Consider the following 72,089-nt stretch of genomic DNA (forward strand, 5'->3'; position numbering starts at 1 on the left):
TTTTCAATCAATCAATAATCATTTATTTCGAAAAAAAGTGGAACTAACATACATACTAATACTTAAATCTAGGGTTAGTACAAACATAACATTAAAGCAGATTCTTACATAATGGGGCATGTAGCTGCACCCAGTGCTTTAGCCACGGTGAGTCCCATCGGTCGGCCAACGTGCACAGGATGGTATTCGAGCTGGCGCGCCATCGCCTTAACAGCGAGCTGTCACCGCTTCCTGATGATCACGTGGAAGCCATCGATCCGTCCCCCCGTGAACATACCCGATGCGCTAAAGTGGCGGGGCAGCCCGAACACCACCCTGTACGCGTTGTTGTACTGTACCCGCAGATCGCTGTATGCCCGCTGCGTATAGAGAAGAGTCGGCTACCCAGGTCCAATCTTTGCTATATTTCTTAATATTCTTAGCAACTAGGGCATATACATATATCATTTTCATATAATTTAGGGATTCCTTATTCTACAAAGTATCACTTCAAAATAGGCAGTCATACATTTTTTTGTAAAAATATGTAGCTATATATATATATATATATAAATATAATAAGTGACGATTTCCATAGAAATTTAATTATGGCCAGTCTTATATAATGAAATAATGTTTATTCGTTTACACAATAAGAACGTACTCTCTCGGATACCGCGCGGGCTTTGAGCTTGATGTATAGGAGGTTTACAATAGGCCTGGCGCCTCGGCGTCGCCTGCATTTCGAGACGCATGCATTCATCAAATCATGATAAAACGCATTTGTATCGTAAAATGCTTTCATTTTTTGCTCACTGTGCAAATCGCTCGCATAATAGCGTAAGCACATCGAGGCGTCGCCAGCTTTTTGTACAAGATAGGTAAAAGAACTACACTCTCCGGTGTCGCGCTTTTTGTGCCTGTTTAATCCAGTATGGCAACGATTTATCTATTTTATGTAAAAATGCACATATAAATCAGGTGATCCTACAGCTTTCAAAACTGAAGTTCGATATTTTTTATCAAGTACCTATTTGCGTAACTAAGTAGGTACATGTATTTCCATGTCAACTCGATTTAACACTTTTACGTACAGTGATGACGCATGACGTATAGTGCCGTATAAATCATAGTATGATGAGAATTATTAATATCGACACTTAATGGTACCTGATAATAAGTTTTACAAACAACTTAACGTGACAAGGTAGTATTCGAATAGTTTTGAGTTTTCTTGCATTTGCTCCAACCGAAACCAGATTTTTTGCCGAAAAGTGGGTAAATTAAGCCTAATGGAGATAATAGTAACTATGTACTAAATCTAATGATTACATTTGGAAATCGGGAACCCCGATCCTGGCTTCTCCGCTTTATGACCGACAAAAATTTACTCCACATAGTCCACATACTTTGTTATAAATTACAAGTATAGCATACTTCATAACTCTGAATCTGAACATTCTGAACCAAACCCAACCGCAAACGATATATCACTGTGACATACCTGAATAAGTCCAAAATGAATCATTTATTGTTATTTAACAGATTAGCCATGAAATTAATATAAATCGGAGGTGAGGCTATAAAAAGTTAATCTATATCAGGGAACGTGTCAAACGGCCATTCGAACGTTTGTACCGTTCTGAGAAGGTCGGCATTCTTGACCGAATACCATCGGATTTAGACTTTGTTTGAGATATAATACTCAGATTAGGATTGGTGTGTTTAGGTACAGGTTGTTTAAAATCATCCCATTATCCCATGGCTATTACTTAAAAGCAAAGCCTTTCTCCAGCACCATCCGCTGTGACCAGCCAGTGTTTTTTTTATATGCCATTAAATAACAAATTGCGCGGGAACAAAAAATGTCACATTGCATTTCTGCAGCAGCAATTTTATTGATGAGGTGTTGTCAATATGTATTCCCACTATTCCCATTCACGAAGATTCCATATTTCTACAAACTTTTACCAAGAAAATTGCCTTTTTCCCCAAAGTGATTAAGTACACACTAATATTATATTACTACGCTCGTAGGTATTATAATTTGGAGTAATATTTACCTATGCAGCAATGGATTTGTCGCAACCGCTACTTAACTGTAATGAATTAAATTGCTTTCTGTGGTTTATATAAAATACAGGTTACTGTTTCTTATTTGCAGACATTGAACATTTGTTAGAAAATTTCACACCAACAAAAAATCAAAGGCGCCCGCCACCTACCTATTAGGGTTGTCAAAAACACCACCCGTAGATAATCGCCATTTATGTGCGCTATGTAGACGGCCTGTCTCTAGGGGCTTTTTTTCACAAACAAAGCAATGAATGAGCGACCCATGAATGAAATTCCTACGCTAAGCGGCCGGTTGTAAAAAAACTATCGATTTAGAACCACTTCCTCCCTATTCAGAGATTCCAGGCTTGCGCTAAGGAATTTAAGGTGGTGTGACATATTTGTATTATTTGTACAGTCAGAGCCGAATTAGTTATTTGTTTTACATGGGGGCAAAGTAGTTGTTTAACTTCTCATGCTAATATTAATACCTAAGCAAGCGAAAGATTCCAAAATTGAACCACGAGCGTACCGACTGGTTCGTAAAGTAGAGTAGAAACAAACTTTACTACCGAGTGTAATACAAAAAATTTCACCACACCGTGAGAACCGTAAAACATAAAAAATCAAATCCAAATAAAAATTTATCATCCAAAATCATCACTTGAAAATCAATTGTACCAGAAGAGAAGGCTCATCAGTTTTTGAAGAATTAAGGATGACTCACGTTAGACCGGGCCGTGACCGGGCCGAAGCTTCCGGCGCTTCGTTTTCTATGGAAAGCATCACGTGATCACCTGTCATGTCATAGAAAAGTAAGCGCCGGAAGCTCCGGCCCGGACACGGCCCGGTCTAACGTGAGTCATCCTTAAATCGAGCCATACGAGCTGGTGTGGTGAAAACGTTTTTTTTATCTGACACAGTGTGTTATGAATGTACTTATTTGAAACCCACAGTCTATGTACTACCTAAAATAAACTAATATTAAAATGTGGCTTTCCATCACAGAAATTCCAACATAAATTCTGATAGAAAGGTGCACATAAAGCATAAGGACCCTTCTCTATGGGAAGCCACAAATTACGCAATAAATATTTGAAAAATGAATTAGACTAACTCAACAATATCAATGATCGAAAAATGCCAACAAAATAGGAAATTGTGTTTTTCAATGACTGACAACTTGACAAGTTAATTTTGTACAATGTTTGTCATAAATGCTCCAGTAGGTTTTGGTGACGCTAACGACTGTACAGCACCATTGGTATAGCTATAGCGCCATGTAGCTGAGCGCGCGCCCACAGAGAGCGGTCTGGAGTTCTGCGTTTTATGCAATGTAGGTAACTCCTAACAGTCCTGCTACTTTTTATGTCACCTTATGGAAGATTATTAAATTATAAATACATGGAATAGTGGAAAATTTGATTACTTACCCATCTTTTTTTTTGTAATTATTTTTAGAACTTTAAGTGCGTACTCCTAGACCAGCTTACCCTAGCGGTGTTGTTTTCCTCTCATCATGGCTGATTGTTGATAAGGTGCTTATTACCTACTGTTTGCTGTACAGCAATCCTGTTCTTTCTATATTTAAGCTTCCTCACTTTATTTAGTCTTGATTGACCTAAATCGACAGGTCGCGAAAATGATGACGTATGTAGGTATTTCAAACGACTCAAGAGTAAAATAATGGTTCCTGAATAAACTAACGACGCTTCTGTATGCGCTGCACGGGGCGCTTTTTCCACTTGACTTCGAACCCACTTTTCAAAAACGATTTATACAAAATGGGACCTGTCTCGGACGGGGGAAAAATCACCGTACCACAAGGGTTTACATTTTATAAAAAGGTCATTTCTGCGGACAATATCATAAAAGTTAATGACTCTGGTACATAATATATGTTTCTCGCCCCCCGTAAGGGTACCTAGCTTAAAAACAGCTTTAGATTCCCTTAACTTTGCCATGTCTACAGGAAAGACGCGAACCAAGTTAACCATACTATAAAATGTGTATGACATACTATAATATTTCTCCAAGTAAAGCTAGCTTACGATATGTAAGTTGACATCTCATCTTCCAGTTTGTTGCAACCAGACAATTGCTACATCGTCTTCAATATATTACGTCGATTTTAACGATACTTTGTTAAAAATATAATTGAACCTATGCCCACGCAGCGCCTACATTTCTGAGAAGGCTCCGGTTGCTCGTCTCTATGGTATTGTGGGAAGCAATGGGCGGAAATGTATTGATCAAAAGGGCCAGCATGCTTTAGGAGCCTATGAAAACATAGAGCGAAAAATTGTGACGTCAGCCAAGAACATTTTGTGAGCAGGAGAAACTTTAAAAGACGAGACGGAGATAAAAGGCGAAACGAAGGTGAGTTTTTGCTAAAATAAAATTGCTAAATTTGCCGATGAAAATTGCCGATGGCACCGGCTTACTAGCGACTTACTTAATTTTTTTTTACTTTACCTATAGCATTTCGTAAGGTAATTGTTTTCAAGTAAATTAATTAGGAGCCGAGTTATATCCCGGTAAAAATCCGTAAAGGTTTTTTCGGAAGCACTTACATATTAAGAAACGGTGTTTGGGTATTATTTGTAGGGCCCATAGCCGATGGATCTTGGAAAGCATGTTACTTTGTGATAGCGCCGCTTTTATTGCAATATAGTTAGGTAGTCGAGCAGTCAAAAGTGATCTATATAAACTAATACCATTGGTAGTTGGTACCTGTATCGGTTATTCCTATAAATTGCTAAAAATAATGCAATAAATAGTTGACCAGGATCAATGTTTATATAAAACACATTTATTGAAAATATGTATTTCGATACTAAGAAATTAAAAATATTCTTAGCCAAAAAGTCGGTACCTATGTTAATAATAGAGCGACAAAAGGCGGGCGCATGCTAGCGTGCATCTGCCCGGCGCTTGCGCCTCCGTCGCATCACCGGGCGCGCTGGCGCCGCCGAAGTGAGAAAATCTCTCCGGGCCCTCCACAGATCACCGACATGCCTCATCGCACCGATAATGCCTATGCGGCGTCGTCTCAGGAAGACTTAAATAATAGTTTAGTCGGTACCATTACTATTCGTAATTATTTATAAACATAAAAACCTTTTACAAAGAATTAGGTTTGGTTGGTGGGGCCCTTAAACATCCCAGGTACGTCTAATACAGGGTGGATTTTCTTTTCGGATCAGTGAGGGCAGAAGCAGTCTTAAAATTGCGTCAATTTTAAATTATTTGCGTTTACAGATTTTGGAAAAAACACAGGATGCGAGCTACTAGATAAACCACAAATCGAGGAAAACTTTTCCCATACAATTTATATGAAAATTAGAACTTATAATTTTAATATGTTATGTATTTTTTATGCCAATCGATACTCATTCCTATCCAGGATCAATAGTTTCCTAGGGGCAACTTACGGTAATGTACTAAAAAGCCACAAATTAAAGAACAGTTTTTCCATGCATTTACTATGGAGAAAAAGTGAAATTTTATTCATATTTTTCTATCTCGCCCATCAGTCCTACCGTAATGTCCGTAATGTCTTCATACAGTATTATGGTCCATAAACGTATAGTCTGCATATTCTTAAATGATTCTTTCGCCAAAAACCATAATGTGGTAATCAAAAGCCTTTTTGTTCCTTTTGTGCGTGCGCGACGCACAAAAGGAACAAAAAGGCTTTTGTTTCCCACATTATGGTTTTTGGCGAAAGAATCATTTAATAATATGCAGACTATATCAGGATCAATTGGCGAGATAGAATAAAATTAATCTTAAAAAAAAAAGTTAAACCGACTTCAAACGGGAAAAAATAAAATATTATCTCGTTTTATATGAGCTAGCAAACTGATACGTTTGAAGTCGGCGCCAAGCCAAATCTTAAAAGCGTCAAGTTGCTGTCAAACCGAATGCCAACCCTGGTATAGTTTGATAAGAACAAAAGAACCAGTATTGTAACTATTTAGCTTGGTAGCGACTTCAAACGTCTCAGTTTGCTAACGCAAGTCGGTCGTCGGTTTGAAGTCGGTTTTACTTTTTTTTTAAGATTAATTTTATTTTTCCATTTTTAGTGTTTCTTCACCTGTCTCACGTATCTGTACCACGTATACGTACGTGTGTGTGTGTGTGTATCTGTGTCACGTATTCTGGCAAATAAAGAAATTCTATTCTATTCTATTCTATTCTGGCCTAACTGTCAATAAACATTTTTGCACTTCGGGTAAGTTTCAAGTTTCAAGGTCTAGATCTAAGCTATCAAGATTTGAAGAGTTGGACCTCATGGAACCCATCATCAGAACTAGACCTTAACACAAATGTTCCTTCAGAACTTGTGCTTAACAAATATAACGAAGAGGACTTAAATAGCCAAAATTTAAATATGCGTTGTTAAAGAGGCCCGTTCTGGTCATCATCAGTAGTTCCGCTTCATCAAATAGTACTGTTTTGGATAAAAGTGCTTGGTTTGTTGATAAAAATACTAAAACCGATATATGTATGCCTATAAGATTTGAGGAGTTCCCTGGATTCCTAATGGATCCTATCATCAGAACTGGGTTTTGACAAAAACGGGACCAACTTGGGAGACTACACACCACAGAACTACACACATTCAAACAAAAAAACAATTTTCCAAATCGGTTCATCAATAACGAAGTTATGAGGTAGCATACATACAAAAAAAATAAAAATACGGTGGAATTGATAACCTCCTCCTTTTTTTAAGTCGGTTAAAAATGTGAATAAGATTTCACGTTTTCTCTATAGTAAATGTATGGAGACAGTTTTCTTTAATTTGTGGCTTTTTAGTACATTACCGTAAGTTGACCCCTAGGAAACTAATTTATAGGACAGGAATGGAATCGATTGGCATAAAAAAAAGTGTCAAAAATAATTTTCTCTCAACCTGTATGTTTTGTCCAAAATCTGTAAACGACAAACTTCATTAATTTTAAAATTGAGGGAAGATTTTCTAAGTCCATTTTCGCGTAGCAGCACGGGATCTGGTAGCTGCCCTCCCTGACCCAAAAAGAAAATACATCCTGTAAGTATATTATAATTACTTATAAACGATTTTTGTTATCTTTGTAAAAATACACCTGTTTACAAATAATATACTTAGGTAGTCCCTGTTCATCAATGGCGAGATTAAGATTACGTTGTTTTGTTAATCCGAAACAGATGCTATCAGATAGGTGTTGGGTCTGCGGAAATGTTTCGTAGTAACGGTTCTGTGGCGGTGTGCGTGAGTCATCTCGTCCATTGAGCGGCGGCGGCAACGGCGGTCCATTGAGCGCCTCATTACCGCTCCGCCGGCCGGCCCAGCGCACACGCATCTCGCGCAGCTCGCCGCCGCACGCCGTCTCCGACGCACTGCCTACGATGTTCGCTCCCAACGCTCGATGCAACGTGAGTCTCGCCTACGACTTCCCCTCCAGCGGAACCTATTTTAAAACTAATGCAGCCTTGCGTCAATGACCTCGATCGAAATCATTCGGAGCACTCGAACTGATTTAGATATTGTTTGTTTCAGATGGAGAACTTCTCCAAATCTCACATTTGGCTCGCCGCAGCGGCGCTGCTAGCGGCCTGTGGAGGGTGCACCGGCGCAGGTGTCGGCGGCAGGAGGCCGTTCACTCCCACCGACTCTATCCTTGACATTATAGACACCGAGCAGGTAGAGAGGATTCTCGCGGCGCGTCGTCGCGCCGAGCAGGCCACCGCTACCTCGCCTTCATATGTTCAGAGGAACGAGCTAGGGGAAGGCAATTCTGACACTATGATCGTTTCGATGCCAGATCAAGATGACAGTACGGAATTGCCCCCGGGAGTTGATTTCCGCAAAATTCTAAAATCTTCAAGAAATGCCCTTGTTGTTACAAAGAAAGAATACTTGAAGCAGGATTGGTGTAAAACGGAGCCTTTGGTGCAGAAAATTAGAGAAAACGGCTGTTTACCGGCGACCGTCATTAACAACTTTTGTTATGGACAGTGCAACTCATTTTACATTCCAAAAGGACCGCGCCGCCGAGACGGAAGCGACGACCGACCGGCGCCCGCCTTCAAGTCCTGTTCTTTCTGCAAGCCTAAGAAGTTTACTTGGATCACGGTCACGCTTAAGTGCCCGGGGCAGAGGTCCCTTTACAAGCGTAAGCGGCTGCAGAAAATAAAACAGTGCAAGTGTTTACCGGTAGGAGTTGTGAATTGATCATGAACTTGTGCAGGACCCTCAGCCGAGGCGGTGCAACCGTCAAAGCGGCGCCGCCGCGCCGCGCCCCCGGCCGCGGGAGCGACGAACGGGGTGTAACTCCGAGGAAAGCGAATTCAGCTCTCACGAGGTTTTGTACAAAACGAATTGTTACCCATTGTTTTGATAAGTATTACTTGTGCATTTCAATTGTAACTCGGAGAAAACTGGATAAATAGTTCGTATCGCATGCTCTCATACGTCAATAGGCATGACGTCATGTGAAGCATTTATATGGAATAATAGTGTAAGTGTAGCTTGTTATAGCGGCTTCGATTGCAAGTCTTAGCGAGCAAGCGAGAGCTTTAAATTATTAGCGAGGACGATTTAATGGTAGTGTAGGTAGTGCAACTCCGGACTCTAGCGCTGTTTCAAACGTGTATATCTGAATGTGAATTCGTTACTCAGAAAACTAAGCAATGATTATATATAAATCATTAAAGTATCAAATAATTAGGAATTGAAAAGTGTGATATTAGTCATAGCATTTCGATATTTTACCCAGTGAATTGCGTTTAATGCCTATGTACAATTTGTCGGTGTAGAATTATTTATTTATTAAAGTAGATTTAAGTAGATACTAATATTGTTGCTGAAACGTAATACGCTTATAATTGATATACAAAATAATTAAATAAATCGGCAACAAACTTAACATAATTTTACGTTAACGAAGGATATTTTAGATATCTGTATGCTCTCGAAATTTATTTACATAATAACGAAAGATTATAAATATGAAACATGCAGCAGTTAGTCATAACAGTGAAACAGTGATCGTCTTGATTCAATCAATGTCATAGAATTTTAATAAATGTCATAACCGCAAGCTAATTGTGATTTGTGTTTTGTTTGTATTGAGTTTTATTTAAAGCTGAGTGGACGCTCGAAGCGGAGTGTTCGGCGGGGCGTGCAGCGTGGCGTCGGGCTCACAAAGTGATGTAAGCAGCGTGCAATAAGGACGCTTCTATACGTTTGCATTTGTTTAACATGCACGCCGCAGCGCCGCAAGCTCCGCTCCGCTGCACGCCCAACTCGAGCGTCCATCAAGCCTTACACTAATTGTTTCAACACATTGATTCAAAATTGATATTTTAAGTCAATGTGTGTTGTTAAAATAGATATTATTTTGAGTTTTAAGTTCTAATCTTGCCATTCTACTACTAGTATTATGCGCATTTCTAAAACAAGTTTATTTAAAATTAATTATCCAAATTTACATTTTTTTTAAATATGTAATTATCAATACCTACTGTTGAGGAGTATTTGTATTTGTTAATTGTATAAAACATTCAACAACAGTGTTGTTAGTAATTTAAAAAAAGGTAACATAAATGGGAAAAGAATGGTTAAAACTACAAACATTTTAAGAAATGTTTAATTAATGCAAAAGTGGTTAAGTGTTTCGATTTTCGAATTTAAACTATCGTGAGACATATTACCTTAGCTAACTTAGCGGTTTCACTCACGTATTTTTAGTCACTCGCGCGACATGTTTCGAATAGCCTAGGTCTCCATTTTCAAGCACTAACAGTGCCTGAGTGAGTAGCGGTCACGACGGGTGGGTCGATTTTGATTAAATTTGGATGGAGGAAGTTTAAAACTGTAAAAAGAAATAAATTTGCTCCTGGAGTTAGTTAGATGCTTTATTTGCAGGTACAGCTAGTACCTAATGGTATAAACCTAACTATTATAGTCTGTATCTCTGTACGCTTTTGGCAATAAAAATGTATTAGAGACTTTTTTATATTGTGTGCCAGTAAAAATGTGGATCATGGAACTGCAGCATGTGTTCCAAAAATTAAACACAACATGTATTTATGGCAAACCCAAAAAGTTGATCTATTGATATTGTCTCAATAAATTTTTGTCACTCCTGTACATATTATTAATTTCTATTAAGCGTGCAACCCTGATATTCTCAGCAATCATTATCCCGATAAAAAAAACCTTAATATTTTTCACATCTATATCACATTACGAAGTATGAATATTGGTTACTAACACTTCCTGAGGTTAGCACCTCATTTCCTATACAAAATGAACACACCTAGTGTGTTCTCGGTAGTGAATGTGTTAATCCCGATGCGGTACTTATGGCTTAATATAATCCGACGACATTCTTGGAGATGCTCTCTTCTTAATTTATATTAAAGTTTCTGTACCCATTGGGGAAGCCTCTAACGCTACAGCGTCACTCACGCCGTTTGCGTTCTGTCGTGTATAAAAAAAATCAGTACAAATAAAAAACAAATTTACATCAATTGTTTAATATTACGATTAAGTTTCACTGGAATAAGTATAGAACATCTATATAACATCGCGCTGCAACCTCATTTAGCCTTTAACACTTTACGTACAGGTACGTAACTTATTCATGAATTTTTTTATTAATTGTAATTATTATTACTGAAGAATATATTTAAGTAGTCAACCAAAAACATGTTTAATAATATATCTCTAAAATAGAAATATATTTATAGTAAATATATGACTAGAGTCTGACCAAGCAAAGTCTGCAGTATAATCCTCAATAAGGTTTAAGGATGACTCACGCTACAACGCAACGGTCCGGGCCCGGCCCGGGCCGCCCGTTCTTTTTCTCTGACAGGTGACGGTGATCACGTGATGCTTTCTATAGAAAACTGAAGTGTCGGACGCCCCGGCCCGGGCCCGAACCGTTGTAGCGTGAGTCATCCTTTATGATGCTTTGATGGATGTTACGAGATAAAGTAGCAAAAAATTTGTAAATAGATATTTTTGATTCTTTAACTATTAATTAGGAAAGGCAACTGTCAATTTATATTGTACGACATTGTCTTACTCCTACATGAAAAGGAACCGCTGCTGACGGTTAGCTAGGGTTAGACGCATTTTAGAAACAGGTATCTTCTGTGGTCAAGAGAATAAAGGTGCTGCGTAAAAATTGCTCTAGATTCTCTTAACGATGTCTACAGGAAAGACGCGAACGAGTTAAAGTGGAACAAATAAATATAGTATCAAAACTTATAAACTAAACGTAACTAAATTATCGTATCCTAAAACTAAACTAAAATAAACATTCACCCCTCGGCAAGGTGCCGTAGATGCTGGCAGCATTACCCCGCTGAATTGCAATACTAATGCACTGTGCGAGGAAGCTGCCAGCCCTACGGTCCCCAGTCACATCCATCAGCCTCTTTGATAAGGCTCCGAAAAAAATCAGGGGACCGGGACCCCACGGGCCGAGTGTTTCCACACCAAAAGGGGTAAAACTATATTTTTGAGGTAAAGTTAGTTACCCGTACTGTAAAATGTGTATGACCTATTACACTGTTTGTCAACATTCCAGATTTAGCGTAACAATCGTATTTTGACAAATATTTATTATTCCGCAAGGTTTACATTTGCAATGTTACGGTCGTTATGCCTGGTTGGGCAAAGACTTGAAATATTTATAATTTTCATCACTTCTGTTTGTTTTAAAATTATCCAAAATAAGATAAATTATTCAAGATTACCATACCAAACTATAGTTAACTTTTGGTAATTATCTTTTATAGTAAACAAGCGACCCGCCCCGGCTTCGCATGGGTGCAATGCTGATGTATTATACATATAACCCTTCCTCTTGAATCACTATCTATTAAAAAAACCGCATCAAAATCCGTTGCGTAGTTTTAAAGATCTAAGCATACATTCATCCAGACAGCACAGGAAGCGACTTTGTTTTATACTACGTAGTGATACCTAATATTTAGTCGTCTACGATTTTATAAATGAGGAGTGTCTTTTCAAAAAGGTTTATTTCTGTATGAAAACTATACAAAAATAAGCCTTGTGAAATATAAAAATAAGTCTTGTGTGTCTTTACACAAGGCTTATTTTTGTATGGTTTTCATAGAGAAATAAACCCTTTTGAAAAGACACTTCAAATGCAGTTAGCAATTAAAAGTTTCTAATATTTATTTTGCATCATCAACCGTCTAACATAATTATTTACATGTGATTTAACGATTAGTTACTTTATTTAAATTTACTGATAAATATTGTTTATTTATTTTTTATTCCTTAATTAATTTATAAACTCTATGCTACTTTTATTGTTACTACTACTAGTACAACTTGCAGTTGCACAACTTCAAGTTTTACTAGAGTTAAACCAAGAAAAGTGCAGAGATTTTGAAAGCACACGCAGTGCAGGTGTTATTTTAAACGTCATACTTCTATGAAATTATGACGTATAAATAACACTGGCGTGTGCTGTCAAAATCTCTGCAGACTTTTCTTAGTCTATCTCGACGTAATTACTGTCCTTTGAATCCTAATGTACCAAAGCAACACGCATTCACTACCAGGCGCGAGCTACGTGCTACACAGTCGCAGCCGAGTAACACGTTGTTTCCGCTTTGTGGCGAAAATCGCCTAAGAACAAAGAACCCGCCTGGGAGTGTATGTATCTAATATCAAAATTACGAAGAACAATATATTATTTTATAATTTACTATGATATGCTGTGATTTTATATAAGTGACATAATCAGCATTGAAGATCCCTAAGTTAGTAAATAAAAAAGAAATTATATAAATGTTAAATATTAAAAGTGATGTAAGTATTAGTTGAAACAGGTAGAGCACTTTTTGTAGGCGAACTGTCAGCCATTCGGTTGCAAACCTTCGGTTGTTAGTTATACCGACTCGACTTGAGTTAATTATTAATAATAAACGGTATTTATTACCAGTTGGTCATAAGTGAACAACGTAATAGTACTAGACTAATCCCAGGAGGAATGAAAGGTCCGACGGCAGTAGCTTTCCAAAAAAACTTAATGCGTGCGCTAAATCTTGGTTTTACTAGCCTCGGGACGGGACTCTTTAAGGTTGTAATTGGGAAAGCACTAAGATCTAAAAGAGCCAAAAAAGTTAAATGGGAACGCGATGTACACATTCTTTTCATTTAAGTTGTAGGTAATGAAAAATACATACAACTGTATGTATGACTATATGTCCTACCTAAACCACGTTACTGCACCTGAGATGCTTCTGGCCACCGTCTTACATATCTAATATAGGGCCCAACACTCCCAATTAAGTTGCGACTCTGTGTAAGTTTGACAGAGTAATATTTAAATCGATAAATTATGATAAGTATATACATTACAGCAAAAACAAGTACTTATTGCAAACAAATAAATTGTTTTATATGCACATGACCCCATTTCATGATAGTAATATTATATAATTATAATGCTTACATTATTCTGTATTCTGTTATTACTATGTAGTGTAGTATAATACATGTGTAACACTATTCTTAATCAATACAAACAACGAGGGATGAAAGACATCATATACAAAAAGTACAGCTCTTATTTTCTAAAACTTGCCAAGCAAATTAGTAAATTAATAATGTGATTAAATAGGTAGACCACAAAAGGTTAACATAACTTACATATAATGAGTACATATTAGTTATACAAATTAATAAGGTAATATGAGAGAAGATCTTCTCTTAGCCGGAAGCCCACGTTGAATTCCGTTCGTTTTCGTGCGAAACCTCTACAAAGTTATTTTAGGGATTAATTAATAATAATTCTTAATAAATAGGGTTCACACAAAAATACTTGACACAACAAATTGTTTTAATAATTAATTAGCAACCTACCACTTACTTGTTCTCATACCGCACCAAGACGAGAAAATAAAACAAGCAAAATGTACACGTAAAAAACATGTCATTTGATTACTTTTATAGGTCAGCTAACGTAAATATTTTGTTAAATTAAATGTATTGAAGGAGGTTGATAGTTGATATAGTATATTCGATGGAATAAAAAAATCACCTCAAAATACAGCTAAATTAGCCAGCTTGCTCGGGTCTATATTTGCAATATGTATTTCTAAAAGTGCGGCATTTCCGACATGAAAGCTAACAATAAGGACAATACACTAACTTAAAAAAGGTGACAGGCAAAATTATAAGAGATATACTTTCCTTCGTTCAACCCTCGCAAATAAATGTCTTTGGTTTTTGCTGTACGGTGTGCCGTTCTTTGGCAAATTTACAAATTATTACTATATTACCGTAGGTATTATCTTTTATATATGTATAACCTTAACTTATTACTTAAATATAAAGGTAGGGGTAGGAATAGATACCTACTATATTATATTATTGTATTAGACTATGACACTTATTAATAAAGTATTATTTAGTTGGTACCTAATCCTTAAATTATGATTTCAATTATAGCCAATAAAATAATGCAATTAAGTAGCATCAGAATTTTTTTTTCTTTTTAGGATTCCGTACCTCAAAAGGAAAAAACGGAACCCTTATAGGATCACTCGTGCGTCTGTCTGTCCGTCGGTCACAGCCTATTTTCTCCGAAACTACTGGATCAATTACGTTGAAATATGGTATACATATGTAAGTTTGTGACCCAAAGACGGACATGTAACGTAAACAAATTAATTTTAAACATGGGGGCCACTTTTGGGGGGTAAATGAGAAAATTAAAAAATAAAGTTTTATAAACTATATATTATTACATATCAAATAAAAGAGCTCATTGTGAGAATCTCAAATATATATATTTTTATAATTTTAGGATAAACAGTTTAGAAGTTATTCAAAAAAGTAGGCAAAAATGACCATTCCCCCCTTTATCTCCGAAACTACTGGGTCTAAAATTTTGAAAAAAAATACACAAAATAGATCTTTACCTATAGATCACAGGAAAACCTATTAGAAATGTGCAGTCAAGCGTGAGTCGGACTTAATTATTTCGTTTTTGATCCAACCCCTACGGGTTTTTAAAAGACATTTCACGCACGTTTCACATAAAAATACATTGTTTAAATTGTATAATGTACGAAACCCTTGGAACGCGAGTCCGACTCACACTTGGCCGGTTTTTATAGTTTGTAATATGTCTTTTCATTTCACACAAGCGAACACTGATTATTAACGATTTTAAAACAATGGATTGCATGAGATAAAGAAATGCGATATTTAAATGAACTAACACATTTTGACGTTTTATTACTTATATTATAAGTACTTAAATAATTACATTTAATACCGATCATAACGACTCACTTTCTAGATGTTTTACATTGTACTCGATTGTCTAGGTAATAAAGGGTGACGGCTAATAGCTTTAGCTACCAAAAGCCGGATAAGGTATACTTATTTCACTACTATAGAAAGTTTGATAAAAATACAAGTGATCAATAAAATAAAATAATGCTTTTATCAGATCTTACCCCAGCTCCATGCCAATAAAACAATTAAAATTAAACAATAAAAATTGAGAATTCGGTTCCATCATTAATTTAATTCAGTCTAACTAAGACAATTTAGTCATTCGGCACGTATGTGTGGGATAATACTTTTTTATTCAGGTTGATTTATCGAAATACATCTTAAATAGTTCGTTATATGGTTATTGTATTATGAATAATTAACTAGCAGTTTCAAATCATTACATTTCTTAATCATTTATTTCCTAATTATTTGGCATTTAAATTAAAACCTACATTTTCACAATATTTTTGACAGGTGTTACTTATTGTTATAATACACATACGTTTATTAATTTAATAGAAAGTTTGTATAGCACGTACTCATATACAATTTTGTTGAAATATTAAACAACTACGAATATTTTACTATATTTACTTGTACATGTTTATAACAATCTATTAATCATTTGGTACTATGTAATGCATTGGTTTAATTTACATACCTACTTGACTTACAAGCAGTCCCAAGAGTACACACAGGAAACCAGGAGAGGCAGGACAGGAGACCGATTTTATATTTCACGGTACTCATGACAACACCAAATTATACCTAACCCGTATAATAATTACTATCGTAGTATTTTTATAGAATATTTTAAATAATAATGACTTAAATAAAGGGATTAAACCTGAACAAATATGCTGTTTTATAATGGGATATTTTAAGACAGTATCGATCGGTAGTAATATAAATAGGTTATTTTAGTAATTCCAGTAAGTTTTGCAAAGAGGTATGTCGGTTAACTTCATTTCTTGTAGAAATATGTAACTATTACATAAACAATAATACTTTTTGGCTAGGACATAAATGTAACAATCATTATTCACTTAAATAACACAAAACACAGTTAAAAAATAACAGGTTGTCTTATTTAACCAATAATAAATATTAATGACATAACTAGATTAAATTTTTTTTTAAAAAATCCCACGGACAATTTGACGATAAAATATAAATAATGCATTAAAGACGATGATGAAACTGAATAACATTGAATACTAATAAAATCTAATTTTGCTTCAAGCATCCTTATTCAATTTTTTTTGGAGATACGACTTAGGTAAGAACAGTAGGAACCTAGGAACTAGGTGACTCTGAATCTGAACAGTTTTTCTGGTTCTGATTATTATCCTAAATAATAAATTTATTTGTTTTATCCTATTTTTCGATACACACCTCTTTAAAGTGCGTAATCGCAAAAATATTTCTTGATTTTAAAGTAGAGATTTGAAATCTGAGCGATATTTTATTTAAAACTGATCTCTTTGTAATTGCTAATTATTTTCTTCGAGATTATTTTGCAAATTGAGAGTCGTATCCCAATCCCAATTAACATTCATTTTCTTAAAAAAATATATCATTACTTTGTACTAATTATTTACATCTACTCGTTTGACTAGAGCGACTCGTCTGCACGCACTTGGCATTTTACAGGGTTACTTAGACAGTAGTGAGGGTAGTGACACATGGTATATATTACCTACTTATATTTATATTAGTTATTATACTTGTTTAGGAATAAAGGCTGTCCCAGAAGTAAAGAGACAACTTTCAAAGTCTTACTGGCTGAAAGTTTTATTAAAACAAAAGAAAAGTTTTGGTATCGTTGCGTCTACGATTTCGTTATATCACTTATATGTCATTTAAAGCGGGAATTTCGTTATTGCATATTAGTTTTTCATAATGAATGATCAGAATATGAAGCACTTGCCAATATGATTATTCCCAATTGCCTTTATTTTACGAGTCTCAATTTAAAAGGATATAGTAAAACACTTTCTTCAAGAAAAAGCTAGACAAACTAGTATATATAGAATAATAAGACGTTATGCAGAAACGGGTGAGATTAGTTTTAAGAAGATTCCGGTTAGAAATGGGACAATCACGGTACCTCAAAATATTAACCGAGTTAAATCGATTTTTGATAAGACTCCTTTAACGTCCGTCAGAGTGGCAGCGGATAAATTAAAAGTATCAAAGTCGTCTGGCGCCAGAATGAAAAAGGAACGACCTTGGTTTAAAACCATGTATGAATCAAACTCCTTCTAGATATGTAAAGGACCAAGAGGAACGTGCTAAAAGAGGTAACCAATAAGTTTATAAAAGTTCAGTTGTATAGATGTGACTTAGGACCAAAAAATTGTACCAAATCCAATTTTTTTTACGAAATACTTTGTATGGCCAAAGGAGTGGATGCAAAATCGGAAACAGCCGAGTCGTAATGTGATAGCCATGAACAATCTAAGAAAAAAAAATACGAACAATCTAAGAAAAAAAAAAAAAACATTTTGTCGTGGGAGCAAATTCGGTATCAATCTAAAAATTTAATTAATTTTGTTACTACTTTTAACCAAAATCATTACTTACTTTTAATGTTTACCTTAATTTAAATATGCATTTTCGAAATATATTTTGAAAATAAATTTGTCTCTTTAATTCTGGGACACCCCATTATTTAACTTATGACTACGTATTTGTTTCAATAAAGTATAATAATAGCCTTGATGCCGTCGACTTAGTCTAATGTAATGTAGATGTAAGTTTGTTAACTCGCACCTAGTCGTCTCAATATTCTAAGGCGTTGCGGTATTATTTGAATATGACCAGGAGGACTAGTTACAGTCATATTTTGCAATATAAATAACTCATACTTTGCTATTTACACCGCTTGACCTAATACATATTTTTGGTTTAACTATTTAAAGGAAATAGACAGCGTTTTTTATTTTGTTTTGTGAAAAAACTAAATTATTCATAAATTCTAGGAGCTTAGTCGCTGAGCGGTTATGTCGCTCCATACATTCGCGACGTTCAGTAGCATTAGGTATAAGATAAATTGTTACACTTAGTTAATACACGATTTATACGTCTTATGAAGTAATTTTGCTTGTTCTGACTCGGGATTAGCCAGCACGACATTGCATAATCCAGTGTTAAAAGTTGCGCGAAGCGGCTCCCCTCGTACACATTCCATCAAAATGTGGTAAACGTCCTATAAGACTCCACAATCATCACAGTTAGGGTTATCAGCTTTCCCCATCAAAAACATGAATTTGTTTGAAGGAATGTGTCCAGAGCGGAGTCTCATCGCTATCACAAGGTCTTGTCGTGTAAGCGAGCACTGGGTTGTTTTGTGAATATCTAATAAAGTTTTAATGCGCTTATGGAAACAAATTACCTTAATATTGGAGCACAGTTGTTCAACTGGACTCTAGTTGGGAGGTCTGAAGGTTCTATAACCTAATTCATTAGACTTATTTTCATTCTATTGGTGAGGTAACCATCCTTTTACAACTAGAAACCGAACTATTGTGAATACGTCGATTATATCAAGTGAGGTACCGCTGGACTATCATACCTATAACCAAATAAATCATTATGTTTTTATTATACTTTCTGCTTCAAACTACGTAAACACTAAGGAAGACATATTTTCGGGGACGTCTACATATTTATGTACAACTACTTTCTTTGAAGGATTTCTGTTCTCAGTTGTCAATATACACAGGCGTATTCTAACTTTAAAAATAGGTCAAGGATTAGATCTGAATTACATATGGATCTAATTTTTAACCTGTTATTAAAATCAGAAAACGCCTGACAGTTTACTTCGCGACCTTAGAGAGAATAGATTACAGCTTGTAGGAACTGTACCAATCTGTAGGGCTATGATGGTCGCGTCTTTATCGTCTGTCACCATCACCATGCCTGTCATGCCTTGTTGTTCCATGGACTTTATACAATACTTCCTGAAATACTTTCGCTATAATACACAATCAGGCAAATCCAGTGTAACTGTAGTTACTTGCTTGACCAACGGCAAGATGCCGTGCCGTGCAGTGCCGTGTAGGTGTAGGTATTTATATTGAATTAATAGTATTTATTAATGTAGGTATAATAGTTATATGATAGTTATATTATATTATACTAGGGGCTCTTTTCTCTTTCTAGCTTTCCTTTGCTACCTCGCGAGCATAGCTTAAAGCTGACTAAATGTATGGCTCTACCGTTTAGAATAAGTAAGAAAATTAAAATGACAAAATAAATAAAAAACATTTTTTAAGGGCTAGTTAAAAAGCTAAAGCTTAGCCCGCGCTTGATCAATCAATACGAAATTTTTAATAAAAAAATAAAATAAAAAAAAGAATACAACATTTTTAATAGAAAAAATAAAATAAAAAAAATCAATACGAAATTTAAGTGTAACAAAAACAAATAAAGTTATGTCGCAGCATACAATTACTGGGGATCGAACCATGGACCTCACTACTTCAAAGATAATGTTTGCAAACTGCGCCATGATAGCGCTTGTTCACTCTGACGCACGCGCACGACGCGCTTAGTCTTAACTAAGCTGACGAAATTTTGCTACTTATTCTCGAGTAATAACTAAATATCTAAATACCGCCTAAACCAGCGATACAAACTTTCTGCTTTTTTTGTCATTTGCTCTGTAAACATGTCTCGAAAAAAAAAAAACTTATGATATCGATACGACTATATATAGGTATTTGTTAGGCGCGAGCTATCACGACTCCGCCATTTTGAAAAAAAAAATCCAAAAACATGATCGACAAAAAATATATATTTAATCATAGAATCTGGTCACAAAATTTCATGAGAATCGGTTGAGAATCGCGACCTGCGAAATGAACATCCGGACATACGAAAGCAAAATGCCCGAGTCAAAACGTCATAGACCTCCGCTACGTTTCGGTCAATAAATAGTACAGAGATTTCACGAGATTTTATCAGGTACCTATTTGGCTGGTATAATTTTAGTTTCCATGCAAAAGTGTCTCCATATACACTATAATTATAATGTGTATTGTTTGATTAGTGTAATTCCTTCCTTCTAATTCTAACGCCACGCTGCAGGTTATTCTACATACAAATTGGAGATGAACATTAGCTGTTACGACACTTCATCGATTTTAATGTACTTACAATATGGACCACAACCCGCAACGCTGGTCCAGAGCGCGTTGGCGGGCATTTAATCTAATTGTAACTCAATACTTATATACTTCTAAAATTTTAAAATGCATAATGCAAATAAAGAAACAAAACCCAATACAGTTAGCACTTATATACATCTAATAAAGTTCACAGCATCGTCAACGTTACACTTAGCACAATAAAAGCTTTATTAAGAATATAAAATTTGCACATTATAGGTAGGTATGTTAATAATATTTATTAAGTTACTAGTCAAACTTGACATGTTTTTTTTTAAAGTTAAGCCATTCTAAAGCAGTTAGTTGGAAATAACAAAATCTACCGCAAATCATTTCAAAACAAAGTATAATTATATAATGCTTATGGAATAATACTCCATATTTTAATAAGTTAAGAATGAATAAGTTGACTAGAATATTATCTATGGTTTTACAATCGACATCCTAATACGAGGTTGCAGCGCACACTGCATAAATACAATACAATAAAATATCGTCTTTAAGACGCTGTGGTTTTTATCCAAACGCTTTTTTAGAAGCAGTAATTGCTTAGCTTTCAAAACTATAATTTTGCTTAAAAAATTGTCTGAAATATATCTAATTAGAACCAGCAGGTTAATGGACACACTTAGTATAACACTTTTAATCCGAGTTTCAACTAACGGATAGGAACTGTATAAAGCCCCGTCTAAGATGTTTTAATAATTAACAATTAAGTAAGTATATTAATAAGAATTCACATCGAAACCTTTTTTGGCTGCGATCGGAAGGCGTTCGCCCGTGAGATACGGGTTTTCTACCTGAAAAAAAAAAAAATTATATATGTACCTACTCTTACTAAGTTACTCTTACTTATTTACAACTCGGCAGATGAGAGTCAACGGCAGTAAAATAAGTACCTATTTTAAAGGATTACTAAGAACAGTAAGAGCCGCCTCGGCTAAGCGTTAACGTCTCGTACTCGTTGAGGACTTACATCGGGTTTATACTTCTTGGCGACGAGGTTCTTGTGCTCAGGAAACCTGAGCTCCAGGTCGGACTGGGGCTCGGGGCATCCGAACATGTGCTCCGCGTCGCACATGCAGCGCTGCGACAGCTGGTACTCGCGGCTGAACGCCGCCGTGTTCTCGAACTCGATGAGACAACCTTGGTCCTCTGCAATCCAAATGTAACGTACCCGTAACTTTATTATTTACGTCAGAACATATAAATCGATTCTTTAGAGAACGTTGTGAAGTTCTCTGAATTAGATTGAAAATGATCATAACAGCTTGAGATTGTGGCGATCATATTAGTGCAGCATTTGATGTCTTTAGGCGGATTGATAGATCTATTTAGTGTGATATTTACGGGCTGTGCTGTATTAAAAATAAAATTTTAAAATTACAAATATCGGAAATACTCGAATACTTTTACTGCAGGTTTTTACTATTTCAAAGAATTTAGTAATTTTAATATTCGTAATGCGTTTTAACTCAACTAGCTACAAAAAAATGATAAGCACAGAACAGGCTTCAATATTAGACCCTTGGATTTTTTTGTTTGTAGACTTTATAGCCTGGAGTATGCAAATATACAACTATATTACCGTCTCGGCTCTTTTCCTCATAATGACAACTTTTTTACTTATATAAAACAAAAAATTAAAATATTTTTTACTTTGGTTACAAGGTATCGTTAGTGCGGCATTAAAATCTGCTTTATTAACCCACTTCAATTTCATATATATTGCTATACAATTTAAACTAGTGGCTCTGTGAGCTGTAGACCTCGCGAGCATAGCTTAAAGCTGACTAAATGTATGGCTCCGCCGTTTAGAATGACTAAGAAAATTTAAATGACAAAAAAAAATCATTTACTACTTGTTATAATGAAACGGATACGCTTAGCCCGCGCTTGATCAATCAATAATACAAAAAATTTTATTTTTAAAAAATATATATAAAAAAGCAATACGAAATTTAAGTGTAAAACAAATACAAAAAGTTATGGCCCAGTATACAATTACTAGGGATCGAACCAGGGAGCTCTCACCACCCTACTTCAAAGCGAATGTTTTCAAACTGCGCCATGATAGCTCTTAGCTAAACTGGCTATTTTGGCTACTTATTCTTGAGTAAAAACTAAATATACCGCCTAAGCCAGCGATTCATATTTTCTGCATTTTTTGCCATTTACTCTGTAAACATGTCTCAAAAAGAAAAAAACTTATTATATCGATCCGACTATTTGTTTAGGCGCGATCTATCATGACTCCGCCATTTCGAAAAAAATCCAAAAACAAAATCGACAAAAAATATATATTTAATCATAGAATCTGGTCACAAAATTTCACGAGAATCGGTTGAGAATTGCGACCTGTACGAGTAGAGGAGAACATCCGGACATACGAAAGCAAAATGCCCAAGTCGAAACGTAGTCCTTCGCTACGCTTCGGTCAAAAATTTCATAATTTACAAATATAAAAACCAAGTACTCTGGAGACATAAAAACCTGCAGTAAAAAGTAGAATGACTCACCACCCAAGAAAAAGGAATAAGTACGTAGTAGTAGTAAATCACTTTATTGTACCAAAAAAAAAATTGTTAACATGAAATTCATATAAATTTAGATACAAAGGCGAGCTTATCCCTATAAGGGATCTTTTCCAGCTAACCTTAGTTCAAATTAAAAAAAAATCGTCGGGGCTTCAATAACCATCCAGAAATATTTATTTTCTAGCTTCCATAAATATATATTAACTTTAATTCAGAGTAAGAAATATCCAGGAATAGGTGTATATTTTTTTGTTATTATCTCTTTATTTTATTTTTCAATCCAAGTACCAGGTGATGACCCTGTTGAGAGCTCACCTATGTATCTATCTGTCCCACAGTGGCCCACAGTAATGAATAGCTCACCAGTATATCCGACGGGGCAGGGATTGGGCGGGTTGCAGTAGGCGGGCAGTACAGCATCGGTCTTGACCATCTGACGGTTGGGGACCAATCCCGAAGGCTGCAGCCGCTGCTGGCCCTCGCCAGCGCCGCCGGTTACATACTGGTGACCCCAGAGAGAGCTAAATAGAAAAAAAATATGCTTACAAGGGGTTGTAAGTACCATGCTCAAAGAAAGTTCTTCTCTCCATGCAAAAAAAGGTAAACCTTTCGCAGAATGTTTAGGTAGGTACAATTTTTTTATCTATGTTTTATATTATTTTTGCTAATACCTGGTTATCAGGAATCTGTGGAGTTATTAGGAGGTTCAAAATATTTTTTTACTGGTTAATAATATCGAGTCCTGGGGGCCTAGCCAAGCGACAATCGCAGATACATAGAGAACGCTAATCGAAGTGACTTCGTTGCATCTGCCATCTCGATACATTTTTTCTTTTTATTCGGCTTTTGTGGATATACGATTGCCATATTGGCTAGGCCCCCTGTTCATAAAAACTCGAGCTACAGTCACAATCGATCAGTGTATACCGTGCCTTAGTCGCTTCTTCAGGTTCTCGGAGGAGCGCGATCAACTAACAATGACGTTCGCTTGAAACTACAGTAAATTAATAGTAACGTAGGATTACCTATGTTGCAGATACTCCTGGTCGCGCAAGCTCGGGCTAGGATCGCCATTGATCAGCGAGTCGTAGTCCAGCTGCTCATTCTCTAGGTCCTTGGAGGCGCGGGCCATAAGCGCCAAGTGGCGCTCGCTCGAAGGGAACTCCAGGTAGCCTGACGCCGCCTCGTTGAACTCCTTACCCATGCGCTCCACCACTTCACGAAGTAAAGCTTCGGTTAGCATAGGCTCCTGGGTAAAGAGAAGTTGTGTGATTTTTTTACGTTCTGTTCTGTTTGATCAAAGTGTGCTTTACTAGGACCCTGCGAGGATTTAGAATATACATCATTATTAGATTAAAACGATCTAGCTATAAAGCGGTTGACTAGTTAATTATAGTTAAATTTGCAGCTTTCCCAACCGTGTTTAGTAACAAAGCAGCATAAGTTTAAAGGCACATCTTGTGACTTGTGACGCGACTTGATTTGTCATACGATATTAAAATAATAACTAGTTTGCTAGCGAAATTAGACATTAGGTACTTAAAAACCTGTACATACCTTTTCCCCAATAGAACCATGGGGGATAAACCCCATTGCCCCGACGATGCTTATCGCCAAAACCAGAGTTTCTTGGGGGCCCATTCCGAATCTAAAAACAAAGATGGTGATTACTCAGGTATATCCATAATTAAATGCTTGACGACACGTTTAATTGTCATGAGGTCATTGAGTAAGTACATATATGACACTATCTGATGTCACAATAAAAATAAGAAAAACAGTTTTAGAACAATATATTTTGTAGAAAACGTCGAGTGCGCCTTTGGAACAACACAGCTTAGCACGCTGCGATTGCTGCGTCATCTGGTGTTCCTGTGCTTGGACCCCATACTAGATCCTTTCTGTGCTCACTTTATTTACTCGGATAGGTATCGCTTTTCACTTTTCTTTTTTCATCTAGGTGACGAATAGATTTCAATATTTAAGGCGTGCAAGGTGGTAGAAGTTTTGATGCACATAAAAATTTCTATACTATTTTTAACTGACTTCAAAATTCCAAAAGGAGGTTTTTAATTCGGTTTTACTTACTTATGTTTTTTCTGATGTCTGAGACCTCAGAACTCCATCATTTCTCAATCAATTTGATTTTTTTATGAAAGTATACCTATATGTACATCTACTTACTGATTGGCCCCATTGATGTCAAAATCTACTTCTGATCAAAAATCATTCATGCGGAATCGAGGGAACTCCTCAAATCTTATAAATGAATATAATTATTTTTGTATTTCCATTAACAAATCAAGCATTTACATTTAAACTGTGCTATTTGATGAAATGAAACGGCTCATGAAGACCAGACTGGAACTCCTCCACGACAAGTAAATCATATTCATCGCATTTCAAACTGTTTTGTAAAGTCGGTTTTCTTCTATTAAAAATTATAATTATGAGGTCCCTCCGTATCTTTATAAAAATTGTGTAATCGTCACAAACTCGTTTTAAAGCATTGGTCCTAATAGTTTGATCGTATTCAGCCAAGTCTTACATCACGCTCGAGACACATCAATCATAATTAATTGGTTACAGTTCATCAAAAACATAAATTAGTCATCGGTTGCCGAGCGAATCTTGCAGGATTGTCTGAGATAAATTAGATTCAGTTTTTTAGCACTGGATGAAATTGTATTAGTCACATGATCGTAGATAAAATAAGTTAGCGGAGATGATAGATGCATAATTGTGTACGTACACAATCTACATGAATAAGTAAGAACGTTTAGCAATAAGAAAAAGTATATAAGCATAGGATGCAGGTACTAATAATAGCTGTACATTTCCACACTTTCAACACTAATGAAGCATAACAATGATTTATCACCCACGTATTCTGGGCATGCCATAGTTGCGCAGTTTTCTTTAGCTTGTACTTTGCTTGGTAACAACAAACGGGCAACGGCAAATGGCGGCGGTGGTTGACGGCCTCCTAATCTAGTCGGTACAGAGGTATTTTAAAGATTTGGCGCCCCGGGCCAGTTACATTCGCCACCCGATTAAGTGATGATAACGTGTCTCATATAAGGAAAAAAACCCTGTTTTGCCGCCCCGGGCCATGGCCTCCTTGGCCCTAGGGTAAATACGGCCCTGAGTCGGTAGTGACCCTCCCTGCCTGCGAAGCAGGAGGTCCCGGGTTCAAATCCTGGTAAGGGCATTCATTTGTTTTTTTATGGCAAATATTTGTTTCTGAGCTATGAATGTTTTGTAGGTATGTATTAAGGTATTTATCTTAATCTATCTATTATAATACATCGTCGTCTAGTACCCACAACACAAGCCTTATTGAACTTACTGTGAGTGTGGGGCTAAGACGATTTGTGTAAGGTTGTCCCTTAATATTTTTAATTTATTAATTAACTAGGTACTCGTGCAGCGAGCAGCAAAATGGCATGGACATTATGAAAAGAATTCATTCATAAAGTGGCCATGCACTTTTGCAGCTGGGTGTACATGATGCGGTTTGGTGTCTGTTTTCAGCTAGATAGCTATTTCGCAATCATCTCTGCCTCGTGTCCAAAACAGATATGACGTAAATCAATCAAACGGTACACGGATTACATGACATAACATCATTGTTTGATGTTTTTATAACGAAAAAAAAACTGTCCCGATCCCCATTGTAGCGCGGCCAGTGGGTGTTGGCGATTAAGATGCTATCAACAGTTTTGTCCATCGGCATCCTTTGAATTATGTTTTTATAAATATTTAATTGATTCCCTTCACTTTTAGCAATACAAACTATTTGTCAAATGTGTAATATGATTATGAAGGTTATAAATTATAATGAAGCTTCAAACCGTCATACTCTACGATTATCAGATTTATTGATCTCATGATTAAGCGTATTTTGATCAAGTAAACATTTTAATTATGTTAACAAAAAAAGAGGACCAGAGTTGTAACACTTGTAACCAAAATAATAATATATTAGTAGGTGTTTAGGTATCATTTACGAGTATATTGAAACAGTTAAGTAGGTAGTTTCAAATATCACAAAATTCTGTCAAATCCAAAATAATTGTATTTAAATATAAAATAAGTTTTTGGCAAAAATTTAATTTTTGGTACAAGCTTTTATCGCTGACTGTACTTTTTTTCCACAGGCAACTAATACTCATCGAGACAATTCTAAAAACCCCAAACACAATTAGGTTGCGTTGTTTTTAGCTCGATGGTATTTGCTCGATGATAGTATTGCATTGTCACCCGACTTACATGCGTATGCAAATTTTCAGCTTCATCGAAAACCAGGAAGATGGTTAAATTAGTTACCTTAAATTCCATTACATAGTTAGTTACATACAGGTCGACCTAATAAAAGCGTGTTAATGAAACCTGGCCAATATTACATAATTGTTAGTAATTCTTACACTTTCCATCATTTTCGCTGTTAACCAGAACGTTTAAACAAGCACAACAAATGTACCTTCTAGTACCTACATAATATTATGGTGATGTCCACGAATTAAACTATCAACTATCTGAAATCGAAAAACGACTGACTGTAGCGCAAAGTAAAGCGTGTGCTAGACGGTCGCTGACAAGCCTTCAGACCATCTGACCTTGGTAATGTTTGTATGAAATTTTGTTGGAAACAACTGTCTACACGGTCCGACCAGACCAAGGACACGCGGTCCGAGGGGCTTGTCGGCGACCGTCTAGCAAATACTTAAATAGGCACCGGTTTGTGAGCCCAGTCCGAACGTGCCATAAACAAGGCCCAGACATCGCATAGGCTCCAATCAGGTTGTTAGGATGGCTACATACTTATTGGAAGAAAGTCTAAGAAGTAAGCATTATCCTTACATTTTTGTATAGTTAAATAGTAGATTCCATATATAACTAGAAGACATACAATCATGTAATAATCAGATCAGTAGGTACTTATTGACTTACCGCCTAAAACTATAATAGATGTTCTAGTTTAGATCCAAGAGAATATAGTCGCCGTCAATAGAACTTGCAACTAATGTAAACAAATTTGACAGATTTTGTTAGCGTTTGACACATAACCTAACATTTTTACGAAGGTTATTTTCCCTGAAATATAAATAACTAATATTTAATTTAACTAAAAAATATAAATAAAATATTTTAGTATATAGACTGTTGATAAGGTCATGGTTGTCCTTTTAAATAGCGAGATTACAAAGTAATGAAAGTAAAATGGTTTGTTTATATACATTATTTGCAAGTTCTATACTGACGACGACTTTAGTCAGAATTGATCTTGGATAAAAACAAATACCCAAGCTTCAGGTTATTGGATATATTAAAACCTGTGGGAAGACATTTCGACCCTAGTACCTAATAGTATCCTAGTCGTAATGTAGGGAAAAGGTAAAAAATTGAATTAAGCGACTTAAAATGACTAGAAATGTATACAAAATGTTCTATTTAATTCTGAGACATAAAAAATCTGGTGCTAACATTTTAATGACACAATGATATGCTGAGAATAACTTGTGGATATGATTTGATTGGCACAGGAAGACAAGAAGAAAATAGTCACGACATATCGAAAACTAGCAATACTTACATCTCCAGCACAAATAGGATGTGTGGAAATAACTTCAGATTTGGAATAGGTACATATATATAAATTAGGCAGTTCTTTCTTGTCTCATACTGAAAACATACTAAAAATGACTGGTATGACTTAGCGGCGCTTACTACAATGGCACTTTTATTTTCGTTACGCAGAAACGCTGTAAGTGAAACAGGTGAATGTATAGAAACCAGAAAAAAATCTCAAAAGCATAAGTTCTGTAAGCGGTTGATTATGTTTGCTTAGGTTCCATTTTATTTAGTGCAAATGCCATTCAATTCGTTATCAATAAAACTGATTTGTATTAACCGACAACCGCCGAAAAGAATCAGTGAAATTAGAGGTTTTTGCCATCGATATTATACTGGCTGATGTCAGGGTCAGGATCCGGAATGAAATGTTTCATTCGGTTCGGGCGGAGTACGTCACTTTCTGAGTACGTCACTTTCGGAGTACGTCACTTTCTGAGTATGTCACTTTCTGAGTAGGTCACTTTCGGAGCACGTCACTTTTTTTAGTACCATTGCCCGCACTGTTAACTGTACATCGGTGGACCTTATGCCTTTTGTAATAAGGTCCACCGATGTACAGTTTGGAGTGTTGCTGTTTGTAGGTATAGTACTGTTAAGTATAATATACCTGCACGAAAAATGTATACCAGTACGACATACGGTCGCTTTTATATCTGACATACCTACAGAGTGTTTTGGACCTTGAAGGGAAATCCGAATCCACAGAAGATAAAGTACGAATATTGGGTGGTCTAGCTTCCAAACTTCAATACCAATCTCTGTTTGGCCTTACGGCTGATTGGTAGAGAATTCCATACTCTATACAGAAGGGATAAGGTCCACCGATGTACAGTTAACAGTGTGGGCGATGGTACTAAAAAAGTGACGTACTCAGAAAGTGACGTACTCCGAAAGTGGCCAACTCAGAAAGTGACATACTCAGAAAGTGACGTACTCCGAAAATGGCGTACTCCGAAAGTGACCCACTCAGAAAGTGTCATACTCGGAAAGTGACATACTCAGAAAGTGACGCACTCTGTTCGAACCTTTCATTCATGGACCCGCATTCGAAGTTTAAAAATCGCAATGTGGTCTTATACTGTTTGCAGACATATACTGAGAATACGGCTCATGTATGCTCGCAAATTTGTCACCGTAGACTACCTAAAGGAAATGTGCAGCTGGCCTTAAGCTCGACATACAAACGACAGGTTAATATAGCACCGTCCATTCACCAGCGCTCATTCAAGCTTTCTACGGAGCCTACGCTACGATGTAGAGATTTGATTGCTAATATTAGCATATTATACTATTATACATTTACAGCGGTCACGATTGTATGGCTAATGCTAATTATTATTTTTAGAATCTACGGATAGGTTTAATTCTATGGTCATAATAATCAGCTTATAAAATCCTATTAAAACGATATCTTACATGTATTGGTTGCAGAAAAACGTTTCTTATACTGCCTGAAACATAACAAAATAAACAAATGAAACTTATAAAAAAATCAAAAAATAGAATAAAAGTATCCCTACGCATGGTGGTTGGTATTAGACCGATTAATTTAGGTTGATTGAAATAGTAGATTGTGTCACAAGGGAGCAAAATTACATATTTACGGTGAGGGCGTACAATTGAATCCTAAACAAAGCGAAGGATTCTATAATAGAATCCCGAGAGTAGCGAGGGATTCTAAAGTAGAATCCTGAGCGTAGTGAGGGATTCAAGTGTGTTACGCCCAAGATGGAAATAAGTTTGCTACTATGTGACACATATTGCTTTTCACATCACCCATGAGGTAATTATAATGATTAAAAATATTATTTAAGCTAAAGAAATCATGCGCAATTTTTTTTTTAATAGTGTCGTAGAAGAGAAAAGTGTTATTTCGATCCCTCCTAGCAGGGAAGAAAAAGCCCCTTTTCGATTTGGTGATGTGAAAACGTCAATTAAGTCTGATAAATTAGTAAAGAAAATTAATCGATAATACCATTTGATATTTTGAGAAAAATAACTACGAATAATTTATGTATAACGATTCTAAAACGGGACTAAATAAAACCTTAAACATTACTTTTCTCCTTTTTAATGGCCGGATAAAAACAATAAGCCCGTTAAAAAGTGATTACCAAATTGAATAGGCCTTTTATTGTATGGCGGTGTTTATAGAATATGGCGTGGCGGGCACCTGCGCCCGCGCCGCCCGTGGGCGGGCGATCGGTCCGCTCGAGCGCGTCCTCCGCCCGCGCGAATTAACGTGCCCGCCGTGGTCTATCGATATCGATAACGGCCTAGTCTTTTAATAATTATTTAAGGTAACTGTTCCACACCAACCATAAAATAATATCTAAACTACATATACCTATTAAAATAATAAGTTTAATCTTATGTTTGCGCAGTCAACGATTTTGACATTACCAAAAACGTACAGTCACCTGCAATCCATACTATATCCATTAATATTATAAATGTCAAAGTGTGTCTGCCTGTCTGTCTGTCTGTTAACTCTTATCATCTGTGAAAATTTCAACTGTCTAGCTATCACGGTTCATGAGATACAGCCTGGTGACAGACAGACGGACAGCGGAGTCTTAGTAATAGGGTCCCGTTTTTACCTTTTGGGTACTGAACCCTAAAAAAGCAGATTGGGTTAAAAATAAGCTACGCAAATTACTAACTCCACGCAGACGAAGCCGCGGGCAAAAGCTAGAAAGTAATACATAATGTTACTCTCCGAAGGCCGCAAAAATATGTGACACGCTGCTATGGCTACAAATAAGATCGTGTCAGATATTTTTGCGGCCTTCGTTGTGTAACATATCATTGCAGGTGACTGTACATAGAATGTGAATTCATCGTAGGATTAATTTATTTAATTAATTTTAAGATTGGTAAATTTAGTCATGCTAGTTTACTTATTTGCATATTAGAAGCAAATGTTTATATACCTTTGCAGCTTTATTTACGCAAACAATTTTAAAATTAAAACAGATAATTTAAAGCTGATATTCGTAAGCTGAGCTGATTATATTACATCGAAAGTATATGGCATTTATTATCGCATGACGACATGCGATTTCTCATATCTGTTGTATTACTTGGAAGGAATCGGATCACCATGGAGATTAGAACGACTTCACGTTTTTCATGAACTCGTTCACAAATCCTGTATGTTTGAAAAAACGTTATGCGACACTTTTCTTGTTTCAAGCTGGTTATTATGATAGTGAACCTTCTGCACCTATGTTAATAGGTATAAAACTGAATAATAAATCCAATATAAAACATGGGTATCGACAGAGTTCATCACTATAAAGACCGAAGCAACCAGTTTGTGTGCGGGGGCGCCTAGATAGTGAAACGTAACTTTTATTCCATACTTATCTGAACCGAGCACTGTCGGGGATGACCCCACTGGCATCCCATGCGCACTACTGTTGATGTTTTCGACTTGTAAGTTCAGCTAATACAGATGTTCAATCCGGCCAATAAAATAGGCTCTCAATGTTTTTTTAATTAACTATTTTTGATAGTTTTAAATATAAACGTTTGCACATACATAATATAATACAGTGCTGCCTTTCGGAGCCTAAAGGAATATAAGTTTTTAACAGTTGGATGAGTAAGGTAAGGTAACGTTATGTGTCATTCATTTTACGGCGTCTATAATCTACATCTTGTCTTCCTTGGGTATTCTAAAAGTAAAGTCTGACCAGTAATAATATGATCATTGTCAAGAAGGCGCTGTTATTCTTGTTATGTATAGGGTGCCAGTTCAGTATAGTATGAAAAAATTAGTTTCAGTGAAATTCCGCAACATGGCACGTGGTCAGGCTTTACCTACTTACATAAAATACCAAGCTATAAATAAAATGTATTAATCTCTTTTTAAACATTATGATGTCATATGATGAGCTCGTAATTACATCTTTTACCACCAAATATGTCTTTCTCGAGGTTATGAGATACTTAATAGGATTTGTATTTCTTAAGATATTGGCCTATCAAGAAATTCAAGAACCTATACTCGGTCTGGAATAAAAGTTGGTTCGGTATTTCAATTATAATTCAAAGTATAGGTACGTAGGTGCTCGAACCAATAGATTTCGCTTGTAATTTTAAGAGTAGTATTATTTGATATCATCAAGAGGCTGACAACGCCTAATCATATTTATCTGCAACTTATCGCTTGGTGCAGATTGTGTAGGACTTCGCTAGATCCTGTTGATCCAATAAATGTAATTGAAAAGTCGATTAATGTACTGTTATTGTCAAAAGTTTTAATCTATAAACATACTTATGTTTTCTGAATCACTTACACATACTTATGTTCTGGGTATATTTGCTGTAACAAAAAAAAATTGTCCATAATATTTCGTAAACTATATGAAGCTACTAAATACGCACATTTTAATATTAATAGCTGGTTATCTTTTTTATCATTTGCATTAAACATTTGCAGGTAAAAGTTAGTCAGAATTGCGTAATTTTTTTTTGTGGCGTTCTTCCAACACGCCGAAAAATTGTCCGGTTTTATCTGGGTATACCTTAATTAACAACATCATTAGGCTCATCTTTGAATTCTGTATGGTTGTTCTCATACTACACGACTCCGAAATCATCCTCAATATCTCAATGAACAATTTATAAATAATGAAAAATTATATTATGTAATTGCACGAATGTGACTCATTTTAGAGACATTGTATTTAGAGACGTTGTATTTGTATTTAGAATTATGAATTTTATTATTTATGTTTTGATTTGTAAAATAATTATATAATATTTCAATAATATATATATATAATTATATTCAATATTATTTGTTAGAACACCACATAAATATTTTAAAGGCATGCGATTTCAAAAAGAATAAAAGAAAATTTATGTAAACTATTGATAATAAAATATTGCATGACATGTAACAATTGAATTGGAATAGTAAAGGCTTTTTTATTTTTATTTTTTATTTATTTTATTTATTTGTTCTCTTGCTACACGACTCCGAAATCATCCCCTGTATATGAAGTAAATGATTATATGATTGGATTTCTTTTTACAGATTTGCTTATCAAACAGATCCTTTTCTTATCGATTGTACTCCACAGCATATTAAAACAAATGACCCGCTAAATGATGTCACTGATCGTGGTTTCGCTAGTAAAATACAGTACATATTTACGTAGTTGATACGTGGTGGTAAGTTTGCACATTTCGGTCACGTACGCAGGTCCGGGTGTGATCGATTCTCGGTCTACGTATATTTCAGGGTTCAGTATTCGAGATAGCCAACGTGTTTTAAGAATCACAGTAACTTAGTCGCCGCCTTACGATCGATGTTACGCTCTCATTTTAAAACGAAATGGTGAAATAATATTAAATGTGATCCGATTGGCTCTCAGCGGACGGTATATCATGAATGAAAAGACAGCTGTTGAAATATTCACAATGAGTGTGTATTTCTATTCAATTTATTTTTGGTAGTTTTTTTAGTTTAATTTATCTAGAATGGTAATACCGCAAGATCGGCAAATTTAAATTGGGTGTGATTGTTATTAATTGTTGTTATGCGATAGAACACAATACGATACTACGGAACCCTGCGTGTGCAAATCCGACACGCATCTGATAGCTGTTTTTTAATATTATAATATGTTAAATGACTCATTAGTTATACTTTGCCTATACCTAATGAATCATTACATATACCGACCGCCAAAGGATTAGCCAAGACTGTAAATTATTATTTTATTTATTTATTTACCATCGTATATATGTAATTTATCGATATGTTTTTATTAAGCTGAAATTCTTTTCCAAGAACTTTTTTTAATTTTTCATGGTTACAAAATGTAAGGTTTATGCTTAAACAAAAAAAAAAAAACCGGCCAAGTGCGAGTCGGACTCGCGTTCCAAGGGTTCCGTACATTACACAATTTAAACAATGTATTTTTTATGTGAAACGTGAGTGAAATGTCTTTAAAAAATCCGTAGGGGTCGGATAAAAAATTAAATTATTAAGACCGACTCACGCTTGACTGCACATTTCTAATAGGTTTTCCTGTGATCTATAGGTAAAAATCTATTTTGTGTATTTTTTTTTAAATTTTAGACCCAGTAGTTTCGGAGATTTAGGGGGGGGGGGGTGGGAATGGTCATTTCTTGCATATTTTCTTGAATAGCTTCTAAACTGTTTATCCTAAAATTATAAAAAATATATATTTGAGATTCTCAAAATGAGCTCTTTCATTTGATATGTAACACGATATGGTTTGAAAAACTTTATTTTTTAATTTTCTCATTTACCTCCCCAAAAGTGGCCCCCGTGTTTAAAATTCATTTGTTTACGTTACATGTCCGTCTTTGGGTTACAAACTTACATTATGTATACCAAATTTCAACTCAATTGGTCCAGTAGTTTCGGAGAAAATAGGCTGTGGCAGACGGACAGACAGACAGACGCACGAGTGATCCTATAAGGGTTCCGTTTTTTACTTTTGACGTACGGAACCCTAAAAAGTAAGCGATAGGAAATTTGATTAAGTATTCGTTTTTGTTTATTAACATTATTAACCTGGTAATTGGCCTGTGTTAATAAGGGAGCAAAAAAAAAATGGAATTGCCCAAGGAAACATCAATTTCTCCCGTAAATAATGCACGTCAATAGAACTTCACTGATGCCACATGCCACAATAAACCTCGCGAAGCGTGAATCACGCACGCTATAATTGCTGGTTTCTGTCAATTTTGTAACTTGCCCTTTTTTAAGTACCTAGAGTTTCATTTGTTTAGTAATCAAATAACATTAGTTTGTCAAATTAGAAGTAACGAAGTAAGTTCCAGTGTTGTAGCATATTGCAGATGTTTCAAGCACAATCTATTTATCCGCCCTTTTCGGTGTAACAGCGCGAGTCGACGCGACTCAACAGGCGATAAGATTCAAACTAAAGGTCTGTACTGTATACACCAGAACACCGCCCTAACTTTGCTTGTCTTACAGTGTGTACTTACAGTTAGTGTCTCCGCGTGTGTAGATTCTGGTTGTAATGTTGGGCATTATATCTATGTTAGCTTTGACATCGCTTTCCTTGAATGCTCTACGCAACGTTATGTTATAAGTAAGAAACCACAAAGCAAAAGCTTTCAACTGAAAGTAAACTATGTGAACTTAATCACACCCAGGACGCAACAGGTAGTCTGTGTGGTCTAAAATTATTTATAAACGTCTCATTTATCTCATACTGTCGATAGGAGCTCTGTACGTGTATTCTCATTGCCTTCAAGCAAACGAGAGTGTTCTTTCGTTCTTCGTTCCTTCGTTCGTCTATTTATATACCTCTCTAACTCTCGAATATGCAAGAGCGATAGAGACATAAAAGTGTTTTCAACATTCAGAATAACATATAAGGGCAATAAAATCGGATCGTCCGTGTTCGGATAATGATTCTAATGACATAGGTGCAGCGCGCAGGCCCGAGTGCATCTCGCAGATACCTAATAGGGGTTTATCGATTTCAATACCTACGCCTTTAAATGCTGAATAACGAATGTGAGAACGAAGACCTCGGTAAAAAGGACTTTTGACTCAAGGGTTTTCTGTTTAATAATTTTCATATTATGCTAGTCATAATTATTCTAAATGACGAGAAAGCTCAGCACTTAGTCGTAGGTGGGATAAGTGTGTATTTCTTAATTCGTAACTAAACTTAGATTGGCACTGCTATTTTGTTATGACGTTTCAGCAAAGTGGACATTTGATACCAGGATCAAAATGGTAACGTACGTTTTGTGTAAAAAGAGCTATATTTACATACATGCAGTACGTAGCATGCCTTTTACAGTCATTTTGATTGGTGGATTATTTTGATTGAAGCTCAATTGTATTATGAAGTTGTTTAAAAGATGACTCACGTTAGACCGGGCCGTGACCGGGCCGGAGCTTCCGGCGCTTCCTTTTCTATGACATGACAGGTGATCACGTGATGCTTTCCATAGAAAACGAAGCGCCGGAAGCTCCGGCCCGGTCACGGCCCGGTCTAAGGTGAGTCATCCTTAACTTGGTTATACAAATACAAGTAAGCAGTACATAAGTACGAATTTCGCATTATGTCTTGAAAATACAATATTCCATCTTCACTGTAATACGTACCAGTACAAATATACCCGAATCAATCAAACTACATAAAACATCAGTTGAGGTGTATGCGCCCGCGCCGCCCCTACCAGTCAGTAATAAACTAGCTTCGCTACATACCGGTTGTTGGTCATTTCGCACCCAAGTACTTCTCACTGGCGACGAACGGACGTTTTACCTCGCGCGTGTGTAATTATTATCTGTTTTTAAATCATGTCAAACCTCCTCGGAAGTTTAACTTTGTTTGACCACACCTCCCAGGAATGGGAGATTTTTAAAAGCAGATTAGTGCAATATATTAAGTTAAATGAGGTGAAGGACGACAATAAGTGTGCCTTGCTTTTAACTCATTTAAGTGACGAGACATACCGACTGGTGAGGAACTTAGTGCATCCTAAGAAGGTTGAGGGTTCTAAGTTCGACGAGCTAGTAGATGTGTTAGATAAACAATTAGCGCCAAAACGTTGTATTTTCGTCGAACGGGCGAAATTTTACGAGGCGACGCGTGACGTTGCAGAAAACATCGAACAATGGGCGGCTCGAATAAGTGGACTTGCTGTACGCTGTGAGTTTGGAGCCCCCTTGGATGAGCTGCTTAGGGACAGATTCGTGCTGGGGCTGAGCGTAGGCCCAGAGCGCGACCGGCTGTTCGAGCAAGATGCTGCCACGTTGACGTTCGCGAAGGCCGTGGAAGTGGCCCAGAAGGCTGCGTATGCCAGGAGCGCACGTACTACGTCTGTTCCTGCTGCCGTCGTGCAAGTCAAGCAGGAGCCGATGTATCGGGTTGGTACAAGTCGCCCTGGTACCGGGGGGTCCTCCGACTCTCGACGCTGCTCCGTGTGCGGGCTTAAGAGTCACGACGCAAGTAAATGTAAATACAAGAACTACCGCTGCCAGGTGTGTGGACAAAAAGGGCATCTCAAAAAGGTGTGCAACGCTGAGAAGGCGAAACAGTGTCGTGTTAACTGCATTCAAGCTGACCTTGAGGGATCAGCTGAGGCCTCTCAGAGTGCTGAAGGTTGCAAGGAGTGCGAGCTATTTAATTTAAGGTACGTTAATTATGCACCAATATTATTAGATGTGGCCCTTAACGGGAAAAACTTAACAATGGAACTTGATTGCGGTTCAGGCGTGAGTGTGATAAGTGATAAATTATATTATAAAACTTTTTCGGACACTAAATTAAGCAAATGCGATTTAAAAATGTGTTTTTACAATGGTCATCAAGTCACGCCACTGGGCTATTTTACTACAAAAATAACATATTTTAAACAAACGCACGACATAGATATTTATGTAATGGAGGATGGTAGTCGCTTAGGTCTATTGGGCCGTGATTTTATGACCAAGTTTAACATGTATGTTGCAATTGATAAACAAAGAATTAACTTTGTTAGTTCGGAATCGTTTCAAAGTGAGCTACCGCGGTTGCTAAGCGAATATTCGAGCCTTTTCAATGAAGACTTAGGAAAATTTAACAAATTTCAAGTAGAATTGAGATTAAAAGAAAATGTTACGCCTAAATTCTTTAAACCTCGTACGGTTCCTTTTGCTATTAAAAATAGGGTAGAGGAAGAAATTGATAGGCTTGTTGGTTTAGGTATATTGGTACCTGTACATTTTTCTAAATATGCGACACCTATAGTGCCTGTTTTGAAGGACAACGGTAAATTAAAGATAGCGGGTGATTTTTCCGTAACGCTCAATAAAGATATGATAATAGATAGGTATCCTATGCCCCGTATCGAAGAGGTGTTTGCGCGGCTCGGTGGCGGTAACCGTTATACGAAACTCGACCTTAGTAACGCATATAATCAATTCGTTCTATCAGACGACTCACAAGAGCTCACTACTATAAATACAACAAAAGGGTTGTATAAGTATACGAGGCTCGTGTATGGACTAGCTAACGCGCCGGCTATTTTCCAACGCACAATGGAGACACTCTTAGTAGGTATAGAAGGAGTCAGCTGTTGGCTCGATGACGTATGCGTAACGGGACCTACTGATGAATTGCATTTATCGCGATTACGGGAGGTTTTAAAAAGGTTTCATGACTCGGGGTTACGATTGCAAAAGAGTAAATGTGACTTTTTAAAAAATAGTGTAACATACCTCGGTTTTATTATAGATAAAAATGGTCTACGTGCATGTCCTAAGAAAACCGAGGCCATTTTAAACGCCCCTAAACCGGAAAATATTTTAGACGTTCAGCGATTTTTGGGCATGGTGAATTATTACCGCGGTTTCATACCTAACGCGTCAGGCATGCTGAGCCCTCTACACGAATTATTGCGCAACGGGGCAAAATGGGAGTGGGGTTCCCGACAGCAAGAGGCTTTTGAAAGCGTAAAAAAAGAACTGTGTTCAGATCGGGTACTGGGTCATTTTGACCCCGCGGCACAGCTAGTGTTATCGGTAGATGCTGGGCCTGGCCTTGGCGCAGTACTGAGCCAACGTGACCCCCAAACGGGAGCCGAACGGCCGCTTGCATTTGCCTCGCGTTCGTTAACCGCTAGTGAGCGAAATTACAGCCAAATTCAGAAGGAAGCTACTGCCTTAATATTCGGAGTTAAACGCTTCCATCAGTATTTATATGGTAGACAGGAGCCATTTATTTTAAAAACGGATCATCGACCCTTATTATCCATTTTTGGTAAAAAGGTTGGGATATCCGTAATGGCGGCGTCTCGACTTCAGCGTTACGCGATTATACTGTCGGCCTACAATTATGAAGTCCAATACATAAGTGGCGCGAAAAATATAGTAGCGGACTATTTTTCTCGCGCGCCGCTGCCGGAATGTTATGATGAAGAGGCAGAGGGAGATATATCTTTTCTAAAATTTTTAGACGCAAATGTGGCACCAGTTACATTTGATGATTTAAGGAAAGCTACCGAAGCTGACCCCGTGTTGCAAACTGTAATTAAGTATATGAGCCACGGATGGCCACGAAAAATCACTTGCAGTTCAGTTACGCCTTTTTTTAACTGCAAAGCTGACCTGGAAGTAGATGACGGTTGCTTGTTTCGTGGTCATCGGGTAGTTATTCCGACGTCGTATCGTAATCAGATATTACAGGACTTACACTCTGGTCACTTAGGCATAGTAAAAACAAAGAGTATCGCGCGTAGTAAATTGTGGTGGCCAAAAATCGATGGCGATATCGAACAATGGATAGGATCATGTGCAGTTTGTATGGCTGCGCGATCCTCCCCCCCGCGCGCCGCGCCCGCGCCTTGGCCTCGCCCTTCGGCCGCTTGGCATAGGATACATATCGACTACATGTCATTTGAGCAGCGGGTATACTTAATAGTTATAGATGCGTATAGCAAATGGCTCGAATGTTTGTTTATGAAAGGCGGTACGTCTACACGGTCCCTAATAATCGAGTTAAAAGAATTGTTTTCAAGGTTTGGCGTGCCACATGTTATTGTATCAGATAACGATGTTAAAATTAGGTCAACAGAATTTGAGCAATTTTGCACGATGAATGGCATTAGATATATAACATCGCCTATTTATCATCCATCAAGCAATGGCCAAGCTGAAAATTCTGTAAGAACATGTAAAAAGATGTTAAAATGTATATTATCTACCGCCAATTCACAAACAGATGTACATAATAAGTTATTGGGATATTTATTTGAATATCGAAATACATCGCATTGTTCTACTGGTTTATCGCCCGCTAAAATCATGTTTGGCCGTAGCTTGAGGTCACGTTTGGATCTGGTTTTACCTCAACGTAAAAATGATTTTGATTTAAAAGACCACAATGAAGAGCTACATTGCAGACAATTTAAAAAGGGGGATAAAGTATGGTTAAGATGGTTTACAGCAAGAAAACAATTTTGGACTTTAGGTTTTATACAAACTATAATTGGTAACCGGATGTTTGAAATATATGTTAATGATTATAATGTTTTGTGCAAACGGCACATTGATCAGATTATGAGATATACGGGGAGCGCAAAATTTGACAGCAATGTAAGAAAGGGTGATGACGATGACAAGTATACGTGGTTCACTCCGCCACCGCCCTCAGCATCGCCGCCACCCTCGCCCCCATTACCACTTAATCCTTCTCTTTCTCCAACGACTGTCACTCAGCGGTCGGACTCCGTTTCCAGTGAAATAGAAAATGAAGAGTGTAACACAGAGTTACCGGTGGAAAAGGAGGCAGAGCAAAGTTCCGGTCCGAATGTGGAACCTGCATCCTCATCCGTCGCGGATAGGGCCCCCGCGCCGCCGCTACGGGTTGGCCCGACCTTAAGGCCTAGAACTAAGGAAATAGATTATGCTTGTAGAAATGTACCTAGTAAGTAAGTGTTAGTTTTAATTCTTTGTGTTTTCTTATTGTTATCAGGTTTCAAAATTAAAGGGGAAGGAGTGAGGTGTATGCGCCCGCGCCGCCCCTACCAGTCAGTAATAAACTAGCTTCGCTACATACCGGTTGTTGGTCATTTCGCACCCAAGTACTTCTCACAATTACTAGAAAATCTGTTACTATTTTAAGAAACGTCGTATATTACTGTATATCAGTGCTTAATCAAATACTAAGATATGTACGAGCTTTGTGCACGTGTAAAGTAACGGTTCAGACTACGCATCAAAAATATCTATCATTCTCTAAAACACTCAGATACTTTTGAATGCGAACTGAAGATTTATATCTCTATTTGGAAGAGGTAGATACTAGGTACTTATATACCAGGATGGCAGATACTTTTGGCGCTTTGTTGCATCCACTACTAATCATGCAGACTGTACGTGTTGTTTAGTGCGTTCTAGTCACGTTTAAGTACCTGAAGATCCATTAAAGTTAAGCTAAGAAAGTGTGTTAAGTAAATTAACAAGTACATAAGTAGGTCCCACAAACAAAGTAAGTTAAATAAAAGATTGTAAACATATTAGGTAAAATGTGTGCGTGTAATTATAAACTTAATGAAATATTAAGTATGTAGTAAAAACAATACTTACGCAGTAATCGCACAATCTAACCAGAGTGGCAACTATGATTATCACCGCTACCTCTAAATACATAAAACGACTTTATTTTTCAGATTTTCAAAATTTGCGTGCGCGCTCTGTAAAGTGCCATAGCTTACACATGGACACTAGGAGTATCTTTGACAAAAGAATTAGCTTAAAGTAAGTAAGTACCGTTGTTGACGTGTGTGTTGACTACTTTGTTATCACAGCTATACTGCGCCGCGCCGTAGCCATAAAGGGATGCAGGGCGCAAGTCCGAGTGCATCCGGGCTGGCCTAGGACTACCTGTATCGATTTTATGCTTATTTTAGAGATATTTGAATTTCGATTGATACCGTGTTAGTTAAGTGTCACTGTTTGGAATTATTCTTGATACATGCCCGTTTTTTAACCAATTGACAATGGAGTGTTTTCTATCTAATTAAGTAGGTACATATTTTTTATGCCTGTTTGCCCATTAACTGCTATGGCACCTTACAGCCAATCGGTTTGATTGATGATAAGGTAGGGCGTGTGGGCGTCTAGTGTAGTTTCAGTTTAGAGTTATATACTTATGTTAAAAAAAATTAAACGGGTCACTCACGTATTATTAAGTCGAATAGCTCGACATGTTTCGATCCAAATGTAACACGGAGGGTAGAGCCGTCCTCGCAACGGTGACGGCGCCGACGGCGCCTGTCGTGAGCGGCCGTGCGAGTCGTGCTTTGACCCGCAGTACACGGCACTCGTAAGAACTATTATATAATCTGTGACGGCACGCCCCCGACCACTTCGACCAGCGAAGGCAAGGCATTGCTCCATGAAGAGGATCCTCGAAAATTGGATCGAAACATGTCGAGCGATTCGACTTAATAATATGTGAGTGACCCGTTCAAAGTAATTTTAATCTATTCGAGTCTCACGGGAGTTACAATTTTAAGAATCGGTGAAGATAAATATATAAAGTATAAATAAATATATAGACTAGATTGATTTGTGTAAGATTGTTCAATATTTATTTATTTGTTATTATTATTTAAGTATTGATTTATTTATGTATATTTTTATATAAGTATCATAGCCTCGGCAGTTGTTTAACTAACCTTTATATTCTAGATATATTTAAATTTGATTGATTTCTTATTGATTGAAATCGATAAGAATGCATATTTAAAACTTTCCTAATATTAACAAGAATGTCAATTAACTAATAGATTTGACACACGTAGCGAAAAGTAGAATTTGGCATAGGAAAACGTTGTGGGTGTTTCGGCCTTGACATTAAGCATCGATTTTGTTCCTAAAGCACCCCTTCCTTACAGCTGGGCGAGCCGCCTCCCTGACAACCTGTTGCTCGCGCGAGGTGACGTGGCACTCCTACTCCTACAGTTTATACCTACACCCGCCGCTTACAAATCGTATCGCGTTTCAGGCCAGCATAAATGTAGTTTTGAGATCCGTTGTAAGTATAAGTAATTGGAGACCACAGTTGACACTGGTCCTTGAGGCTAATTGTTTTCTAGGCGACTGAACAGCCCCTGTTGAAAGTGCCACGACAAAAGAAAAGAACCACTCTATTAGTTTAATTTAAACCTTCAGTAGTGCTTATTTGTAATTTTATATTAGAAGTAAGACATGAAATAATAAATTAAAAGATGTATTATGAATACCTATTTATTATTTAAGAGCCCCCGGCAAGCTCGGTTCTCCATACAAATGTAGTTACGCTCTCATTTTAAAACGAGAGAGAGCTAGATTGCTCTGAAACTTTATACTCACTATAGGATACGGTATATCTATGTCTGTAATTAGTTTATGTAGCTTCTGATACCACAGTTAAAAAAATACAGCGAATTAAAGTTTTTCATACAACTTGTTTTTTCTCTATTTCGGTTGTTTTATAAACTGGAGCTATACAAAATAATTACAGACCAAGATATACCTTATGTCATTATATGTGAATAGTTTCATTACAATCCAACAAGTAGTTTTAAAATGAGAACGAAACTCCGTTTGTATAGGTAGGTGACATTCGGCCGAGATTGCCGGGGACTCTTAAATATAGCGGCATAAAGTGCCCCAAAAGCAATCACTGGCTGTAAATATACGCATACCTAAAAATAATGAAGCAGGAATCAAGAAGTGTCAGCGAAAACACAGGTGCGTATCGTGTATCGAATTATGTAACAAAACAAGTGTTATGGAAAGCCTTAAACTGCGATAAAATAAAGTCATAAAGTAGTCAAAGCTTAGAAAGAGACATAAAGGGACGTGCTCACGTCATAGTTCTACTAAGATTCGATAGGAGAATTATAATAAAATCAACTTACGTGCAGTTTGACCAAACTCGCAACAACAATGATCAACGCCACCGCAAGGTACATGCACTTGTTTTTGACTTTACTACCGAATACTTTAAATTTTGAAAAGAAAACCGATTTGATTCCGCACTTGGTGGAAATTTTGGAAATGTACTCACCAATTAAATAACGCCGGACGAATGATGGCTTGTGCTCGAGTAGGGGATCGATGGGGTCGCGCTTGCGCGCTGCTTTTCTACGCAGTCGGAAATGTCGGAATCGGGGGTCGCGCGCGATGTGCTCACGATAGCGACACGATTTGAAAATAGTCGTCATGTAAAAAAAACGTTCAGAGCTTTCAGAAGAGGTGGTAAAGGGCAGAAGCTGCGGTTCAATATCGGGCTGGAGGTAGTAGGTTCGAATGCCTCGTCACGGTCACGATCAGTATCTACCAGTAGTATTACAAATGTGGATTTGTTTGGTGGATAAATAAATTCATAATTTCACTTTTTAGGGTTCCGTACCCAAAGGGTAAAAACGGGACCCTATTTCTAAGACTCCGCTGTCCGTCTGTCCGTCTGTCTGTCTGTCTGTCTGTCTGTCACCAGGCTGTATCTCATGAACCGTGATAGCTAGACAGTTGAAATTTTCACAGATAATGATTCTTTTGCTGCTATAACAACAAATCCTAAAAAATATAAAAATAAATCGTAACATTTGATAATCAAGAATTGTACTTATCCGTTCCTAGACTATTAAACATCAATAGTTATTTGTTATACAAGGGTGCAAAGTTGTATTTTACCCGCGAGTGTTTCAACACACGAGAAGTAAAATACATTTGCACCCGTGTGTAACACAAAACTTTTCCCCTCACTATAGCGAGGAAAGTGCAACATCCACAGGCGTTAGATCATCTTCATCACTGGAATCACTAATTTTTTTACGATATTATAACAGAAAACACTAGAAATTCTGATTTTTACGTGAGTCGGTGAGAAGAACAGTAAAAATTTTGTTGACAATGTTGACATTTCTGTTCTGACGTATGAAATGTCAACGATGCGTTTTGAAATTGCATCGACTCAACTTGTGCGTTCAGAATTATATTTAACATCATTACAAAAAATGTAACGTTTCTTATGGAATTTTAAGGTTTATGACTTAAAATTATTAAATAAAGCTAAATTTGGTATTTTTTATTAGATTCTCAAACCATTTATTTAATGATAATTAATATCGAATGAACCATTATCATGAGCGTTTTACGTTTTGTTATCTGTCAAGCTACTTAAACACGCTCAATCCAAGGTCAAATTACTTTCCCTACTAGTGGATAAAATGCGTTTTTCCCCGCTTGTTTTAAAGGATAATAGGCGGCTTTCCGAGCTAGTGAGGGGAAAAAGATATACTTAGTTACAAGATTGCTATGCCCTAACAGGGTTCAAATTTGAATTAGAAATGTATTTAGATAACACCTGGTAAATAAGAACATGAGGCAATAATTAAATACTTACAGAATTTTCTTATAATGTATGCCTACATTTTTATATGCAGGGGTGCTAAAACTAATACTAAAAGTACTCACCGTACATATACAAATTTAAAATGTACCTACTTATTTCGAATTTTAGGGTAAACTGCCGTAAGCAACAATAAGGCTATTGTCGGTACTCCACAAACGGCAGGCACCTCCAACTTAATTTTAACGAAGCAGTGGTGACTTTCCTACAACCATTACAACAATACAACTCAATTATTAGGTGATTTATCATATTATCTAATGTATACTAAAATTATTATAAAGTAAATGATTTTTGACAATATTGCCATCTAGCGGAATATACTTAAACTAAGTGAGACTACATTTCAGTACTGTAGGACTTCCATTGGTCTAACAACCATTACCTATAATTAAACAAGTGTTCAACAGAGGGAGCTTTAAATACCTATAACCAAAGATAGATATAACTCCGTAATAGATAGATACAGTCTAAGGAAAAAACGTGCCTCGAAAATCAAGAAAATTTGATTCTCGTTCAGAGGGCGCTACTAGTTTTAGCTTACAGTCGAATAGATGGCGTTGACGGTTTCGTTTGTTATTTAACAATTTTAACGCATATCAGTGAAAGAACATGGGTCATAATCATAGAAATAATTAATGCAAATAAAAAAAATCATTTATCTATATTTAAATACATTCTATCTTATTTTTATAAATCTTCATTTTTAGTTTTAAAGTGTGTCGACAGATGGCAGTGAATTTACTGGGGCAAAGATAGATATAACTCCGTAATAGATGGATACATTCTAAGGAAAAAACGTGCCTCGAAAATCACGAAAATTTGATTCTCAATCAGATGGCGCCACTAGTTTTGGCCTACACTCGTATAGAGGGCGTTGACTGTTTCGTTTGTTATTTATAATTTTAACGCATACCAGTGAAAGAACATGGGTCAAAATCATATAAAAATAATTAATGCAAATAAAAAAATAATTTATCCATATTTAAATACATTTTATCGTATTTTTATAAATATTTATTTTTAGTTTTAAAGTGTGTCGACAGATGGCAGTGAATTTACTGGGGTTACAAAATTTACTATGACAGTACCGCTCTAGTATAAGTTACTCTATGACTGGGGTTACAAAATTTACTATGACAGTACCGCTCTAGTATAAGTTACTCTATGCTATAACCAAAGATAGATATAACTCCGTAATAAATGGATACAGTCTAAGGAAAAAACGTGCCTCGAAAATCATTAAAATTTGATTCTCGATCAGAGGGCGCTACTAGCTTTGGCATACTGTCGTATAGATTGCGTTGACGGTTTCGTTTGTTATTTAAAAATTTAAACGCATATCAGTGAAAGAACATGGGTCAAAATCATAAATATAAATAATAAATGCACATTTTATCGTATTCTTATAAATCTTCACTTTTAGTTTTAAGGTGTGTCGATAGATGACAGTGACTGCGGTTACAAAATATACTATGACCGTACCGCTCTATCTTATTATATCCTCTTTGATAAGACTTACCTATAGTGACATCAAAGATATTGGCACCGTGCGAAGTGCATGGAATATCAAGAAAAAGTGACTGAGTGAGTGATGAGTGAGTTGAGTGAGTGAGTGAGTGAGTGTGACTTAATGTTTAAATTAATATAATAATGCATGCTGTGATTGCCTGTAAGTGGGGGTTCAATAAAAAATGTGCCCTTTTTGTATGTTAATCCTAGTATGTAAATTGTTTCTTCTGTTGATGATCCTAATCATAGAGTAACTTATACTAGAGCGGTACTGTCATAGTAAATTTTGTAACCCCAGTAAATTCACTGCCATCTGTCGACACACTTTAAAACTAAAAATAAATATTTATAAAAATACGATAAAATGTATTTAAATATGGATAAATTATTTTTTTATTTGCATTAATTATTTTTATATGATTTTGACCCATGTTCTTTCACTGGTATGCGTTAAAATTATAAATAACAAACGAAACAGTCAACGCCCTCTATACGAGTGTAGGCCAAAACTAGTGGCGCCATCTGATTGAGAATCAAATTTTCGTGATTTTCGAGGCACGTTTTTTCCTTAGAATGTATCCATCTATTACGGAGTTATATCTATCTTTGATCCTAATAAACAAATAAACAAAATAAACAAAAAAGTTATACTCGAATAGATGGCGCGATTAACTGTATGATAAAACAACGCATCCTAATCGAGTTTGGGTTTGTTAGGATTGTCTCAATGAGTATGTTGCTTGTTGAAACAAAAGTACACAGTCACCGATAAAGGCTTATAAATTTGCGGATGATGAGTGAGTACGCGTACAAAAGTGGCTTCTTCCAAACACACAAGTCTCTCCATTTAAGACAAAATATTGTAATACTAACGTAAATAAAAATTGTGTGTCGATAGATGGCAGTGAATTTACTGTGACTACAAAATTTACTATGACAATAACCCTCTATACTATCTATTCTCTTTGGTGACATGAAGGGTCCCTAGATGGCTCCCTGACATTCAGCAATACTTTTAGCTTAGCATCTTTGCATACAAACTTCTATGCAGGGGCGTCTGTTTTGAGATATGGGGTGGGAGGATTTTTAATGTGTGATTTTTAGATGTCATATGCGTGTTATTGTTACCTATTACGAAAGACGTATGTAACACCGTATAAGATAAATAAAGTCTTAGGAAAAAACGTGCCTGGGAAATCAATAAAAAGTCATTCTCGAATAGATGGCGCCACATCTTTTGCCTATATACTTGGCTAGATGGAGTTGACGACACCGTTTGATATTTCATATATCAGTGAAAGAACATGGGTCAAATAAATATACATGTTTTGATAGTTTTATACATTTTCATTTTTAGTTTTAATCGTGTGTCGATAGATGGCTGTAAAACTGTGACTACCAAATTTACTATGACAATAACCCTCTATACTATCGATTCTCTGTTATTACTAAACCGGTAGCAAAAATATCAACTTCATTTTATTCATATAACACGTAGGTATAAATATGACTAAATAGCGATTATTACCAGATGCAAAAACTGTTACTGCGCGCAGTAAGTCCGTACGACAAGTCACACTCGCGGTTTTCTCTAAAACATGTATCATAACTTCACATCTGTATGACTACATTAAAAATCTATACATCATTGGAAATTGATTGATTGATCTATACATAATTGTTAGTAGGTAAAGTCGTCGTCAATAGAACTCTATAAACAAAAAAAATGAAATAATGTAAACAAATATGACAGATTATCTTAGCGTTTGATGTTGTCCTATCGAGATTACGAAGTAGACAGATAGATAGATAGAATACTCTTTATTGGCACACCTTAGTAAAAGATACAGCTTACAGAAACAATTGATTAAGGATAGAGGTAGACAACAGGCGGTCTTATCGCTGAAGAGCGATCTCTTCCAGACAACCTTTGGGTAGCGGAAACAAATCATTTAGTCAAGAATTAGGTGTTGCATAAAACGTTATGAAGTCTACTTTCATACACACAATTACAGTAAATAAACATACACAAATAAGAAAATTAAAATAGTCATACATAGACATACATAAATATATATAAAACAAACCAAAAATATAATATATATGACAGCAACATGTCAGCCATAGAGTAAATAAGGATAACTGGGTATATACACTTATTAAGGGAGAGATAGATAATGTTCTTTAAGTATTTTTTTGAATACAGCAAGAGATTGAGCGCGTCTAATGTCCAGAGGTAAGGAGTTCCAGATAAGAAGAGAAAGGAGGAGGAGTAATAAAGGTAAAATGGTTTGTTTACACTATTTGCAAGTTCTATTGACGACGACTTTAAGTACAGTCGAAGGCAAAAATATAGATCCAGAGAAATGGCTCAAAAATATGTGAACACGACTTTATTGTCAAAGGTGTAAGAACACATATTTTTGAAACTTTGAGAATGTATATATATTTATGCCCTTGACTGTACATACATTCATTAAGAATTGGTTCAGAAAACAAAGTTGTCCAGAAAAAGCGTAGGTATATGTTGCTCTCCATCGAACTACCGTTTAACTTTTAGCTTTGACTTTAATATAAACCTAACCCTAGTATAAGTTGAGCTTAAGATCCGTAATTAGTGTGTAATTGGAGATCATACGTGATACCGGTACTTCGCTTCGCAAGGGCTGGGAATGACACCCACTCAAAAAAGGTTAGAGGTGAAATATGTTTATGTTTAGGATTAAATTAGAACGATTAAACAGCTTTTATGAATTCTCACTTAATTTAACACACACGCCAACGAAATTTTAATACCCAAGGGATGACGTTAACCAGTTAGAGCGCCAATATATAGTCCGAGGCTGAAATTATGCCTTTCACCCTTTTCATTTCGATTACGAGGAAAGTAAAATGAATCTGTTTTTTTTTTAAACATGGCTAATTATAAATTTTTAAAGTATTTTTTGAGGGTACTTTCAATTAACAATTTAGGGAAAAGTATCGTTATTTATAGTCAAATATCAGAATGGAAATTGTATAACAAATCCATTTAAACTCAAATATTAATTGCTTATCGTAAAAAAAATACGTACTTCGAATGTAAAATGCTCTAGTGCAGACACGTATCACTTTCTGCACACCTTTTAGAACAAAGCAGAGCATTCTTTCAGAGCATGAGATATGAAAAATTAAATGTGTTTTTTCGTTAAGCTCAAATTAGCTATTCTAGTACGAAAAATTGTCAAAGCAATTATATTTCAAATTATTAGTGTTAATACTTTTAATAATAATTTGAAATATAATATTTAGTGTAATTGTTATTTGATTAGTGTTAATAACACTAATAATTTGAAATATAATTGATATCATTAAGTTGTTCTTTCATACTTATTAAGGTTAACATTATGACATTATTCAATGGCTTCATATCTAAAAATAGGTACCGATTCTCAATTAACTTGATTGCTACCGTCGATGTTACAAAGTAACAATACCATCGAAAGTTAAATTAAAGTAATTACAATTAGTGACAATAGGTTGGGTTGTCCACGGAGCTGAAAAAATTGCATGGACACTATGGATATAATTCATTCATAAAGTGGCCAAGCACTTTTGCAGCTAGGTATACAGTCAACATAAAATAGATACCTAGTGACACTCAAAGTGGCAACATACTGTCTATTTGACTACGTGGGAAACGTTGGTAGTGGTGGGTTAGAAGGAGGGTAGAAGAGAGAAGAGTTGCAGTTTCCAACTCGGAGGTTGTATACCTGTCTATTAAAATCCCGGCTCGTAACAAATAATTCAAGGAAAATGTACGAAATATTTCATATATTTCATATTTCATATTTCATTTCATATTTCATATTTCATATTTCATATTTCATATTTCATATTTCATATTTCATATTTCATATTTCATATTTCATAGTTCATATTTCATATTTCATATTTCATATTTCATATTTCATATTTCATATTTCATATTTCATATTTCATATTTCATATTTCATATTTCATATTTCATATTTCTATATTCATAATAATTCATATTACATGTCGTTTTTATAATTACATTAAAAATTAAATAAAAAAAATGACAATTAAAATAAAATTTGCATTATAAATACAATAATTACATTCAAAATAGAAAAATAAAAATTTACAATTAGATTGTAGCGTTATTAATATACATGTCAAATAAAAGTATACCTACAATAAAAGTATACCTACAAAAGTATACCTATCTTTTTGATTGGCGCTTTTCATTTTAGAAACTACCGCGAGGAAGCCTGAATTAGCGTTAAACCCTTAGTGTATCAAAATGCCAGAAAACGGTCTATTGGAGATAAAAGGCTTACGGGAATATTTCGTATTATCACCGACTTGCGGCCGTTGACTTTGTGAAATATTTATGTTACAACAAAAGCTGTGTGTTGTCAGTTGACATACAGTAGTTTACTGTGTTGATTCATTTACAAATTATGAGTATTTATTTCAAATTACTAAGATCCAAGATAACTGCAACTTTCAAGGGACAGTCACTTGACTACCTAAACATAACTTATTTATGTCGTCTGATAGTTATCTACCCTTATAGCGCGTTACCAGAAAAATCTATATGTATCTAGATATGTATTGGATTTATAGTATACTAGCCTTTGCCCGCGACTTCGTCTGCGTGTAATTAGTAATTTGGGTGCCTTAATTTAAAAAAAATCTGCTTTTAAATCCATCCCTTTTTGCACCCCCAATTTGGTCCACTCTATAAATTTCGAGGATAAAAATTATTTTATATCCTTCCCCACAGCTAAAACTATTCCTATACCAAGTTTCATCTAAATCGGTTACGCGGTTATTATTTTCCCATATAAATTCCCACCCCCCTTTTCACCTCCTTGAGAGGTGAGTTCTGGTATAAAAAGTATGTCCTTCCCCGGGACTCTGCCTATCTGTATACCAAATTTCAACTAAATCGGTTCAGCGGTTTAAGCGTGAAGAGGTAACAGACAGACAGACACACTTTCGCGTTTATAATATTACTAGCTTTTGCCCGCGACTTCGCCTGCATGGAGTTAGTAATTTGGGTAGCTTATTTTTTATCCAATGTACTTTTTATCGATTCCGCATACAAACTTCCACCCCCCTTTTCACCCCCATAACGGACGATTTCTGGGATAAAAACTACCCTATGTCCTTCCCCGGGACTCAAACTATCTCTATGCCATATTTCAACTAAATCGGTTTAGCGGTTTAAGCGTGAAGAGGTAACAGACAGACAGACAGACACACTTTCGCGTTAATAATATTAGTATGGATTACTAGCATTTGCCCGCGACTTCGTCTGCGTGGAATAAGTAATTAAAGAGGAGAGGAGAGCAGGATGACTTTGGGAATAAAAACTATTCTACACCCTTCCTAACAACTAAGACTATCTTCATATCTATCTAATTCGGTTTTATCCTTCCCCACAGCTGAAACTATTCCTATACCAATCATTCATCAAAGCAAAAAATCTACTCTTAATATTATAATTTATGCTTTGCGAACGTTATTTGATTACTGAATAATTTCCCAAACGGTTATTAGCACGTTATAAAGAATCCTCGACGGAAATTACAAGCTTGCTGGATTAAGTCCTCGCTTCTGAGCTATTAGAGGATTTCTCAGCGCCGGAGAACGCTGAGTACATATATATTTATAGGTACAATTGGACTGCGTTATGGAATACGGAACTAAGTGACAAAAAAAATAATGCAGGCCGAATTTGGGTATGAAAATCTATGTGCTCGACGATCTATCAAAGATCATGTTTATAGCCTTATTTTAAGGGATAGAATCAAGCGACACATCAAAATATGTTACTAAAAAAATAATACTAACTCGTTACGAAAAAAATAATTAAGCGCCAAAGTTACTTTTACAAATTATAATAACCATACATTTAAAATTGCAAAAACGAATTAAACGCCTAAAATCTGTCGTTCTTTTAGTTTCAGTTTCAATGATTTATAAACGCAAACATGTGCTGTTTAACACATCTTTCGCTTCCGCATCTCAAACAAATCGTATTAGAGTATCAAGCCACAATAATACTACGAAATAGTTAAACTACCCTCATCGTAGATTTAGTGTAAAAAAGAATTAAGCGGAAAAACGCTAATTATTTCAAAACTTTAAAAGGTATAGTGTTTTTTTACTGATAAATACTTTAACAGGTTCACCGTAAAAAATTGAACTTTTTACTATAAAATTTCACTTACAACAATCAATTTAAATTTCAAATCTTTCCAGCTCATTTTGTTCGGTTTCAACTGATCGGTTATTCCATAACGCTGTCCAATTCATATACGATAATGGTAATGGGAAGGTATTTTTTTATGTGAATAAATATCATGAAGTACCTACTTATCATTATTTGAGGTATTATCAGACTCAACTTGGTATCTACCATGACCAATGTTCTTCCCATCAGTAGTAATTTCACATTAATTACCTATGTATAAAATTCAAATATGTTCGAGATCTCACTTCCCCTTCATTTTATGCGTTACAATTTTTTTCTTTTATTTAATGACAAATGTTAACGTAAACCTCATAACGAGTTTTCTTCTAATGTTTTCCCGTGAAGCGCTAAAAATAAATTGCCACCGACGACGTTAATCAATTATGATTGAATCGTTTAGGTAAATTCGTTATTCTTAAACATAATTTGATGGAATAAATTTCAATTTACCACGGTTTCTGAAAATGTAACTGTTTGGGAGCAGGAGGACGCAAACGGGTGAAACCGGGAGGTTATACTCGTAACAGTTCAAACAGCGTAGTGAAGAGAATGTTCAAAATTATCTGGACGGCACTAGTTCAAGTTGTGGACACACGTCCTCGTATCTTGGTATTGACTTTAAACACATACTAACTTACATGGGTACCTATACCTGCTTATTACTAAATATATTTGAATAGGTACGAGTTACATTTCACGTTTGTGTATTCATGTTTTGAATTAGCTCTACTATACTGTAATGCGAACCCGCTACATCCCCTTGGCCAGTTTTTTTACTTATTGCAGTACCTATACGTACTACGTACGACACAATCGCTCATGTCATTGGCCGTACAGCAGGTTTTGTTGTTGTCGTTGCGTTGTGGCCGTTGGTTAGTTTTATCAAATCTAAAATCTAAATAAGTGAATCAAAAAACCCACTTTTCATTATTCGATTGAGCTGAAACTTTACTTAGGTTAGTTGGGTGACAATGCACTATTATGATACCATCGAGCTGATGTGATGATGGAGACCGGAGGTAGTCAGGAAATATGTGATACAACAACGCAAACTCAGAATTGTCTCTATAAGTAAACGTTGGCATTTGAAAGGAAAGTACAGTCAGCGATAAAAATAAGTTTTCATCTAGTTCGATGCTTTTTGCAAACATTATTTTTAGATTGTCTACTGAAATACTACAATTTTCTTCGATTGTAAATAACGCACCCACATAAATATAATATATCATTTTATTTTGGAAGTCATGTAATTCTGTGTCAAGTGTTAATAATAATTAGCTCTAGGTATTATCATAACTTTACTTTCATAACTTTAACATACTTTGTGCCAATTATACATTTAAACTTATGGAAATAATCTACCTTTACACTAATTTTAAACAGCAACTTAGATAACGTGATTACATTTATTTAAAGGTTCACTAATTTATTGCCGATTATCAGTTCCCAACCAACATTTCGCATAATTTCATCTCGCGGAATGGTCATATGCTTACACTTATCAAAAGATTTTGTTTTACTTCCCAACCTCACAGTTACCAACTGTACGTTTGGTCTGTGTTTTATAAAGTCACTTTTAGGAAGGTCACGTTTCGAGTAGTAGAATGGTTTAGTACGCGTAATATTCATCTCGCTGTTTAATGTTTACCAAATGTTTTATTAAGCAGTTTCGTTTATTGTCTTCGGTTACCGCGATAGTTACTCATGAAATAAAACTATGAAAACGGATTATATCGAACGCTGTAAAGAGTTCGAAACGTCGGGATGTATTATAAATTCAATATACGCGATATAATCCGTTTTCATAGTTTTATTTCATCAGTTTCGTTTATGTAAAAAGATACGCAAAAGTATTAAAAAGTCGATTCTGGCACTCGCCGGCCGCTACCGGGGCACGCTCGCTTCGCTCGCTCGGCTTCGTGCGCTGTTTGCTCACGGTTCACGGTTGACCTAACATGCTCCTCCTCGCTTCGCTCGTCGTCGCACCTACCTGTACTCTGTCACATTTAAGATTTCTGTTGATATATTTATTACAAATTCATATTTGTTTCAGGAAAGTTCAAGAGCTGGGTTTCTACCAAATGAACTTAGTTTAAGTAAAAAATTGCCTCGTGTATGAAAAGGGAACTGTTACACTGACGAAACGTTATTCGTTTAATAGTTGTTTGGCCTAATTTAGTGAAACATTTGACAAATGATAAGTATCCCAAAAGTTGTGAATCATTATAATAATCTGCTTTAAAATAATTCTGCCAAATGAAACGTTGTCATACAAAAACCGTTTAAAAATTTGGCAATAGTTAGTTGTCAAAGTGAATCATCGGCTAAATGTTGGTTGGCAAGTGAAATTCGGCTAAAAGAAGTTAGGCGAAAAACCTTATTTAAACAGTGTTAAAAACTTAAGTGAGTCGAGTCGTAATTACCTCTGTCTCAAATAAATCCCCAAAACTTTCGACAGTAAATCAACAGAGCCTAAAATTATTTTTTGAGCCAGCAATAAGTCACGGAGACGGTTTTTGTTTTAATGAAATTTGTCACACGGAATATGGTGGTGATAAGTATGATTCATGATTTTAATGTATAACCGGGTGATAATGATAATTTGTTTATACCGTGATTGTTGAGCCATTTAGTGTCCTAGTTAAATTGGTTGTTCAATACTTACGCTATGGAATGTCCAAGTTAGTCATGGAACGTGACATTACACTGGTGTCTTAACCTTTATGGATTATGCGCCAGAATCCTTATACTTATGAGAATATGTGGGAACACAATTTATAAGCTCTACTTAAGTATGTAATACTGATATAATATCTTACACAAATTAAACGGTCAGGTACTATTAAATAGGATTGTGTCAAGGTATGAGCCCAAAATCATAGGTACATTCACAAAGAATCCCCGGAGTCATACCCGTGGGAAGGAAAACGAAGAAAATTGGATGAATCAACTTAACTTTCGCTGGGACAGAGTAATGATAATAATTTTACGCGAATATTGTTCCACGCGAAGGGGGCTATGAATTCCATAATAAGGTGGGCCCTGTCCTATTCATTTGTTTTTATTAAGAAATACACAAAGTTATGCCCTCAGGTGAATTTACTGGGATATAAATATTTGTGAGCTAAGCCTTAGAAACTGGTCAAGGTTTTTCTTGGATCGATGCCAAACCCTTTTCATGAACTTGCAAAATACCTGCCAAAATGCAGCCATAAAATGCATAAAAAAAAGATATCCAAATCAGGAAATTCGATTTTCATCCAAAGCTCGGGAGAGATTTTGAGACATTACGATCTGTCTAGCCAGTAAAAAGTTTAAAATTTGTACCTCATTTGAGACTACTACGATTACTAAATATCATGAGATTTTAGTCTTGAGTTTCTAATATAATATGTATATTTCCATAAAGTAATTTTAACATGCCTTTTATTCCATTTCTTCTCATGTTTTTAATTTCAAATAAGTCACTTTGGTGGAAGTCACCGGCATTGATTCTTTCCTGACTGAAAAATATTTAGGTATTATACCTATACATGTTGTACTTAATAAAAACTTTGGCGAGTATTTTTAACTGACTTTAAAATTTTATAGGCGGAGGTTCGAACTCTATTTCTGTGTAATGTAAACTAGTCTTGTTGGTCCTATTGGCATTAGGTCAGGATCTTTGTGAAATCGGAGGAATTCTTCAACTAAGTAATATAGGCACACATTCTTTTTCCTTTTTAGGGTTCCGTAATTCCGTACCTAAAAAGGAAAAAACGGAACCCTTATAGGAACACTCTGTCTGTCCGTCTGTCACAGCCTATTTTCTCCGAAAATACTGGACCAATTAAGTTGAAATTTGGTATACATATGTAAGTTTGTGAACCAAAGATGGACATGTAACGTAAACAAATAATAACATGGGGACAACTTTATGATAGTAAATGAGAAAATTAAAAAATAAAGTTTTTCAAACTATATCGTGTTACATATCAAATGAAAGAGCTCATTGTGAGAAACTCAAATATATATTTTTTTAATAATTTTAGGATAAACAGTTTAGAAGTTATTCAAGAAAATATACCAAAAATGGCCATCCCGCTTTATCTCCGAAACTACTGGGTCTAAAATTGTGAAAAAATACACAAAATAGTTCTTCAGATCACAGGAAAACCTATTACAAATGTGTAGTCAAGCGTGAGTCGGTCTTAATTACTTAGTTTTTGATCCGACCCCTACGGGTTTTTAAAGACATTTACCATACATTTCAGATAAAAAATACATTGTTTAAATTGTGTAATGTACGGAACCCTTGGAACGCGAGTCCGACTCGCAAATGGCCGGTTTTTTACTTATTTGAACTTTCAACTGGAGACTACAGACACACAACAGATCTAAATTTTACATACTTGCAATTTCAGTGTGATTTACAACAGTTTAAATGGTACCTACTAGTAGTAAGTGACACGACTATTTCAACTAATATTAATTGAATTATAAATAAATTCGTTTCGAATTGCAAAATGATCAATTCACCTGTGATTAGGGTACAGTCACTTTACTCTTCGAGGGCCGCAAAAATTTAACACGCTCTTATGGCTCTACAGATACGATCGTGACAGATATTTTTGCGGCCTTGTGACATATTATAAAACCCTTACTGTAAAACTACTTTATGTTCTCTATTAGGATTCCGTACAATAAATAAATTAATTCAGAAGCTTTTTTACGACTTTTCGTTTGGTTTTTGATAATTGAGTGTAGTTCAGTCAGTTCAGTTATAACACAAACTGAAAATACGAGAGAATACTTAACTTTTTTTTTTGACTGTTACATCTTTTATTTTTGTGTGAAATATATGACGCATTTTTTTACGCAATATACTCAAATCTGCTTATACGTAAATATTTGACATAACATGTATGTTTGTGTCTAATACATTATTTTAATAATTACCCTTTCCTAATGTAGTCTATATGACAAGTCAAGTTATGTCTACTTATGTTGAAATAGTTTTTAAATTTTACGGAACGTTTTACCAATAACAAAATTAATTGTCACATTGACAAATATATACATTTGATATTATTTCCAAAACACATAGCTCTCCGACATAAAAATAAAATGCCTAATAAGTAGCGCCACATAAATTTATTTTTTGTATTATTTTATTCCTACGTGGAGTAATCACTACATCTATACATCTTATAAAACAAAGTCCCGCGCCAAGTCTGTCTGTCTGTCTGTATGTTCGCGATAAACTCAAAAACGACTGGATGGATTTTCATGCGGTATTCACCTATCAATAGAGTGAACCTTGAGGGAGGTTTACGTGTATAATTTGTTAAGGTTTTATGTTACCCGAACCCGTGCGAAACCGGGTCATTTTGCAGTCACTATTTAATAGGATTTCTATTCGTTTTATACATATAATGGAAGATCGTTGTAATGCGGTCCCAATGAATGAGCTAGATACTTTTTCTAAGCAATTTACCTCAATCTAACGACTATTTTTCAAATGTACAGAAATTACGTTTTTTAAACCGGTATATTAAAAATAAACCAATGTTTGACAAATTTGTCGTCTGGGGCATATATACTAGAGGACACTAATTAAATTATTTTAATGAAAATATTTTAACCTGTGTTATTTTAAATAGAAACACTATAAATCAAAAAACTGAAATAAATCACATACATAAATGAAAGAAAAAGTGACTAAGACCTCCAGTGCCCAAGGCTGGAATCGAACCAGCGTCCTTTGCAATCGCGGCAGATGACATGGGTCGTATTTTCCTTTTTTATATGCAATTTCTTAAGGGCTTATGATCTTGGTCACTTTTTCTTCCATATATATATATATATACTATATATGTACCTATATAAGTATATGACATTTATGTCAGTTTTTTATATAATTTTTTTAAATTAACCTACTTTTTTTAAAATAAAAATAGTCATTTTTAGGGTTCCGTACCCAAAGGGTAAAAAAGGGATCCTATTACTAAGACTCCGCTGTCCGTCTGTCCGTCTGTCTGTCACCAGGCTGAACCGTGATAGCTATAGACAGTTGAAATTTTCACAGATGATGTATTTCTGCGGCCGCTATAACAACAAATACTAAAAAGTACGTAACCCTCGGTGGGTGAGTCCGATTCGCACTTCGGTTTTTTTTAACCGAATCATTATAGAACGTAACCTTTTTTTATACAGATCCGTATTATCCGAATATCCGGATCCGTCATATTTTAATACCTATCCAAAATATTCGGATCCGAAAAATTGGCGAATCTTGCAAATTCTATACCTAATCTACGTCAAAAATATATAACATGTTAAAAGTCAAAAACTGTAATATATGACAGTTTTTAATTTATATATAGTAGTACACAAATCAAAATATTTAATAAAATAATTTGATTTGTTCTCAAACTTGTTCATGTTAAAAGTCATTGAATTATGAATACCTTTCTAATATTGTAAGATTAATTGAGGTTATTAAAGATATTAAGGTAAGTACCGGCTCTGCTACCATCATTATTGGACCCTCATAATTCCCCGATGAAAATTTAAAAAAGTTCACATTTCAGGAACCTATAATAATTAACAAATTAGCGGCGTTGAAATAATATTTTGATGTAAGTAATTAACTAGACATTGTTAAGCGGGCGAAGTGTTCAAAATGATCTTCACACGCTCTTATTTCATTAGCTACTTCTGCCGAACTTGACGCGATCGCGAAGCGGCGCGGAAAAAACAAACCGTTGATATCTATGGAAGTGTCCTAGGTGAGCGATTCTTGACGCGAACGTGAAGCGGGGCGCAAGGGGCGCGGCGCGACGTCCTTGTTCTGCGTGGCGGCCTTGAGTGCACGAACCGCCCTGCTCCGCACAGCCGTCACGTACGGTTTATCTTTTACATATGGTACTCATAATATTGGTTGTTTAATATTGTACTTATAATTATAACTGTCATGTTTATTCTACGCACTGGCGTGATAGTATAAAAAACCGGCCAAGTGCGAGTCGGACTCGCGTTCCAAGGGTTCCGTACATTACACAATTTAAACAATGTATTTTTTATGTGAAACGTGAGTGTCTTTAAAAAACCCGTAGGGGTCGGATCAAAAACTAAGTAATTAAGTCCGACTCACGCTTGACTGCAATTTCTAATAGGTTTTCCTGTAATGTATAGGTAAAGATCTATTTTGTGCATTTTTTTCAAAATTTTAGACCCAGTAGTTTCGGAGATAAACGGGGAAATGGTCATTTTTTGCCTATTTTCTTAAATAACCTAAATTGTTTATCCTAAAATTATAAAAAAATATATTTGAGATTCTCACAATGAGCTCTTTCATTTGATATATAACACGGTATAGTTAGAAAAACTTTATTTTTTCATTTTCTCATTTACCCCCCAAAAGTGGCCCCCATATTTAAAATTAATTTGTTTACGTTACATGTCCGTCTTTGGGTCACAAACTTACAAATGTGTACCAAATTTAAACTTAATTGGTCCAGTAGTTTCGGAGAAAATAGGCTGTGACAGACGGACAGACAGACAGACAGACGCACGAGTGATCCTATAAGGGTTCCGTTTTTTCCTTTTGAGGTACGGAGCCCTAAAAATCGAAAAGTTGTGTTGTGTGCTACAGCAATTATTGTGACATTTATTCTTCGTTTTTTTTTTTTTTGGGAGACTATACCTACAAACCAGTGGCAGGGCGTTCATAGAACTCTATTCCCACCGGCTTGTTTATATCTACGTTGCCATCTAGGAAAAATCAGGAATATTTCCGATTTTCCTTGTCTAAAATTAAATAAAAAATACATAAAATAGCTTTATACCAAAAGATTACAGGAAAACCTGTACTCGGACAGAAAAATTTAGGCCTCGTCGTCCCAGACGGTAAAAACTACAGTTTCTGACACAATATGATGTAAAAGCTACTCTTCCATTTCGTGTTCCTAAATATTTTCATCGATCTGTTGACGACAATGATGGAGCACCTTGATCTGTCGCACTATACGATTTGTTTATTACTTAGCTATTAAAAAATAATAATCCATGGAAGACCGACACTTATTAGCAATATCACGTCTTATTCTTAACTACATTAAAATGTACATTTAATTAAACACATAATATTTGCAAGGTATTACATAAAGACATAACGAAACCATAAAGGCCTATATTTTGGCCACGGAACCCAAAAACGAGCGTCGTTTGTAATTTCCGAAAACGGTGATAGTTTGCTCCCAGTTCTATATTAATTTTATCAAAAAGTAGTTTCTTCAAACATTTTACTTTCATAAAATTCTCAAATAGAGTCTTCCAGATCGTAGAGTTTAAATAGGAAAGGAAAGCATGAGACGCTGCATTTTCATAATGTTTCTTTTATTTATTTTTTGTGACGTAATCGACATACTTGTATCTGCCAATACTCTCTTCAGTGCCGCTCAGGTAATATTGAAGAACCTTAACAATATTATTACATCCTACACAACATTCTTATCCCCTCGCTCACGAATCGTGGGTTGGAAGGGGTTTGTAAAACACAATGTCAGAGAAACAAGATGTAAATTCAGAGAGCACTGACGTCGGTCAGAACAACACAAATCAGCATAAAGGCCAAGTCTATTATTTCCATCTAACCGAGCACGTCGACTCTGGGCAAACCGGTGTATAAGATCCCGAGCTACTCCTGTAACAGGTATTTCATACATATTTCCATAATACGGAAGTTCTCTTATTCTGGCACGGTACAGGTAACGCTAGCGATAAGAATTACAGCCCGCGCGTAAGTCGCGCGGTAAAGGAAAAAGGAATCACTGACGCGTATTAGAGATTTACTTATTATAGTGGAAGTTTTTTGGTATGGTAATATTTCGGTTCTAATTTGTTTTAACCGAACAGTGGAAATTAATGTCCACGCTACATCCATCTGTCCTTGATTTTGGGGAACAGCTAACACAAGTTAAAATTTAAATATCGGTGCGACCTGGAAGGTAATCAAGTAGGTTGTATACAGAAAGATAGTTTACCTATTTGGCAAGGTCAAAAAATGAGAGGTGAAGGCAGAGAGTGGTAACTATATTTTGAGCGGTCGGTGGGTTGAAGTGTCAAGGACTAAGAAGTCGGGTGGTTGGGAGATGAGGGGCAGAGGTTTGGAAGTTAAGGGACTTAAGGGTTAGGGGGTTAGAGGTCGGGTATTGGAGGTTGAGGAATTGGAGGTTTAGCGTAAGAGCAAAATTCCATGGAGCACTGACATATTAAATATATTAAACCGGGTCACTCACGTTTATAAAGTCGATGATTGCTCGACATGTTTCGCTCCATAACCGTTAAAAGAAACCGAGTTCAATAAGGATCCTATTTAAGTAATTATACTAAAAAATAACTATATTAGTATTATCTAAAAAAAAAGATCTTACTAGATGAGAACATATGCATTGGGGCTAGTATGCGTTAGTTATGAACGTGTTATGAACCTTGCTTATTGGTGGCGCTATTGCGCCATATTCCATTTCGGCATAATCTCTTCTACATAAAAACTTAAGGTGACGACTGGATACCGAGACAGGACACTGACATATTTGACAAACTGACAACTGACTTCACAAATAAACTAATTACGGCAAGTTCAAGTTAAGGAGTATATTTCGTATTATTGTATATTGTATAGATTCCGACCAGCTAACATTTACCTATATCGACGCATCGCCGCCGTATATCGAAGAAATAGTTAAATTTAATATTGAACAAACGCTCAAGCAGATTAAGCTTTGGAATAATAGACGAGGACTATTGGACTAACGTGGTAAGTCACCTGCGAGTACAAATTTTTCTTTAGGTTAAACTTGAAACACCGCAGTAGTATCGGCTCCAGCTCCTGCTATTATTGTTCTTTCTTCAAAATTCTAAGTCTTTACGACAATCTTCATCACTTATATTCTGATGGAACGCTTGAACAACAAAACAAGTTTGTACACAAAAAAGGCAAATAATGACGCGCCCGCGCCCTCAGTGGGTACTGACAAAACTCCACAAACGAAGTTTTAAACTCGATTTGCATTTGAAATAGAAAAAAAAAAGTCAATTGTGCACAAAGGCGGTGACAGGAATTCGGGGGGAGTTAACGAGATGGCAAATATTTAATAATGCCAGATTGGTGGGAAGCAAAAATGTTCGGCACTTCTTTCACGAGTTAAGTGGTTTTGGGGTTTATTGACGGTGGTAAATGCATTATTGATTTAATTTATTTTACCTGTGCATAAATAATTATAACATTCATATATGTCTAACGTCACACAATAATAACTAAACTTACAGAGCTGTACACGTACATTAACAATTTAACATCGTTTAAAAATGGGATGTCTGTCATTACAGACATCCCATTTGTCACTGACACACAGACACTGTAATATGTATGTTTCCGTAGGTAGCGCGTCATGTTTGCAGAAAAAGTTAGAATTACGTTGCCTTTAAAATTATACTATAAAATTATATTTAAAACACTATGTGTCAACTTGAAATTATGGCCGACCACCATCTACACGTTGTATTTTCCGAGCCTCAATACCTTTTTTTTTATTTTATAAAGAATGTTTACAAATATTTGACGGTTGTATTTTTTATTTTCGTTAAGCACGTCACTGAATTTAGTGGTAGGTTTTATTTGCCCACATAAACACACACTTATATCATCCCATTGTTTCCGCACTTGTTGCCAGGCAGCGCCATATCCTCTTTCGAACGGCATGTCATGGCGCTTACGTAAATGAAAATCTTGCTTGCGAAGCGAAAGGCACTCTTTCAATAAAGAGTAGGGCGAACTTCACACAACTTTGGAGGAAATTGCATTTTGTTGTAAACTGTAATAGTGTGAAAATGCTTAGCACCAATGACGCCGACTAGGGAATCAAAATAAGTTTCTAGGGCGTTGGTGCACATTTGCACAAACAACAATAGTTAAGTAGTTGTTTCAGGACTTTTTTGATATTTATCATTCAAAATCACCACTTAAACTCAAGCAACTCAGAGTGTGCATGTGATTAGTGTGCCACTCTTGTGGATAAAATGAAACTATCTGATTAACTTTTAAGATTAAAGAGAGCCTTTATGAGTTGGTGAAACTATATTTAATAGTGTTCATTTGGATTTTATTTGTAATATGTTTAATAGTTAGTTATTGTTCTCCTCTAGTCGGTGTGGTGAAACATTTTGTGTTTCACTCAAACCTTAGCAACGCTGAAGGTTACGAACCATTTCGAACCACTCGCTAAGCTCTAAATTTTTGGATCTTTCGCTCGCTCGGATATCAATAGTAGTACGAGGGGTTAAACAACAACTTTGCCCCCTGGCACCCTTAACTATTCCCAGATAAGGGTAAGTACCTATTATAGACCAGACTGTATCTATGTGTAAGCATATATGTATGTGTAAGCAGGTCATAACTTAATTAATTGACTGACTCGTTTTTTTTTATCTGCATGCTTGTTGCTCTTGTAATAAAGTTAAATGAGTTAAATCTATAGTATCTGTTTTTGGAGCGTGTACCTACGTGCAATGGTCTAACGGGCTAATTCGAGTTTTAGTTGTGCGATCCGATTCCGAATATTCCGATACGATATTGGTCGTCAGTGTCAAAAGTGACATTTTTTCAACCAAAAGCGTCACTTTTGACACTGACAGATCAGTATCGTATGGGAATCAACGATCGTATCAGTCTGTGCTGCAAAGGATAAGATAATTCGTTTCCTAGTCTTTTAGTAAAACACCGAAGTAAATTTCTCATTTTCGTATAAACGCTTCCTAAGAGCGCGCATACGTTCTCTTTGTACCACAAACAATGCCACCTCTTACATTAAGTACGCATCTCGGCACTGAATCACATACTTGCGACTACAGAAGGAAAAACATCCCCCGACCAGACATATTTCAGATTACTCGAGTCTATATTTTGGCTTTAGAAATATTATCATACATAGCGCAGCAGCAAAATTATAGGGCTACCGTTTAACTTAGACCGTTAGACGGTTGGCAAGAAGTTATTACGGATTGAAGGTCTGGCTGCATCCAACTGCTGCATCCAGTTGTTTGTTAAGAGAATAGTGGACGACCGTCTTTCATATTGAGGTGATTCAGGAGGTTTATTAGATTTGGTTCAAATCTGAAACGACACTTTCAAACTTTTGTGATCATTGTTGTTCAAACATGTGAATTAATGACAGTAAAGTTAGTAAATAAATACCGGCCAAGTGCGAGTCGGACTCATCACGGGTTCCGAACCACCACACATTTTTTTACCTTTGATTGTATATTAATTCTGACTTACGCTTGATTTACGCTTTATTTGGTTGACTGTTCAAATCAAGTATCACCCATGTCCTTATATTTTTATGTATGGAGCTTAGTTAGTTTTTTGTTGTTGTTCGTTGTTGCAGCAGCGAAAGCATACGCATTTAGTGAAAATTTCAACTGTCTACGTCCTGTTACGGTACGTTTGAAGTAATACAGCTCGCTGCCTGGCGGCGGCGGACGGATAGACAGACAGCAAAGGTTCCGTTTGAAGTCATACAGCTCGCTGACCGGCGGCGACGGACGGATAGACAGACAGCAAAGGTTCCGTTTGAAGTGATACAGCTCGCTGACCGGCGGTGGCGGACGGATAGACAGACAGCAAGGGTTCCGTTTAAAGTGATACAGCTTGCTGACCGGCGGCGGCGAACGGATAGACAGACAGCAAGGGTTCCGTTTGTTACTATTTTGGATACGGAACCCTAAAAATAATACGCCCAACTAACGGCCCCGGGGAGATGAAGGCCGAGACGCTTTCTGAACTTAGATAATAACGTCTAAACTGTGAAGTCGGCTCGACTTTGTGGCTTCGAAAACAATGCATTTTCAACCTTATTGCTTATTATATTAGGTTCATCTGGAGCACTAGCAGTACAAGTCATGTTGAAAGTTGTTGGTGAGCGATCAACGAAATTGGTCAACTTCTGCAATAAAAGGAAGCAAGACGAATAGAATTAGCATTCTACTTGGTACATTATTGAATATAATGTCTTCTTATAGTCCGTTGCATTCTAAATGCTTATTAATTAAATACTATATATTAGACCATATTTCCCTTCACGGAAAGACAACGATAAATAGAAATATTTGTATTTGTACCTACGTAAGTTCAGAGACCTACAAGACGGAATTTGAACCCATGATCTTTGGTTTAAATGATCATATTCTTATTTAAAAAATTTGGTTATTATCCATTTATGTTTCCAACGAAATATTTACTCGGATGCCTCGGATATAATTCCCTAGCCTAGAGGTAACGCCCAATAATAAATTGCTGACCACCGCTTCTCGCATACTGCGTGGTGAGTCCGACTGCCCGGAGCTTGTGGCACAGCCTAGAGATGGGTAGTGAGTAAATACTCAAGAGTAAATACCGAGTAAATACTCAGTATTTACTCAATTTACCCGTATTTACTCGTTTATACCCAATTTGGTGGGTATAAACTATTTAGAGTGCTGACAATGCTGACAGGGTATAGAAATCTGAAATAAAAGTGTATTTTGTACTGGATTTAGTAGTCCAATTAGTAAAAAATATATTTTAAGAGGGGCGTTCCATACATGTAACTAAGTTCCACAATAAAAAAATCTGAAACCACCAACGTGTGGCACATCATTAAATTGGTCTTTAAAAATAACTTCAAAGTTATTATGCACTTTTTTCGATAAATTTAATACTTTTGGGAAAAAACCGTTTCCAAAGGCCAAAATAATGTTCATCCCTCTATAACTTTTGGAACAAAGTTTAATAAAATATGAAAAAATATCGAGAAAATAGACCCTAGAAAACACTTTGAGAAAAAAATACTTTAAACATGATCGGTCGGGTCATTTTTGAGTTTTCATTAAAAAACTCTTTATAGAAGGACGTAAGTGCCGCGTAAACACGTAATTTGGCGTGTACGGGGATTCAGGATTCCAAAAGGCGGACCTGTGGATTCTATTCCAGTCCTCAGTCACTTATTTTAAATGGGAGAGTGGAACCCAGCGTGGAACGACGCTTTCTAAGCAGCAGTTGACCGCAACTAGATGGGTAGTTAGTAAAAACCTACCAAATATTTACCTACAATACCCGTATTTGCCGTATACCGTAACTATGTATTTAGTGTGGTTAAAATATGATTTTATTATAGTCGTTAGTTTTCAGGCTGGCCCTTTCGGTTAACTCTTTATCTATTGTAAGTAAAACCGCACGTGCCACTACCTGCAAAAAAAAAGAATCGCTAACTTTGACCGCGTATACTATACGGCTATACTATGTATAGTCGTTAATTTTCAACCTGGCCCTTGCAGCTAACTCATTGTCTATTGTAAGTAAAACCGCACGTGCTACCCACTCAATAAAAAACGGTTCGGTCAATTTAACCGGTTATTGAATTACAATTTCTCTGGAACTTGCAATAAGATTCAAAATGAACTACGGAAAAATTGCGAGGCTGTGTGGGGCCCCTCTACAGTTACTGAGTTTCGGCGAGTCGAACGCTACAGAACCAGTCTAAAATATGTCAACGAGATGCGTAACAAAGGCGCGTTATCCGATATAAAATGTATATATATCAGAGAGCGCACTTACACTGGTTTTTGAGCGTTGGCCTAGGGGGTCATCCATAAATTACATCACACCAATTTAGTGATTTCACATTTGGCAATCCCGTTCCTCCTCGTGTGACTTCACATATTTGACAATTTTGTTTTCAACGAAATTAGCAAATTGAATGAAATGTAGTTATTTTAATAAAAATATTTTAAATAATAGGAATATTCGAAATTTTATGACACAAAACCGATACGATATATCGTTTCAAAAACTAGCTTATTTAGTTGTATCGCGAATACAAACAATCAACACAATTTTCTACTACGAGTGAAATTAAAGTGACGTCACAAAGTTTGTAACTCCTCTCCCCCGTGTCACAACATGTCACATTTTCTAGACCCCCTCCCTCCCCCTAAACGTGGGACGTAATTAATAGTTTTCCATTGCAATTGGCACGTATTTAACCGGTCAACTAATTAATCGAATTTTGGTAGTTTAAAAAAATAGAAATAGGTTAGCCCTACTTTGGTGTCCCACTGCTGGGCCTCATTTTTTCCATTCGACCCTGTCATCGGCATTTTCCCACCATTTGGGGTAGAATGCATCCAAGTCGTCCCGCCATCTCCTTTTCGGTCTGCCTGAACCCCGGCCTGCACCGTCTATGGTGTTCCGTGCGTCCCACTCAGTAACCATTTTGGCCATGGGTACTAAAATTAATAAATTGGCAACAAAAACGGAGCCTTAAATTAATCAATATGAGTTGTATTTTTATGAATTTTGGCCACATTGCCAGGAAAGACCGTGATAACCTGGAAAAGCTGGTAATCACTGGTAAAATCGAAGGCGGTGGACAGACCAAATTCGCTCAGCCCTTGATGTAACGCTCCACGGTGCCCTACACTCGGCGACAGACAGAAAGAAGTGGCGGCAAATTGTCCAAGAGAAGCTAGAAGTTACCTAGAAGTGACCACGACTCTCAGTGATGAGGAAACCGATGCAAGGAGGAGGAGGAGGAGTCCACATTTTAAAAAGAAAACGGCTATATATTTGAGACTCATATAAATTATTGGCGTTATAATATTAATACACAGCCAAATTATATTATTATTAATGAAAGTTCGTGTTTAATATTTTAGATTCCCGAATATTGATAAGCCAATAGCGTATTTGACTGTATTTAAAATTCATTATTTTACACCATGCATGAAATAAAGCACCAAAAGATTAATAGAGAAACGTAGACAGCAGTTAGTTTTAGACACAATTTCTATTTTAAAGCCCGTATAAAACTATAAAGAGTAGGTAATTCGATTGTGACGTCACATGCTAGTGTTTCATATAAATTCCATAGTAGCAAAATCGTTTTGACAGTTCGAAAAAAGAAACTGATTTGACTAGTAGTCAAATACCCTATTAGAATTATATGCCAATGACCGAACCTTTTTTGCAGGTAGTAGCACGTGCGGTTTTACTTACAATAGACAAAGAGTTAGCCGTAAGAACTACTATACATACTATGTAACAATCGCCGCGCTATCTGGTAAGAGCTATATTGTAAAGTAATATCGTCGCAGTTTTATTTTAATAAACAACTGGTTAAAAACTGTATAATATGTGAATCAGCTTGCAACATGCACTTATCTAATGTAAGACCTTATTGTACCTATGAAAGCAATAAATTACTGATTACTGATTACTGATCTAGAACGCAAGTAATTAAGTAACTTTGAAAGTAATTACTCATTAAGTACCTTCTTATTTAAAACAAAATTGTTAACTATACTTTATCACGTCTATATCCGCTAAATTCCAAATGACCTCTCACTAATAATTACCTTTTTGCCAAAAACTAAGCGTAATAAGCTTCTTATAACATAAATATCATTAATACACGTTAACACAATTAAATAAAAACCGATTAATTACTTAAATCTCACCAAAATATTGAAATTTGGTTAATACGTTTTTACTCACCAAAATGAGTAAATACGAGTATTTACTGTATGCTTTGAGTAAATACCGAGTAAATACTCAGTATTTACTCACCCTTACCCATCTCTAGGCACAGGGCGGACACGCTATACATCAAAAATCACTTGCGTTTCTATTTGTAAACGGCACGTCTGTACACGCGGCATGCGTCATTGTGTGAGTAAGTTGCTTAAAAACAGTACTTAAGATATATTATCTAATATTGATCATCATTCGCTTGCCCTTGTCCCATTCACTTGGGGTCGGCGCAGCATGTCTTTTTCTTCCATACCTCTCTGTCGCCCGTCATCTCATCATTCACTTGCGTTAGTTTCATATCATCTTTCACACAGTCCATCCTCCTTTACCTCGGTTTTCCTCTCCTCGTACTTCCCTCCACATAATCTAATATTGATACGATTTCATTTTAACACCCCCTGGCACTGACTAAAATAACCGACTTGGTTTCACATTACATCTCAAAACGAGTAAATAGTTTCTACTATTGCGTTGCGAGGCTTGCATCTTTTTACATGTAATGTTTTTGATGGGATTATGTTTTATGTGACAACACTGTAACTTTTTTGTGACTTTATTCTATATTACCTACATTATATTAAACGCAAAACCTATTTTTTAGAGTTATTCATAAAATATATAATTATATGTATAATGAACAAGTTTGGGAACAAATCAAATTATTTTATTAAATATTTTGATTTGTGTTTTTTAAACTTGTTCATAGATGGCAGCACCAGTCTCTCTCGCTACAACGTAAATCCGTAAGGAGTTCGTTTAGGAGGTGCAAGCGCGCACTGCTTGCCCTTAGAGCTGGTCAAAGACGCCTAGTCTTACTAAGATGGCATATAGTCGAGAAATTCGGACGGGCACCGCCGTGGCGGGGTGGCCTAGGGGTTCATGGCGTTAGCCGCGATAGCTAAAGACGCCGGTTCGAATCCGGCCTTCACCACTGGAGGGTTTCGTCACTTTTTCTTTAATATATGACATCTAATACAGTTTTTTTTTATATGTATAATCTTTAAATGTAGCAGATGTAGCAGTTGTGACTAAGCCTACGTGTGTTTAGATCAAAATTCAATTGTAGTCAATGTTAACCAGACTTCAAATTTGAGTTTAGGTTTTCTTGGAGTTAATGATTATACCTAATTAGACAACAATAGAACATAGACAGGTAATAAAACTAAATTGAAAAATCAAATTGCTTAGGCTTTGAATAGACGCGATAATAGGGAACATGTTTTATCAAGTCTATTAAATTAATTAAGGTATCTAGGCTTGAGCTCGGGCGGAGCTGGAATAGAAATCCCTGCGGACCAGATGAAGCGGCGTAGACAAGATTAACTTCTGGCTGGTATGATTCACAAACACGATATTTTCAATGAACATGTTTGTTATTTCCTAGAGATAGAAACGAAAATTTTCTCGTTTTAATAAGTCAGAGTGTAGTTATAAATGTATATAAGAGGTAACGTTTAATTGATATGAGATGGCATTTTTTATTTATTTCGGATGTACCTACATTCATTACATTATCATACCACATAAAGTGCCTGATAAAAATTAACCAGCTTATTTTTGTCGACTTCCATCCATGGAACTATTATTAATAACGTATAGAACCGGCACAGAGAACCAGTATTTTGCGGCATGATTTTGTTTTGACATCAAACCTAAAAGCGGAGTGTGATTTACGCGACCTAAAAGCGTAAGCGTCATGAACTTTACGGCGCTTATGACGTTTTGGTCGCGTGGTACAGGTTGTGATTGCAACAGTTTTCTTGTTTGGTATGGCTTCTCTATGGTAATAATAACTAAATGCTTCTATCTAATGCAAAATACCTATATCAAAATGTGTCTTCAAAAACGACATTTTTCACATCACCTATTTGAAAAGGGGCTTTTTCTTCCCCGCTAGAGGAGGGATCAAAGTGGCACTTTTCTTCCCTGCTAGGAGGAATCAAAGTGGCACTTTTCTGTTCTAGATTTTTTTTTCCTTTTTCTACATACTATTTTTTTAGGTCAAATAATATTTGGGAACATAATAATTTCCTTATATGTGATGTGAAAAACAGTATGTGTCACAT

General features: G+C 36.0%; 3 protein-coding genes across 4 annotated transcripts; 2 read left to right on the forward strand and 1 right to left on the reverse strand.

The window, feature by feature from the left end:
• The first annotated feature begins 7,244 nt into the window (after positions 1 to 7,244).
• Positions 7,245 to 10,243, forward strand: LOC134743043 (gremlin-1-like). The gene is made up of 2 exons (XM_063676324.1): positions 7,245 to 7,458; positions 7,583 to 10,243. Exons 1-2 carry the CDS (start codon positions 7,432 to 7,434, stop codon positions 8,255 to 8,257), a joined length of 702 nt encoding a protein of 233 aa, XP_063532394.1. The 5' UTR covers positions 7,245 to 7,431; the 3' UTR covers positions 8,258 to 10,243.
• A 10,926-nt stretch (positions 10,244 to 21,169) lies between these two features.
• On the reverse strand, positions 21,170 to 44,333 carry LOC134743030 (neuroendocrine protein 7B2). 2 transcript variants are annotated; one of them, XM_063676303.1, is made up of 6 exons: positions 44,139 to 44,333; positions 24,636 to 24,726; positions 24,104 to 24,327; positions 23,442 to 23,599; positions 21,518 to 21,696; positions 21,170 to 21,341 (listed from the first exon to the last, which is right to left on the reverse strand). In XM_063676303.1, the coding sequence occupies exons 2-6, from the start codon at positions 24,717 to 24,719 to the stop codon at positions 21,267 to 21,269; spliced, it is 720 nt and encodes a 239-aa protein (XP_063532373.1). In that variant the 5' UTR covers positions 24,720 to 24,726; positions 44,139 to 44,333; the 3' UTR covers positions 21,170 to 21,266. The 2 variants fall into 2 exon arrangements, with proteins under 2 accessions (XP_063532373.1, XP_063532381.1); XM_063676311.1 differs by having other exon boundaries at positions 44,288 to 44,331.
• Positions 36,988 to 41,274, forward strand: LOC134747889 (uncharacterized). The gene is made up of 3 exons (XM_063682567.1): positions 36,988 to 37,965; positions 40,786 to 41,155; positions 41,204 to 41,274. Exons 1-3 carry the CDS (start codon positions 37,048 to 37,050, stop codon positions 41,272 to 41,274), a joined length of 1,359 nt encoding a protein of 452 aa, XP_063538637.1. The 5' UTR covers positions 36,988 to 37,047.
• Positions 44,334 to 72,089: the final 27,756 nt, after the last annotated feature.

This window comes from Cydia strobilella, chromosome 1 (assembly GCF_947568885.1).
Source record: "Cydia strobilella chromosome 1, ilCydStro3.1, whole genome shotgun sequence".
NCBI lineage: Eukaryota > Metazoa > Arthropoda > Insecta > Lepidoptera > Tortricidae > Cydia > Cydia strobilella.

Bases quoted from the DNA above. Each gene is read 5' to 3' on its own strand.
- LOC134743043 (XM_063676324.1), top strand. From the start codon at position 7,432: ATGTTCGCTCCCAACGCTCGATGCAAC. The intron at 7,459-7,582 runs GTGAGTCTCGCC...TGTTTGTTTCAG, and splicing joins CTCCCAACGCTCGATGCAAC to ATGGAGAACTTCTCCAAATC.
- LOC134743030 (XM_063676303.1), bottom strand. From the start codon at position 24,719: ATGGGCCCCCAAGAAACTCTGGTTTTGGCGATAAGCATCGTCGGGGCA. The intron at 23,600-24,103 runs GTAATCCTACGT...TTTTCTATTTAG, and splicing joins CAGGAGTATCTGCAACATAG to CTCTCTCTGGGGTCACCAGT. The intron at 21,342-21,517 runs GTAAGTCCTCAA...TTTTTTTTTCAG, and splicing joins CCAAGAAGTATAAACCCGAT to GTAGAAAACCCGTATCTCAC.
- LOC134747889 (XM_063682567.1), top strand. From the start codon at position 37,048: ATGTCAAACCTCCTCGGAAGTTTAACTTTGTTTGACCACACCTCCCAG. The intron at 37,966-40,785 runs GTGAGTGTGATA...CACATTGATCAG, and splicing joins AACTTGATTGCGGTTCAGGC to ATTATGAGATATACGGGGAG. The intron at 41,156-41,203 runs GTAAGTAAGTGT...TATTGTTATCAG, and splicing joins TGCTTGTAGAAATGTACCTA to GTTTCAAAATTAAAGGGGAA.